The sequence below is a fragment of the Saccostrea cucullata genome, unplaced genomic scaffold (assembly GCF_032062105.1).
Source record: "Saccostrea cucullata isolate Sc308-1 unplaced genomic scaffold, CSIRO_AGI_Scuc_v1 ctg1121, whole genome shotgun sequence".
NCBI classification, from domain to species: domain Eukaryota; kingdom Metazoa; phylum Mollusca; class Bivalvia; order Ostreida; family Ostreidae; genus Saccostrea; species Saccostrea cuccullata.
In genome coordinates this window covers 1-54,153 of record NW_026934208.1, presented here as the reverse complement: position 1 = coordinate 54,153, position 54,153 = coordinate 1, and the positions used below count along the sequence as shown (strand labels likewise).

The 54,153-nt window shown below is 32.5% G+C and overlaps 2 protein-coding genes across 2 annotated transcripts; one reads left to right on the top strand and one right to left on the bottom strand.

Annotated features, from left to right (window-relative positions):
- Positions 1 to 1,023: 1,023 nt before the first annotated feature.
- On the bottom strand, positions 1,024 to 3,987 carry LOC134240137 (mucin-2-like). Its single transcript, XM_062722239.1, has one exon. The coding sequence runs from the start codon at positions 3,985 to 3,987 to the stop codon at positions 1,024 to 1,026; it is 2,964 nt and encodes a 987-aa protein (XP_062578223.1).
- A 45,697-nt stretch (positions 3,988 to 49,684) lies between these two features.
- On the top strand, positions 49,685 to 51,709 carry LOC134240138 (uncharacterized). Its single transcript, XM_062722240.1, has 3 exons — positions 49,685 to 49,786; positions 50,337 to 50,360; positions 50,857 to 51,709. Exons 1-3 carry the CDS (start codon positions 49,726 to 49,728, stop codon positions 51,591 to 51,593), a joined length of 822 nt encoding a protein of 273 aa, XP_062578224.1. The 5' UTR covers positions 49,685 to 49,725; the 3' UTR covers positions 51,594 to 51,709.
- The last annotated feature ends 2,444 nt before the right edge of the window (positions 51,710 to 54,153 follow it).

The following is a 54,153-nucleotide window of genomic DNA, read 5'->3' as shown; positions in this document are numbered from 1 at the left end:
GGAATATCAAATCGATACCTCTTACGATTTTCAAACTATAATGCCATATGGCAGAAGGATAGATGGACGTAAGGCGGAAAGACAAACAGACAGACAGACGTCGAGTACAGTGATCTCTAAGTGTCGCTCTATTCTGGAGGCGACACAAAAAAGTACACATAAATGTTTAATTGTAAAAAAAAAAAATGTTAGGACCTGTAAAAAGATTTTAAAGAATTGCAAGGCATTACAAATTTTTTTCACTTAATTTGTATTTCAATCTTATTCGACTTGTACGAGTTTTTTTTTTATCTTTGAATATAACATGTATAAAACGTAGTAAAACATAAATGTTCACTTCTAAATTTTAATGACATTCCGTTTTTTTTTTGTTCCTTATAAGAAACTTCGGTCCTAACATTTAATTTCTGATGTAATTATTCTCCTAATCATGCTATAGTGAAAACTCTCCATGCTTTCTGAAAAAAATCATGCATTTTCAAGTTGGACAATGAATGTATTATATACAAATTTAATGTAGTCACATTATTATAAATAATGAGGGGGAAAGTAGAAACGTTGGGTAAGTCATTGTATTCAGTCAAATACATTTTTCACATATTATTATTAATTAACAATTAAGGATATCCAAATTCAAGACACAACGATCTTATTAGTTATTGACTTATAATTTAAGAGTTATTACAATACATTTGAAAGTATACCAGAAAGTGAAATCGGCTGCCTAAAAAATATTTATCTGTCAGACCTGATTTTCCAGTGCAAAGCGTCCACAAATATTTAATCTTTTCGAAGGAATATCATTATTTTGCAAACCTAAAGACTCTCCTTTTCTTCTAATCGAATTTTGCATTTGTAATTGATTACCAGTGTCCCATTAAATGTTTACTATAAAAAAAGATTTATGATGTGTTTTCACTTGCATGCGCCAGACGTGGTCCGAGGCAACACCATTACTTTATATCACATCAGAAGATGCTGAGCAGTGTTTCATTATGATCAGCCATTCATTAGAATATCAAATTATAAAACAAACAAAAGGTGATTTGGTAGTAGCAAACGAACATGCCAAGTACACTCATATTGTGTCATATCTACGACACAGGTGGAGATCGAAGGCAGACAACTTTTACCTGTAGGACTGACATCACCAAGGCTAGATATTGTATCTAACTGTGTTGTACCTAAGTGTAATTTTGTAGTTGCTTTTCGTTCAGATGAGGTTGTGTATTGTGCTGTATGTGTTTGCATTGATATTGAGTTTTGATCGACGGGACTTGTGTATTGTGAAGTCTCTTCACTTATTGTTGTAGTTGGTTGTTGATCCGAAGTTACTGGGTCCTTAGTTGAGAGCATCACAAATGATGTCGCTGTTACATCAAGCACTGGGGTAGATGTGTCCTGCGAGGAATGTACGTCATTAGTTGTATGTTCTTCTGAAGTTGTTGATTTTGTTTTTGCAGATATATCCGTGTAAGTCGCCATGTCAGTCTGTTGCTGAGATGTGCTAGTTTCCGTTGATGATGACGTTTGTCCTGTCGTTGTTGTTTGTTCCTTGTACGTTGTGTTAGTATTTGTCATATCACTAATAGGGGAGATTGTTGATACCATGATACTGTTTGTGGATGAAAGACTTGCAAGATTTGCATCTGACTGACTGGAAGATGTACTTGATGGGGGGTGTGATGAGGAAGACATGTATTCATTAAATGTGGAACTAAATGTCGATGTTTTCCTTGTCGACATTGACGCATATTCAATTGTTGGTGGGTTTTCTGTTGAAGATATTGAATTCTCTGTCGACACTGTTGCATATTCCAGGGATATTGGGAGTACCGTTGTTGTTGTGAAACCCGTTTGTGTGTCTACCGTTGAGTAAATACCAGATGACGGAAATGTATGACCTGTTGTATCTGTTGCATGAATTGTTGAAGACGATGTATCGTTTATTATAGGTTCTGTTGACGATGATTCATGGTCTGGTTGTGTAGTTGTATGATAAGGGATATCTGTTGTAGAATTTATAAATGCCGAAGTGTATTTTGTGGATGTACTATGAGAAGATGTTGATTTTTCCTCCGAGGTTACGAAAGTATGTGTGTTTTCTGTTGAAGATATGTTATTTGATGTCGATTGACTGTTCATCGTTGAAGCTTCTGTAGATATTGACGTAGACAGCAAATCTGGCTGAGTATATGGTGAACCTATATGAGGTGATGTTGTGGAAGATAGTGATGGGGATTCTGTTGTCGAATGAGTAGTGATATCGGAATGTGTGTTAGCTGTAGATGAGGAATGTGTTAAGTCTGCAGTTACATCAGACTGAAGGGAAATTGTTGATGGGGATTCTGTGGTTTGCTGTGAAGTGATTATTGAGTGCATGGAAGTTGTTGATGAAGGCTCTTTTGTTAAATTTATAGTCATATCAGATGGAGTGAAAGTTGTTGATGTTGTGATTAAATGTGTTGTTGACTGTGAAGTGTCAAGTGATGAAGTGGACATTGTTATTTCGGATACTGAAGAAGTGATATCTGATGAAGAGTTGGTTGTTGATTGAGACCATTGTGTCAACTGTGTAGTTATATCTGATATAAATGAACTTGTTGATGGGAATTCTGTTGTTGACTGTGATTTGATATTTAATGTAGTAGATGTTGTGGATGGGAATTCTGTTGAAGACTGTTTTGTGATATCTGACTGATAAGAAATTGTTGATTCTGTTGTTGATTGTGATATAATAACTGAATGTGTGGATATTGTTGATGAGCGTTCTTTCGTGGAACTTGTCATGTTGAATGATGGAATAGAAGTTGTTGATGGTAATTCTGTGGTCATTTGTGAGGTGTTACCTGATAAAGTGGACGTTGTTGATGGGAATTCTGTGGTCGATTGTGCAGTGATAACAGAAGTAGACGTCGGTACATGGGAGTATGTGGTAGTCTGTGAAGTGTCAGCTGATGAAGTGGAAGTTGGTGATGGGGACTCTGTGGTCGATTGTGCAGTGATAACTGATAAAGTTGAGGCTGGTGAAGAAGATTCCGATGAAGTCTGTGAAGCGTCAACTGATAAAGTTGAGGCCGTTGATGGGGGACCTGTTGAAGTCTCTGTAGAATAAACTGACGAAGTGGATGTTGTTGTTGGGGGTTCTGTTGAAACCATTGTAATGTCAACTGTTGAAGTGGAAGTTGTTGACTGGGATTCGGTTGAAGTTTGTGTAGTGTCAACTGTTGAAGTGGAAGTTGTTGTTTTGGATTCTGAAGACGTTTGTGTAGTGTCAACCGATAAAGTTGAAGTTGTTGATGGTGATTCTGTTGATGTCATCGTTGTGTCAACTGTTAAAGTTGAAGTTGTTGTTTGGGATTCTGTTAATGCCTGTGTAGTGTCAATTGCTAAAGTGGAAGATGTTGATGGGGATTCTGTCGAGGACTGTGTAGTTTCAACTGACAAAGTTGGTGTTGAGGAATATGTTGACATCTGTGAAGTGTCAACAGTGGAAGTTGATAGTGGTAAATCTGTGGTCGACTGTGCAGTGATATCTAGTAAAGTGGAAGTTGGTGACGGAGATTCTGTTGACATCTGTGTAGTGTCAACTGATAGAATGGTAGTTGTTTGGGACTCTGTGGTCGATTCTACAGTGGAAACTGATACAGTGGAAGTTGAAGAAGAAGATTCGGATGATGTCTGTGCAGTGCTAGATACTGAAGGGGATGTTGTTGATTGGACGTCTGTAGTCATTACGGAAGCAGATGAGGTTGTTGATTGAAAATCTGTTGTTGATTCTATAGTATCTTCTGTCGTGGTTTGTGATGTTGTTAATACTACTGTTGTTGATTGTGTGCCTAGATTATCTGATGATGTGGGAGATGATGAATATGCTGTAGAAAGATCTGTATTGCTAAATGTATTAGTTAAATCTAATGTGTTAGTTGAGGTAATAATAGATGGCGTTGAGCTTTCATCTGTACAAGAAAACATAAGCAAAATCATGGTTAAAGAGACTAAAATTGGGGTTTATCAAATAATACATAACCTTTATCTACATTGTCAAACAAATAATTATAAGCATTTTATTAAAGGGAAATATTTTATAACTCAAACAAAATTCACGAATATCTCAAAGAAATGTCGGTAATTATTAATACAGATAATCATATTGACGATTCTCTAACTTCCAAAGTAATCCATTTTATAATGTTAGTGTCTTAAAATTCAGTTAAACCTAATGTGTGTATATTATATATTCATATACATGTATGTCATCGTACATATTTTTTTTAATTGAACACGTAAAGCAAGTATGCAATTACAAATGCTGAATTTATTCACGCAATGTATAAAAATTATTTTTTTTAAAATGTCAACTTGATTTACTTTTTTTAAGTATAATACACAAAATTTTAAAATGCAACTGAAGCCAATCTTGATATTAAATTCAGCCACTTAAAGCATATTATTCAAGTTCATAAATAACTGTGGATGATTCACATACCTGCTGTGGTAGTTGTTACTTCCACGTTAGCTGTTGTAGTTGGTTCAGAAGTAGACTCCACAACCTGTGAAGTTGTGGTTGACTCTGGTATAGCACCCTCTGTGGTGGTGGTGGTTTCATTGGTAGATGTGTCTGATGCTGTCGAAGACTCGGGTGAAGACGAAAATGTGGAAGAGTCAACGACTGTCGTGTATTCTTGCGTGGTATCTCCTGTAAAGAAAAAGGAACAGAATCCTAAAAACTTACATCTAACAAAGGTAACAGAATACTTTCTTTACAATAGATATTTCCATATGACGTATTTTCTCTCCGAGGTAATTCCCTTGGCCGCCAACTTGCATGGTTGTCAACCTGGTACTCTAGTAATTTTTTTTCTCTTTGACTTACCAAATTTTAGAGGGTGTAGCAGAGATATTCGGGGGGGGGGGGAGGATCTTTATAGAATAAAAAAATAAAGGAGGTCCCAACAAATGAATATTTGTCAGAAAAACAATGTTTCCTACCCCCAATTGCCAGTATAAAAAGTTAAAGTTGGTTGAATTATAAAGGAATATGAGCATGTTGAGCTCCAATATTGGAAATAACTCTCGTTAATTTGGGTCTTCTGCAAATTATCCGTGTTTTATCATTATTTAAACGCATTAATTTTTATTTTGGTATACCGCCAAATATACCAGATATACCAGAGAATGTACGTATTTCAGTTTAAAAAAATAAATGCAACAAAGCTTTAGAGCAAAAATTAATTAGAATTAGCTAGATGACACCAGAAAAAAAATACTAGTAAATGACTCTGCTGAAGAGCTTAATATCTTTCTTCCACATACACAAACAGGAGTTTAAGGAGCCGTACTGAAAATCACAGACTTCCATTTTATATATTCATTTGATGTGTCATCTAAAGATACCAGTATGGTTGAAATTTTGCAGGATCATTTTACAAATGTTTTATCTACTTTTAACTTATGACAGTTTCGAAATGATTTATATTTGAAAATAATTTTTATAGATTCAGAACATTACTGTTTAGATAAAGACTCATGATTGCTTTCTTTTTGACATTCTAGAGTTCTAGGGGGTTGCATAGTTCAAAATGACAGCAGACGCCTTGCAGTATGTACCTAAAGCAGACAAGTAAGTGTACAGTACGTGTATTTTATGATGCGTCTTTAAAAATCTGGAATGCAATTTCGATATATTTCCTTTAAAATGGCACTTTCAGCAGAGTAAAAGTGTATGTTTGTTTGAAAACGATTAATCCTATAAACACTACGTGTTAATTGAAAGAATGATTATCTTTACAGACAAAAGGCTAAAACAGGATTTTCCATTCCAGGAACAGCAATTTTATAAGACACACCTTTGACTTTGATAAAATTCACAATTTTTCTGTCACAAACTTGATGCAAATCTTGTTATCGAACAAGCGTGAAAGAGGTTCAATTATAAACTTGACACCCTTCCAAAAGCCGGTCTTGGAATGACAAGCGACACATCTCAAGTCCTACATAACAACTGAAAATGAACAGTAATATGTTACATTCAATTCTACAAATATTCTACCATTGTTAAACCTTTTGTGCCTGTTGTTGGTTATTTTTATGACTACATATGGATTTATGTGCAAAACGCTTTCATTGAAAAACCATGTATTACATGAAATACCATATAAGTAGAATTTTTAGCGAGGATTTAATTTTGGCATTATTAACGAGGGTCCTAGGATCTCTAAAATTGAATATCGCTAGAATTTAATTGCATTTTACTTGTAATAGGTTCTTGAGTAAGCATTTCAAATTCGCTAATATTACCTCTCGCTAATAATAAATTACCAATTTGGAGCAGAGCAAACACGGACCTCTAAAACATCAGAAGTGGGATCAGGTACCATGGAGGATTTAGCATCCCCTGCTGACTGGTCACACCCGTGTTACAACGCACTTTGAAAAAAATTTTCAAAGTGCGTTAAATTTGAGACCAAATCAACGCACTTTGAAAAAATAAAATTTCTTTTCAAAGTGCGTTAATATCAGACATATTAACGCACTTTGAAAAAATGTGTATGGTTTGTTCAATATTCTTGCAAATCTTGGGTATGATAAATAATTGAACCTGTTTGAACTCTTCGGTGATAAGGTCACTTCAGGGTGTGAAAGTGAGCGATTTAGATTTTTCCATACTTTGAAAATTCTTTCTCTCTTAAATGTTTTACTGTACTTAATTTTTTCCAATTTGCATGCATTTTATGTAAACTTAACTTTATTGAAAGTATTTTAACGTCATATCATTTATGCAAATACATATATTTGGGTGTAGACAGTGCCCGTGGGTGTAGGCATCAGTACCGGGGAAGGAGGGTAGTCACATAATATAGGCATTGAAAATTAGGGGGATCCCCTTTCAATTTGCTACCGACGGCTATGTACAATGTATAAGGAAAAAAAGAGCTGAAGTGAGAGACTTTCTACTCGTCTTCTCCTTGTTTTCCGTGAGGTTAAATGAGTACATGTAAATAAAAAAGGTTTTATTAAGATATAATCATTACAAGTTGATTCTCTCAATAACTGAAATCTGTAAGTCTAGAATTTTTTGTTTTATGCATATTTTTTTGCAAAGTGCGTTAAATTTCCCCAAGGTAAAAACATGTTTATGTTCACTCTTCACGCACTTTGAATTATTTTTTCAAAGTGCGTTGATTTTGTCCCAATTTTAACGCACTTAGTGCGTAATTTTTTCAAAGTGCGTTGCCACACACCCGCCTTGTGCTCCTTGTCATTTTCGAGAAATAATGGGAATTCCTGTCGACCATTCAGTACCGCTATTTAAATAATGTAGCGGGGATTTCGAATAAGTCAACTTAAAAAGTAATGTCACAAGTTCGATAAAATTGCTACTAGTTATACATGATGAAAGCTATATTTATTTCAAATCAGTCCTGAAAACTTCAAATTAAAATGATTTTTACTTCTCAATATATTGAATTAAATACAAAGTGCGATTATCGTAGTTGCCGCACCTAAATAACGTCATATGACGGATATGCGTCGTCATACACTTATACGCTTCTCTTTGTTTCATAAAAAATATTTGAGATTCACATTCACATATTTCACGTTCTTTAAGAATTATTAGCATCAATCGTGCACTCACTCTATATATGATTTAATCGTCTATCAAAATTCTTTGAACAGTACCATAAGAAAAACTTGAAGGTTTCTCATATCGCTCTAACGGTAACACGTCTCTCTTTTTTTTTTATGTCAGACACCGTTGAACGTTTCCGCCCGACCTCCTATTTTTCGGTCTCTCTGTCCTCAGCTGATCATTCAATTAAGGAATTTTTAAAGTTTTGTGTAGGTTATTGGTGTGTGAATCATACAGGCTTGTCACGTAAGCATATTTCATGTAGCGCGCTAGCGCTTCATGAAAAATATGCCTACGTGCAAGTCTGTGTGATTCACACACCAATAATTCACACTAAACTTAAAAACATTTCTAATATTTACATTTTACATTTTAAAGCACCAAAAATATACTTAATAGTTGAATTTCTCGCTGCCCTTCGTTGTATTTTTCTAACGTTACTGTAGCCTCATTGTGACGTCACATAAGCGCACGTTCCTCCATGTATATTTCTACGCGTGAGTATACTTTTAAAAGAAATAAACAACGTTATTCAGTGAACATGGCGTTATGAATAGCAATTGTTCTGCTGGCATATTCCATGATGCGCGCTAGCGCATCATGGAAAATATGCCAGCAGAGCTATTGCTATTCATAATGCCATGTTCACTGAATAATCGTTGTTTGTTACTTATATTTGCATTCTTTGATTTTTTAAAAATTATCAGAGGAAATCCTGACTTACATAAGGACGCGGCTTCTTGTCTTCAGTAATGAAAAACATACGGCTTTAAAATCAGTACAACTGATCAATAATCCTTTTCTCTGATAAATCACAAACAATTTATAAAGTAATTCCCTCTCAAACACATTTATCTGGATGCAAGCAGCGCCGTCATCACAATCTCTTAATTTTTGTTTTGATGCAGTTGTGACGTCATCGATCAACGGTATTGAAACCCTCTGTCAAAAATCAATAATTTAACACTATGATGAAAAATGAGAATGCTTTTATAACAATTATTACTCCAGAGTGCTTTTCTACGATTTTTTTTTTTAGTTTTTCTATTTATTTTTAATGGCTTATATCATTCTTGAAGTAGATATACTATAAAAGAAATTTTCTCTTTCTGAATGTTATTATCCAAATGTGAAGAGTTATCGTTCTTTGTACAAATATGCATGATACGAAAAAATAAAAATTTGGCAGTTATCTACAAATTTTAAAAAGTTTTGTAATACAATTAAATACATTGACCAAAATTGAATTTTTGAAGAATTAAATCAGCAATTTTAGATATTCTGAAAATCTTCTTTTTTTTTATTCAAAGAATATTATTTAAAGGTTATATTTATTCCTTTTAGGAAATATTTCATATATATACTTCTCAACATGTACTATAGATGTAGTAGAGTTTGTTCTACACGAGTGTGATAGAGCAATTGCATTCAAAGCAGAAACAGTTGACGTCTATAGTCCTATAAACGCAGATGGAGACTACATGTTCATAGTGCGAGAGAGTAGTGGATATGCAATTGTACGAAAATGGTATTCAAATCAATTCCACTGTTGGCTTACTAAATATTGACCCATGGCCCGCCCAAAATTGCTGAAACCATCTCTAAACAAGTTGCTTACCAGGGATATTTATAGTCTTTCCTCTGCAAGTCTAAATAATCATCGTAATTGTCTTTACTGGTGATTTACTGCTTTTGAAGGAAAAACGAAGTACAACTCGTTTCGGCATCTTATTTCGTTTCGACATTTCCTTTGTTCGATACATCAGATATAAACAGCAATGTTTATCATCAAAAATAGCAATGACGCTATCTAAAGACTAGAAATTGTCGTAAATTTTGTCTTTTAAAATATTGGACAATTAGAATACCTTTTTAGAAGCATTTTTACGTGTATATATTTTTACATTTTAAAAATATACACTTTAAAACGTGACTTTTAGTTATGGCGCGGCGTCAACCCCTTTGTTTAATGTTTTAAACGTCTATAAAATTAAAATGATGAAACATTATTAAATGAAATTTTCAATTTTGATTAGATTTTTTCTTATGCATCTTTTTTTGTACCGGTATATTATATTTGATAATATGACGCCAAATATTAAAGATATGGACACAGTGACATTACTTTTGAATCCACCCTCGTATATTTACTTTTTAGCATTACCTCAGCAAAGTGTGAGTTATTGAAATTGAAAGGGATATCGTTAAACTAGACATTTTTTGCGACTGTATCAAAAACATTTTATATTTCACATAATTTAATTATACCTTTATTCTTCGTATTTTGAGGTCTGTGCTAAGTGAGAGCGGCATTGAGTTGTCTTTTAATGAAACCTTCTCAATTTTCTCAACAGAAATAATTGACAAACCATTACTATTAACTATGGAAGCTTCCGAATGTGTGCAATATGATACTGCAGTTTACCAAGCCAGTAGTAATGACGAATTATATTAATGGAGTTTGTATAATGAGTATAATATTGTTAGTTGAACTGGGGACAGGGTTCACAAAGGACATTATTTTTACGCTGTTTCTCGTATAATCAGTTCACATCAACAGCATTTATATGAATTTTTGCAGTTGAAACAAAGAGAAATTTTACAAAATCTGTTAATTGTAATCATTCAATAAAATTTATATGTATATGCTTCGATATACTTGTCAGCAGCTGACATTAGCCGAAGAGCAATCAAGACTCGCAGAAAGTCATAGTTTCAAATATACAAAAAGCATATACCCAAATTATGAATTTAAAATATAGAGCTATTTTCTCACTATTGAACTTTGAAGTTATTTCAAGCAAAACTCTTTTGAAGAATTTTAATCGGAAAGAATAGTGCTTTTCTTAAAGGTGTCGTGCTTGGAAATTGAACCCAATAAAAATCACGAGTATCACTTCTTTTTTTAATCTAACCACTACACTTTGCAACTCTTATGAATAGTGGCATTTAAACCATATTTGTGATATGACGCTGACTAAAAAAATATTCAAGTATTTCTCGGAATGATACGAATGTTGTAAAATAAAGGAGTATTTGTCAGATATAGTGGGTTGATCTTTGCTCTTTGTTTTTGTTTACCAAAAAGCATAATTATTTTAAGCAATCTTTGAGGAAAAAATGCAAAGAAATTGAGCGAAGACCCCCGAATTTAAAAAGAGGTGCTATATAATATGAAGAAAATGATCCTTTTTGCCCTCTTTGGTTAGTTTGGGCTATTTTATAGGCATTTAATATCAATCTTTGAGATTTTTATAAATGAGTTCTAAATTATCAACCAATGAACATAACTTTTGAAAATTACATGTACAATGTAAATATGATTGTAGGAAATTTACCTTTGGTCGATGGCAAACATATTAGTAGAATACATGAAATGGCTGAATACTGTAATATCTTCATCTGAAAAGAAAATAAAGCTCATTTACATATTGCTAAATTTTAATTGATATCAATTATAAAGATATGTTCTCGTCTATCGTTATCCTTATCAAAGACATTGCAAACAAAACGGTAACAACTACAATTTTTTCTTTTCAAGGAGATGGCATATTAACAATCATTTGGAATAGTTGCTGGGGCGACTGAAAAATACCAGAATCACTTGTTTAGTTTTACTTTATTTTTCAATTATCTTCGTTTTCAAACGATTTTATTGCATGACGGTATTACTTTTTGAAAACCTTTTGAAGACATGGACAAAACTGTAAAGACCATAACATGCTGCCAAGGTATCAATTATAAAAGAAAAAATGGAAATAGTTAAAAATATCTCAACAATTCAAATTCCAAATTTGTTAATTTGAAACTTTCGATACTTTTTCCCAATATTTTTTTTTCGATTTCAATTGAAATTTTGAGAATTTGTTAGCATCCAATAAAATTTCATTAGTTTCTCGAAAAATAATGACAACTCTTAAATAAGCCCCGTTTTTAAATTCTGAAATTTTATTTCGGTTTCATTTTTAGAAAATACCTTTTTCAAAACTTTCCTTTTCTACATATATAAGCTATACTTTCCTTGAAGATTTCATTGGTTTCTATATTAATTTTAAACAATTTTCAAAATATGTCTCTGATCATTTTTTCTAAATAACATAGAGTATATAAAAAGTAATAACTCTGTACATTTCTCTTTTTGGTTTGTTTTACAAGATATTCATAACAAAGATTCATAAAAGTTTTTTGTGTCTGATTTCGCGTTATAACTGTACATACACATTTTTTTTTTTATAGTTTTTTTCTTTTAAAAATCAAAAAGGTGACATCCAATGAAACAAAAATATAAACTTTAACATAGATTTCATGAAACGATGAAGTCATTTTTCAGAAAAATACTTTAAACATTCACTTTTTTGTGAAGTCTTTTTTTTTTTTTTCTGTACCGTGCACATTCACACGAAAATATAATTGACATCGACACAGTAAGAGAGCCAAGCCCCATTACTTTTTACTGCAGTCTAACCAGAAAAAAATTGCGATCGCTCAAGTTTTCTCAACCCAATTACTTCAGAAAGGTTAAATACGTTTCCGTATTCGTATGATGACCAAATTACGTCAGTCCTTTGATAATGAAATAACTCTATCCATTGTTATACAGTATGAATTTCAAAAGAGTTAATGAAAGTTTACTGGCATCAGATAAATAATTTTTTTAAAGAAATAAAAATTGATGAACACAATTTAGATTGAGGATGTTTCCATGTTAACTCTTTACAACTTATTGAACAGTTATGCAACATACACTTAATGTTCACGTCATAGAAAAAGAAATTTACCATTTCCCCGCAAGCACCTTATAGCGTGGTACACGTTTCTCTTAAATTTAGCGTAAATAATATTATGACGTACAATTTTAATACAAATATAACTTTTCTTATCTTATGAGATTTTTGCAAGTATAAAATAGAATGAAATTGGCATTAAATTAAATATTAAAAGAACTTTTTTAAGTGCGTGAAAATGCGTGATTGCGGGGAAACGGTATATGCGTGATTTTGTGTTAGAAATAGGAAATGGTATATGCGTTAAATTGCGTGACTGCGGGGAAGGGGGTTAATTGCTCATCAACTATTCCCTTTATGACACTTTGCACGTCAAATAATGAAAAGAGAGCTGATAAAATATTTACCGAGAGACGCACTTCAAAGAAACAATATATGTGCTTCAAGGCAACTATAAATGTACTTATTTACGTATGTGCTTAAATTCCTATGATTTTCTAACTTTGTTTACCATATATGTTCCTGTCAACCTGCAGGCATGTCTACGAAACTTTCCTAAGATTGTTCATAAGAAATTTCTTAAGATATAGCTTAAGAAAATCTTAGGACCATCGTAAGATTATCTTAAAGTGTTTTTCAAAGCTATCTTATGACCGTCCTAAGATAAGACGTCTTAAATCATTATGACATAGAAATACTCTAAACTTTTAACCATTGTCAGGGATCAGAGAGTTGTAATTTTTGGCTATATATAATGCTACACGTTATGTCATCATTATGGAAATATTTAAAAAGCGTATAAATTAAAAAAAAAAGGAATTGGAGTTTCTATTTAATTTATGAATATAAATTATTTATTTTTAATTATTAATCACATAATTTCAACGATATACTGTAACATTGGTTATACATTTAAAATCAAATAGAGTGCCATTTGATGATCATTCAGAATTCTTGAACGATGAAAAGTGCGCCAATTTACATGAGTGAAACGGAATGCAGCGCAAATTCGGAAGGAAGTAGGCAAATCTGGAGGAGCCCTCTCCCCCAAAGACTAAATCATTGGTCATCCGGAAAAACCCATTTAAACTCTCTCTCTCCTCTCTCTCTCTCTCTCTCTCTCTCTAGCTCTCTCTCGATTTTCCTAAGCTAAGACGTCTTAAATCATTATGACAGAGAAAAAAACTCTCTCTCTCTCTTATAGGTTAAGATTGATTAATTGTATATTATTTAACGTCCCTCTCGAGAATCTTTCACTCATATGGAGAGGCCACCCCTTGCTGGTGGAGAGCTACAAATTTTATCGTATTCTCGACACTTAGGGCCATTGAGTAATGAGGGATCTTTTTCGTGCCACCACCAACTGCGACACGGGACCTCAATTTATACGATCTCATCCGAAGGACCGGTCTCCATGTCCCACAGGGGGATTCGAACACGAATGAGACGTAATGATCACCTCCTTACACCGCGACTCTCTCAGGTTAAGTGAGATTAAATTTTATTCTGTTTACATGTTACATCTTACTATGTAAGTTGTGCATCTGGGTGAGGCACTGAATGTCATAAGAATTCTAACCATGGGTACTCTTGGAAAGTAAATGCATACAGGCACGTAATTTAACATGGGGGAAGGGAGGTCCAAACATACTATTTACATTGTACCATTGAAAATGTTCATTGAAAGATCGCCCCTTCCCCTTTTTGTGTTGTATAGTAAAAAAAGGGTAATCTAGTAGTGTATGAGTAAAATTTGGCACTGAAAAAAGTTGGAACCTAGCCCCCTCCTCCCCAGCACAAAATAAGATTTTTGCACATGCACCTGATGTAATTTATTTTTCTTTTAATAAAAAATATACCCCTACCTAAAAATAAATTATTATTAGGTAAGGTTATATTTTTTTATTTAAAGAAAAATAAAGTAACTTCAGGTGCCTGTGGATTTTCGAGCCACAAAATTTTCGAGGACAATTTTTTTTAAAATGTAAGTTAGATTGTTTTTCTATGTTGGTTGGATTCTTTTTCTACCCCCTCCCTCTATCAAAATCTATGCTACGTCCGTGTCATGTGCAAATGCAGTACATTAATAACTGTGTAATACAATGTAATTCAACATCTGTAGAAATCACCTGATAGATACATAATACAAAAAAATCCATGATTTTTTAGATAGCGTTAATTGAGGCTTCGGGGGTGGGGGGGGGGAGCTTAAAGATATAAATACCTCTTTTAAATGAAATAGTGCGCAATATCATTAATCAGTCGAACTGTAAATATTACATTTTGTTTTGATAAACACATCAACAAAAATTAATAGTCTTATCAAACATTTTATTTAACGAAATCTATTACAGTGGTATATAATTTTTAAAGCTGTCGTTAACGGTCCCGACACACTAGTAATCAGTCTTTCGAATTCTTCCTATATCTCTCAATACTCAATCACGTCTGATACGACGATTTCGTCGAGCCAGCAACAACATGGACGCAGCTATTTCTACTTACGATAGACTTAAGATATGTCTAAATCTGTCGTAACTTTATGATAATTCTTAAGAACTTTCTTAAGTTACGATACTTTCGAAAACCCCACTTAGTCTTAAGAATTGTCGTAAGTATATCTTAAGACGTTTCTTAGTCCTAAGATAGCTTCGTAAACATGCCTGCAGAACACCAGTTCATCAACTCTCTTTACTTTTATATAAAAAAATCAAAGCTAAATTACTGTGGAATCATTTTGATTCGTGGGGGTCAATGTTCGTGGGTAAGCAAAAGTTTGTTGGTGGTTCGTGGGTACGTAATTTCGTGGGTAACTCGTATATACAGAATATTAAATAAATAATAATGTTTACAAAATAAATATTCGTGGGAATGTTAATTTGTGGTTAAAGGTGACCCACGAATTATACGAACATTTGTCCCCCACGAACATTGATGATTCCACAGTAATGCATTTTCAATGAAAATTGTGATTAAACGTTATTTCAGCATACCTTGATGAGCTAAAATTGACATAAATTGCTCTGAAACATCTATAACACTTAATCAAGTGACCCATTACAATTGGACACTTTGCCAGTAAACAATATTTTAATCTTTAGTGTATAGCAATTATATGTATTTGGATAAAAATTTGAAATTCGAATGTCCCAAAAAAACATTACATTATCTCCCTCTATAAAGTAATTTGGAAAAGGTTTAAAACATACTGTTGCATTTTTTTCTTCCCTTGCAAAATTATTTCACCAAATTGAAACAGTATATGATACTGATTAAGGGTTTCAAATTTTCACTGATTAGGTTCCATCAAATAGTTACTAGAATTCGTTAGCAAATCTGAAAAAAAAACTTACTTTCAAAAACCTGCGTCTATGTGTTCTTCGTTATACATACATTGATTATAATGAAATAAGCTTTTGTATTATCTTGCAGAAAAAGTCAATATTATGCTTCATTTGGTGTAGATGAGGCATACTTTTTTCTCATGATATTTGTAAATTTCTTATTTAAAATGAGTTCTTAAAAGGCAGCAAAACCCTGACATCAACTCTTACAAAAAAATTAGGACCCTGCATAGATAAGTAGTATAAAATTTTGCTCTATCATTGTTCAAAAAGAGAAATGTCATATTCCTTTGTTGGTTTCCTTTGATAGTTTAGTATTATTTAATTGATTCCCAGTCGGTTACCAGTTACTTTAAAATATTTATTTTGTTTAATTGCCAGGATACATGGAGCAGATTAAAAAGAAACGTGTTGTGACACATGCTAGAAATAAATTGTTGAATTTTATAACGAATGTACTCGTCTATTTAGAACACATTATTATATTTTTAAATGTTTTTGCTTCATGTATCAAAACAGTATTTAAAATAAATAGCAATTTGTTGAATATTAAAAAGAAATTATTCATAATTGTGTCTTATGTTTTCAACCTTGAAATACAAAATCGGTATGTTAAAACTTTTAAAAATAACTTGAATTTTAATTCTTTTGTTGAAGAAATGTACGAGGGTTCATCCAAAAGTAGTGTCACAACTTCGACAAAATTGCTACTAATCGACGTAAATCACCAAAACTGTACATGATCGAAGCTGCATTTATTGCAAATCAGTCCTGAAAAATTTAAATGAAAATTATATATACTTTTCAAAATTTCGAAATATATACAAAGTGCAATTATGGTAGTCGCCGCACCACGGATACGCGCCGTCATACACGTATACTCTTCTCTTCGTTCCATTAAAAAATATTTGAGATTCACGAACACATTCAAATATTTCACTTTTAAAAAAGAATTATTGGTACCCAGGGTACAATTACTCAATATATAATTTAGCAGTCTGTCAAAATACTTTGAATGGTGCCATAAGATAAAATTAAAGTCTCTCATATTGATTAAATCGTGACACGTCTCTCTTTTTTGACAACGTCAGACATCATTGAGCGTTTCCACCCGACACCCCTTTTTCAGTCTTCCTGTCCTCTGCTGATTATTCAGTTGTTACCCATGACCCGTCAAAAATCGCTGAAACAGTCTACAAACAAGTTTCTTATTTATATTATTTCCTCTGTGTCTCTGATTAAGCGTCGTAACTGTCTCTACTAGCGATTTCCCTTTTTTGACGCAAAAACGCATTACAGCACTAATCAGCGACAGCTCGTTTCAACGATTTTTTTCTAACAACAATGTTTATATTCAAAAAAAAAAACCAAAAAAAAAAACGCATTTTAATTAAGCTATAAAAATATCGTTAAATTTTGTCTATTAAAATATTGGGCGATAAAACACTTTTAGATACTTTTTTATGTGGTTGTCTTTTCTTATTCTAACAATATACACTTTAACACGTTACGTTTAGTAGAGACGCGACGACACCCCTTATGCTGAATGTTTTAACCGTCTATAAAGTTAATTCAAATAGACATTATTAAATGGAATTTTTGATTTTGATTAGATTTATTTATATGCATCTTTTGATACATTATATTTCATAATATGACGCCAAATATTAAAAATATGGACACAGTGACATTACTTTTGGATCATACCTAGCTCGTACATGTACCATCCTGCACATTAAACTAAATATTTTCAGTTCAATTTTAATCGGAAAGCTTTGTCCGAGACAGAACAAAATTTTTATAATAACAATTTATCTATCCTACAAAATGATTATTAACTAGACATATTTGATTATCATATCCGTTTTTTGATTTTTTTTTTTTTTTTTATTTTTTTTTTTGAGTTATAAAACAACATGTGTCGGTTTAATTCGTACGACTTCAAAAAAGGTTGCTTACTTCAAAAAAGTTTCTTAAAATTATGAGATTTATTTTTTGTCTCATTGTAAGATCTTTTGACACATAGGGGCATGGACAGTACGCAACAATCTGAGAAGCAATGAAATAGAAAAAAAAATTCATAACATTAAACCCTTGGTCTCAAATTCATAAAATGAGAGCTGAAAAATTCAAGATATTTATTTTTGAACATCAGACAAATTTAATCTCTAAAACCAATTTGTTAAATAAAAGTCGATGTATTTACATGTAGTATATTATACATTTTGATTTGGATCTTGTCCATTTGTGTTCTTGTGGCATGACCGTCCGTCAGTTTCAGTTTACTACCAATTCATATACTTGAATACATTAACCTTTATCAATTGTAACGCGAGACTGAACATGTAGTGGGTCTTACGAAACCTCTTGTGAAAAGTATAAGTTTATTTTTAAACTGATGTTGAAATCCAAAGAAAAGTATAGACGTATATTTTGAAGGAATGTTTATTGTTTACAGTTCATTTCTTTTAAGGATATCCGATCCTCAGCCAGGAATTATAACTCCAAAAATTAATATTTTATTTAAAAGCATCAAAATGGGGCTTGAAAATGAAAACTTTTCGTGCAATTATTTTCCTTTTATTCATCTTTATATGATTCAAGGTTTATGGAAGTCTTAGAAAAGGTCTTATAAAAAGTTGACATTTGTACCCCATGAAAGAAAAAAAAATAATTACAGTTTTAAATAAGTAAGATTTTCTTGAATCGAACCTTAGATACCAATGCTTATTAGCATAATATGAAATTAGGAGTGACTTGTAATGTCATGAAATGATAGCAAAAGTTTTTGACACTATGTATCATATTTGTATATAAATCATAAAGGAAATAGAAGATATAGAATACCAAATAAGTATAAAAATGAATACAATTTCTCTGGATGCCTGGATACCTATTATTTTGTAATCTAAAATACATTTGTTGATCAATTTGCAATTAGAAAATGCAAAGCTGATATCCCTATTCGCCTTTTCTGAATATATATTGGAGATTTTCCCTAATATGATTAACTTTTTTGCTTGAATTTAAAGAAATTCTGTGGGTAAATTTACATTACTTTGTAGATTCAGAAATATTTTTATGAGTATTTTCGATTACTAAACTGCTAATTTTAAGAACCTGAGGATTGGACTACCTTAAAACTTGTAACATGAAGTGCACTTAAAATTACAGAACAAAGGCGAAAATTTGCTTTGAAATACAACTTTTAATTTTGATTTGAGAAGACAGGAATAATTTTAAAAAGAAATTGTCTCATCATTTATTCCTTGTATTCCTCAAATTATTCATAGCAATCAACCTTAGTCATGGAAAGTAAAAGTTTGAGAGTACAATATGCCGCTGGTTTTCACGAACATTATGATTGACAAGATATGATTAAAATGTACAATGCAGTTGCCATAATTAAAAATCTTGATATTTTCCTTTCATTCAATCTACAATAGGCATTTAATAATATTCTTAGAAACTTGTGAAAAAAATCAATACATCTGGATTCTAATGGTAATTATGTTGTTCAAATGAATAGAAAAAGACATAAAACAGAAATATCATGATATTCTTCTTCAATAAGGATGACAAAAACAAAAATTTACCATTTATTCGTTATTATAAGCTCGGTTTAATTTGGTGGTTTTTAAATACATATAGTATGTACAGATCTTGCAAATAGAGAGAGACTATATCGTACACATTTTGCGGAATGGAAAAAAAGCTTTGTCTTTCTCCTGTTGTATTTCTTTTATAATACCAAACCTGTCTAAATACAATGCATTGCTGGATGATAAGATGTCCATTTGGCAAAATTTGGATGAGAAGCTGTATATACACTGTATTCTATATTTTTAATAATAGTTCCATTAAAACAAAAAAAGGGCCAAGAAATGATCATGTAATTTTCATGAAAAAAAATGTATGTTTCATGATTAAAATCCACAGCCAATTAATTAAATTGTATGTAACTCATATAATTATAAAAGGGATGTCTGCAGTTTAAGTTTCATTATATACAATTATATAAAATTATACAGTATTGTTATCAACTGTCAGGTTAAATGATTCTTGAAATATAAGGAATATTTGGGCATTTACAATATGTGCATATTTCAAACATTATTGTTATCTAAACTGTCATGAGTTAAATTTTTCATAATTTTTCATAACCCTAACCCTAACCCATAGAAGAAATAAGAACCTAAAACAAAGCCTGATGGAATACCTAAAACAAATCCTAATGGAATACACATAAAGGTAGAATCATTCTTTTGATTCTGTCATATAAAATTAATAGTTCTCAATCCATTTCAATAAGAGACCAATCTTGAATCCCATATGACTCTTATGATAGTTTAATCAATTGATTTGAATTCTGACCGGTACTTTGTTAAGATATTATTTTCTCAAATACAACTGTATTTATATTTCAAATAAAATATTGAGAAGTTGTTCTGTAATCTTAAGTTCTTATGTCTATCGAGTTCAAACTATCATAGTTTTTTATGATGCGTTAATCAATATATTGGATAAAATAACTGGTGACTGTCTACAACAAAATAGAAACGATCCATACTTATAATGAAGTACATGGAGATAAGAACATAAGCTCAAAAATACATTGAACAATACAAATTTCGGGGCAGAACAAACACGGACCTCTAAAACATCAATGTTGAGGTCAAGTACCATGGAGAAGTGAGTATCCCCGAGTGCTTCTTCTCATGATTGGGAAATCCGTCGACAGTTCAGTGTGCAAATGATGGCCTCACAATTAGAATGATAAACGTTTGTCAGTATTTGATTTAATGATAGGTATTTTGTATATGCTGACAAGGTCATTGTATCGATCATTTAACTTACGAAAAAATGTCTTTAAACAAGATTGCTGATTTACATGTTTCATCAACTTGTTTGCCAATAACTCGCCTCGTTTTAGATATAGTTCATAAGAAGAGCATGCTGGTGCGTATCAAATCAAATGGGAGATTTAAATCCCATATGCAGGTGATATTCATATTATATTTCTGCATAACTAAGCAAAGTTGACGATTGGAAAGGTAAAGTCATCAAGTTTATCAAAAAGCTTGCTTCCTAGCTATAGAATACATTTAACGCCTTTCTCAAGTAAAATACCTAAATATTAAACAGATATGTCAGACTCTGTGATATTTTTTATTTCAGGCTCAATGGGATATGTCGTATTAATATAAGAATAGAAAAAAAACCATTGTTTATTGACAACGCTTTGTCGATATATCTAAATGTCAAGTTGAAGGTCACAGCAAGTGTATCTTTTCACGTGTAAGATTCTGAACAAAGCCTGCTACATGTGAATACAAAAATAGGTCTGCTTATAGCAAGGCGTATGGTACACATAGGAATTCCAATAGATTGTTTAAAGACCTCTCAAAACCACATAGATATCGTCAAACAGAAACCCAATCATCCTTTTAATATCAAATTCAGAGTACTTATGTGAACAATCAGAATGTTTTGTTTTTAATTTTGCAAATGACTAATGACTAGTAAGTATATTCACGTGTTCCATTTTTATTGAAAAGCATATTTCAATGAAATAAAAAAGCCTGTACTTTGATTTATCACTCTGTTGGTTCATCAACTAACTTTACATTGTGCAATATATTATGAAAAGGTTTTGTTTTTCACTGGTCAGTATGTCAGAATTAAAATCACCCGTAAGAAACTCTGGTATTGATTCTTTTAGTACATCGTGTTGTGAATCAAAAAAACTTTCAAATCAAAAAATAAATATTGAATTAGAAGGTTACTGTTTAATATCTATAATATCAAGTAAAATTTTCTTATTGTCTTGCATATGTCTTTCGCAACAGAGACGCTCAGTATTGTTGATATTCAAATAAACTATAACGATAAAAGTCAAGTGTAAGAAAATATAAAAAATATCATAATATTTATTTTTGAAAATAAACTGGTGTTTTTGTTACCTTAACATTTCCTTTTCAGTGAGCATAATACAATTTTCTGCTTTTTAAGCAAATGGACCAAATCATTCTTCGAAACCCTTTATTTGTCATCATTTACAAAATAAAAACTCATGGATTCGAGAAAAAAGCAGTACTCTGAGACCTTCAAATGTATTCTGCTGCTAAATAGATAACATAAAATATTGCATTGTCATTATTCACAAAGAGATGTTAGGCTCCTTTGATGACAACGTGATGTTCGATTGATTCCTTTCTGATATAGAACTTAATTTGGTAAAATTATCTGGAGTGTAAACTAAAATGAAACATGATTCACAATTGAAGGAGAATACACTTAAATAACATCATTTACCAAAAGTATGTCGTTAAATATTAAGGTGAATGCACTCTCTCATTTAGAATATGCGTGTATCTATTTCTTGGATCTTCATGCATTGAAATCAGAATTCATCAATTATATCATTAGATGTTGAGCATATTGGCTAATCTAAATTTTAAATTCACTTCATTTTGCACTCCAGAAATATAAGATCTTTGATTTTAATAGTTCGTTGATTCTTTTGTTTTATTGGCGAACACTTATACTAGAACTAAGAAAGGAGATGTACTGTAAGCTTTGTCTCCAATTTAAAGATTGTATGCAATGAACTCAAAGTAGTCAATCTTATTAAAGCTAGAATATGGTGTTCCATACTTGACATGATTTTAACAATGTTGATGTAACATTTTATTATCATTTTGCCAGGCTTTGATAACTTCAGCATGCAACTGGGTCTCTTGTTTTATCTGACTAGACTCTATAATCGAAATTCTTATTAGTTAGGTTATGATAATGTAATCATTAGATAGTTATTCAGTTTTTCTCTAATGAACCCTGTACATGTATAATAAATGTTAATTTCATATGCCCTTTTAAAAAATCATGGAACTTGTTCTTTGGACAAAAGTAACATTGATTTTAAATTCATTTTCATGGTGTGCTTTCAAAATAATTTTCCAGTCTATTTGCCTGCTTTATGACCCGTAGTAATAAAGATAATTTTCAAATATGTGTAATGGATTTTAAATATACAAATACGACAATGTCAACCCCATCCTGAGATCTAAGCCATGAGCCAGGAGATATTTAACATTTTTGCTAGATTACTAAGTCTCTCTTTTTATCACTCAGTCATTTTTCTTCTAAATGTTATAAAAACAAAATGTTTTCAAAGTTATAATTTAATTTTTAAAAATACCCACAACTTAACCAATATTTGATAAACTATATAACAAAAATTGCAATTTTGGCAACGGATGAATTGCTTGTTACCATGGAAATGATCTGCCTCCTTAATTTGTGTCCCTGAGTAAAATTTAAATCTTAAAACATGTGGGGAAAAAAATGACCAAATAAGCCTCATCCCTACGTCTGAACAGAGGGCTCTGGTCCATTATTATTATATATAATCTAGTGAGATACATAAAAATAATATTTTCAAATATGTGACGTACATTTTATTTTCATATCAAAAAAAATGAGTCTCCCCATAAACCTGTCCGCTGGGTAATTTAAAGAGACAAAAATTTTCTAATTTTGGTGGAGATTGTTTTAATTTTGACCGATATTCCCACATCACCAAGGGAAAAAGGGCTGAGAGACCTGAAATAGATTTTTCCGTTTATTTCGTACATGAGAGATGATGTAAAGCGGTAAGTTGCCTAAAAGAATGAGTTGAAAATGTTCATAACTATGCACACGACGCACATTTGTGGACAACACACAACAAAACAAATAGTAATAGGTCGCTCAAGACACTCGGGTGACCTAAAATTAAGCTCAATTTTTTGCTGTTATGTGTAAGATATATATATAAAAAAATACTATTAGTGTTTGTTTTACATTTAATCAGGGATGCATTCACTAAAAATAGCATTTTAATAATAAAGGACTTTACTAAATGCTCAAATTCAAAGAGATGAAAAGGAAGCAGCCATTAGTAAATAAAAGGAAGATTCAGATCGGTCGGGGACCAATTTAATTAGCGTTAATGGAAGCTGCTGGGTTACACAAGAGAGACGTTCTTTATCTACCTTTGTAAAGGTAACAGAGAACCGATCGATTATGCAGAATTAGTCACTTGTTGCCAAACTGTCTTTCGCCTTCGCATTACTGCACTTTTATTGTACACATCACGCAATGTAGATTGATGTATGTTTATTCACCCGAATATTCAAAATAGAACAAGAGTTTCATGGGCCACATCGCTCACCTGAGCACTGTAGCTTGGAAAAAAGCAGAAATCAGGTTATTATTGAAAAGTTTAAACCCAAAAGTAGTCCAAACCAATCCTTAAAGGGGTGAGGGAATAATTTGAACAAACTTGAATCCACACTAACGAAGGATGCTTGCATATATCTTTGACTACCTGTGGTTTTTTTGTCCTTTACATTTGAACTTACATTGTGGACCCGGGGGTTATGACTTAAACAAACTTGAATCTACACTACCTAAGAATGCTTCCATATTAATATGACTAATCATTGCTATGCCATGATTGAAAAGAAGATTTTTAAAGACTTTTTTTTTACATATTTCTATGTAAAACTTGGATTCCATGTTGTGGCCCCGCCCTAACCCCAGGGGTCATGATTTGAACAAAATTGAATTTACATTACCTAAGGATGCTTCCATATATATGACTAATCATGGTTTTGTTATTTTTTAGAAGAAGATTTTTAAAGAATTTCCCTATATAAAATTCCCTATGTAAAATTTTGATCAGCAATTGTGGCTCCACCCTACCCCGGGGTATCATGATTTGAACTTGAATCTACACTATCTGAGTATACTTCCATATAAGTTTCATCTTTCCTGGCACAGTGGTTCTTGAGAAGAAGATTTTTAAAGAATTTCCCTATATATTTCTATGTAAAACTTTGATCGGCCATTGTAGCCCCGCCCTTACCCTAGGGGTCATGATTTGATTTGAACAAACTTGAATCTACACTAACTGAGGATGCCTCCCTATAAGTTTCAAGTTTCCTGGCACAGTGGTCTTGAGAAGAAGATTTTTAAAACATTCCACCAAATTTTCACTTTTTCTGAATTATATCCCCTTGAATAATGGCGTGGCCCTTCGTTTGGAACAAACTTGAATCACCTTCACCTAAGAATACTTTGTGGTAAGTTTGGTTGAAATTGGCCCAGATGTTCTTGAGAAGAAGATGAAAATGTGAAAAGTTTACAACGACGACAACGACAACGACGACGCTAACGACAACGTCGACAAACGACGGACAAATTTTGATCAGAAAAGCTCACTTGAGCCTTCGGCTCAGGTGAGCTAAAAAGGAAAGGGGATTTTGATACACAACAGCTAACAATCAGATTACATGTAGATATCAATAATTGCTTATACTGTACTTATACTGTATTGATTTTTTGGGAAAGAGTGGGGGTTAAACAATACATTTAAATGAACATCACTATCCATGTCTACGTGTACATCTACAATACTAAATTGATACTAGTAAATAAATCTTTCATGCATGTAGTACTAACATAAAAATAATTTCCTGATTTATCAATATGTAAGAAATAATGTTTTAGTATGAAAATATAATATGAATAATATAAATTCCTGGATCCGCGCCTGATCACGATCGCAAGTCCATTGAAATAATACAACACAGGAGCAGCGTGAACACAGACCTCTATCAACATCACAGATGGGATCGAGTGCCATGGAGGAGAAAGAACCCTCTGTCGACCGTTAACATCCACCGTGTACTCCTTGTCATGTTCGGGCAAACAGAGAATTCCTAGACACTAATATGTGTAAATATAATGATCTAACAATACACGGTAAGTATAAAAAATGTCGGTTAGCACTTTCCATAATGACAGAGACTGTTGATAAGCTTAAGTATTAAGTATTAAGGCCATTGTATTGATCACAGAACACGATAAATGATGGCTTTTAATGAGATTGATACCGTTTTCTCATTTAGGGGTTTCATTCACTAACTTGTCACTACCTTGCCTCGTTTTAGAAGTTGTACCTACGTAGAGCATGCTTATGAGTATATCTAAAAAATCAGATAATTACAAGTAATGGTATATTTCTAGCTACATAAATAGGAGATGTTGAAGATATATTTGAGATCATTATTATTATACCCCCCGCTTGAAAAGCGGGAGGGTATATAGTAATCGGTATGTTCGTCCATTCGTCCGTCCGTTTGTTACGCTTTGGGGTACCCATCTCTTATCCGCAACTCCTCTCATACCACTGAAGGAAATTTAATGAAACTTTCACAGAATCTTAATTACATATTGCCAGTGTGCATCTCCTATTTTACTATTTGATTTGACATATATTTTGGATTTTCCAGATCAAAACATGGACACTGCTATTATATTCATATGGGAGGCAGGGATATCATTTAGTGAGCTCATTGCTCACAGTACCTCTAGTTTCATCAACAAGTTTTGTTGTTAGATTATCTTCAATGTTTTTTTTCTAATAAAAATATCCAGATAGGAAAAATAGTTGTCAACTCTGTGGTATCTTATCTCCAGATCAAATACATATTTCGAATCAGTGTAGGAATTAAAATGTACAGTATTAATAGATATAACGTCGTGGAAATATAAAAATAACGAATCGAAAGCTACAGGTGAAGATTTCTTTCAAGTTTTTTTTTGAGTTCTGTTTATTTAAAAAGAAAAAAAAAATCTATCTAGAACAGGGCTTCTAAAGGTAGAAAGGTATTGTCAATCAGAAATTGAAATATCTTTTCAATATCAACTTCTGAGTTCTGGAAAGCGATTACATTTAGCCTGCTTTTAAACAAAATAATTTTGCAATTGACCAATGACAAAAAACCTTTATTTTGATAATGCCTGATTGTCGAATGGAATTAGTGTTAGTATTATTTTAAAATCAAATGCTTTGTCACTGTGGAGCACGCTAATCAAAGTAATGTCAAAAACATGATAAAATTATCATCGACAATTTTGCATATGTTTAATGAAAAATATTACAATACTAATGAAAAATTATAAATACAATTAGAAAACTATGAATTACATATAGATAATCATAAACGTGAAAAAATCTAATATTGCAACGTTTGACATGCATGCCATTCCACTTTCATTCTTATGGCCATCTATATACTTTACTGATAATTCTTCCAGTATGAAGATAATGCTTCCTTGTCTTTTTTTTGTAATGTACTTTCAACAGTTCAGCAGCTGTAAAGATTCCTTTTCATGATACATGTATTACTAAATTTACTGTTTTTTCTTAGCTTAGAAGCCTTTTATCATCAAATGTGATAGGGTTTTCTAAACTCTAATTTTTTCACATAAAGGATTAAGCTTTGAAACTTTTTTTGTTCCTTCGGCGTTTTCTGAGTATTTGAGTGCAAAAAATCATCACTGCTGCCCTGTGATATTTTTAATTACATCACAATTTTCTTTGAGAACAGATGGTACATTAACATTTTTTTTCTTTGTAGGAGACTTAATAATATGTCACATGTTTAAAAAGGTGGATAATTCTTCGAATTTTTTTCTCCCAAGAACTGCAAAATGGTATAGATTTGGAAAATATTAGTAATATTTCAGTAAAATAACAAATATGTTCAAATCACACTCAGTATAAAGGTTTACAGGTGAAAACAAATTTCAGAATAAGTTAGCTTGGTGCTAAAAGTGTAATATAAACTTTAGAAAAATATACCAAGTTAGGTGAATTTTATGAAGAAAATCAAAATGACAAAAAAAAAAAAAAATCAGAAATATCACATAGCCTGATTTTACCATTTTGCTTTTCCAACTAAAATTCACCTTACTTGGTATATTTTTGAAAGTTTATTTTACACGCTTAGCACCAAGCTAACATATACGTCTATTTTATTTTCCAGATCTTGGGAGAAAAAATTAAAAGAATTATCCAGATTTCTAAACCTGTGACATGATATTAAGTCTCCTCCAAAGAAAAATTTGTATCATCTGTCCTTAAATTCAGTCTCATTTTTTGCCATGTTTTATGTCTTTTTGGATAACAACCATCAATTTTAAAGGTTAAAGAGGGTACTCATATTGGATTTGGTACTTACATGTATATATATAATTATACACTTTCGTGTAAACAATATAAATACCAAGATCCTTCATCCCTCTTAGCTTAACTAGACCCTTGAGTTAGATTCAATTAATGAGAAGTGCTTATATGTCACAATATAAGAAGATTGCCAATATCCCCCCCACGCAAGGTGTCGGCTAACAGAAGATAAGAAAGTGCCCTTTAAAGATACCACTTCTTTATTCTACTATTCGTATAACTGTAGTTGTTATTGATTTGTTAGCCAAAACTTCACTATAATATCTGTGCATTAAAACAACTCCGCATGCGCATGTTTTATCCCCTAGTTCTTTTTAATTGCAGAGACAAGAAAATGAATCAGGCATCACTGTCACGCACGACAGAAGACATGACTAGTTTAAGACCCTACAAAGGAAAGGTTTTATAAAGCTTTTTTTTAGTCCTTGACTTATGCCTACAGACATGCAACAATTTCACTGTACATGGTTCTCTAAAAAACAATACAGGTTTCCAAAGCCAAATCCTTTGTAATGTTTTTCATTATAGTCTCATCTACAAAAATTGCACCCCCTTACTTTTCCAAAGATTACATCCCCTTTAAGTTTGTATTCCCGGAACACCTCAGGAAGATACGTACAAAAACAATGAAATAATAGTTAGCAATTTTGATAAATTACATTAACTTCCCGTTAATGTGTTGTTTCTGTTAAACGTAAATCAATGCTAGAGAATAACAAGTTCTCTGTTTATAGCAATTACAACACCAGAACCGTGAAAATGACTTCTGTGGTAAACTGTAGTATCATTTGATCTGCGGAAAACTGATCAATTTGATGACAGTTATGAAATATGTGACAGTTTCTCCAATTGGAAGTGCCTTATGAGGTTGTTTTTTTTAAGTAGGTCATATTCAGATGAAATCATAAATGGATATTTCACAATTTGGCTTTTTTATTGTGGTAGTAAAATGACTAAGAGTTGCAGGCTTGTTGTAGAAAGACTGCTCCAAAATGCAAAGACGGTCGTAATGAAAATAAATTTGTCCCAAAATTCCGTAGATAAGCGTTGTTTTGTAGGAAACACAATGTCATATATTAATGAAACTTCGTACAAAGATTAAACCAACACTATCTAATAAATTTATGGACAAATCTGGAGTATCAACACAAATTAACCCTATATAGATGATACATTTCACTGTCTGGTGTAGGAAGGCGGCGCAGTACCCAAAAGTTGCAATTAAAAATCGGTCTATTATATTCAAAATCCTATGGAAAAGTAATTCCTACTCTGTATTTTTTTTAAATAGAAATGAAAATTCTTAAAACTGTTTTATATTAACTATATTTCCTCAAATTTTGGTATTTATTCTTTAACAAATATGAATTTTATAATGATTTATATACATAGGGTTGAAATCCGACTTTTTGAAAAATGACGGCGGCGTTGGCAAAGGCGGCGCACCTAACTATGATCAAGAGTTTTGATCCTCAATTTCACTCCTACAGAAATGTACAAATCATAAATGTTCGGTAGACAAGGAAATATTTTCTGATCCCTACTATTAAGAATTACTGAAATGGTTTCTCTATGTATTTGAATAATGGTAAATTTAAAAAAAAAAGACAAGCATAAGAATTGGGCACGAGTGCCACTGTGCAACGCCATTAGAGAAGATAGACGAAAAACCCGTTGAAATACAGGGTTTTCAAATTATTATTTCATACCTGTATATGAATATACTTTGTTTACATATTTTAATGTCTAATCATATCATAGTAATTAAGATATTTTACATTCATAACAGAAACTTCACAGAAATTGGTTCTGGTAATTGGAATATTTTCTCCAAAAATTTGAACCGTTGACATTTGTCCTTTTTTTTTTTTTTGACGTTGCAGATTGCTCCGGGTATTAGAGAACGATATCACTTCAAATCTTATTCCTCGAATTGATACATTGATTTCTTTAAAACATATGAGCCCGTTCTACGAAATTTTGGGACAACCCTCGTATATGTTTACTTGTTTGTTTTTGAACATCATTGCAAGAGTGTCTTTAAGTCTATACGAGCCAATTAAGTAAATGAGAATAATCAAGGGATTCACTATTTTGATTAAAACTGACATTATGTTTATGTAATATCCTATTGATTAAAGCCTCTTCTCTTCTTTTATCCTATATTTCTAGACATATCTAGCTAGAACCGTTTACATAAGCATGAATAATTGATACCAAAGAAAGATGGTATTTCCGCTTAGATGGTGATGCATCCGCCTTCTGACAATTTAATCCAAACAAATTAGTTCATAAAAAATAAAGTTCATCAACAAAAATGATATTAATTAGTTTTGATAAAATTATTAATATGCATATTTCAGTTTGTATTATATACTACGTGTATGTCAAAAACCATTTATATGTGCATAATTTATAACATACATGCATGTAACTATCATCTCGTCAGAATTTGGAGGGTCCTGTCATATTTTTGGAATTTTCAAACTCAAATGTAACAAGTATATTTGAACCGTTTCCTATTAAAATAAACCAAATATTTTACGAAATGAATAGTGCCCACCCTATCCGAATTTTTCAAAGGATACTGGGTACATCCAATCTACTTATTTTTTGATAGGTCTGCAGGGGCTAAAATAAGATTCTCTTATTTTTGGTCCTCAGAATAAACGCTTTCATCTCCAGCATTTGCTGGGTTTTCTCGGCATTCTGTTTACTATATTCATTGGACAAGCAAATCAACACCACCTTATTTTTTCTTGTAATTAATCTCTTCAAGAGATGGGGGAAAATGTGTAATGACTACAATAATTAACATACGGGTCTATGGCCGAGACCTGTTGCGCAGAATATTACAGCTATGGTATCGATCTCGAAGACTGTAGACCTAATCATTGCTGAATGTCGTCTCTTTCAATCAATTTGTCCTCGGTTGCATTAATTACACTGGGGAATTCAATTACAAATTATATACAATTTGGATTTTACGGCCAAATGATTTGATGGGTTTTTTTTAATGTTTCCTGGCATTTTTTAAAACCGCTTTTTAAATTTTTTAACAGAATATTTTGATCTTGAAATTTAATTCAATATGATTGCTTTTGTCATTATATTGATTATAGATGGGTGATAACACGGGGCTTTTATAATGACTCTGCAAAAACATTGAAATCATATTATATGATGTTCAATGTTTATTTTTTTTCTTGTATAAATCTATTTCTTGATACCTTGTTATGACTTGTCAAGAATTTGAAACATTGTTACATTCCACGAATCAAGTTACCCATCCTTGGTTACTAAATAATTGCCTTTTGTTCTCACTGGAATATAAAATTTTTAATTAGATGAACTACATTTAAAGTATAGTACACACATAAGTAAACATGAAAGTTATAGCAATGTCAAGGAAATGAATTTCGAAGACATCATCTAAGGGCGTGCTATTCGAACATTTTTGAGGAAGAATTCTTTTTAAAATTTTTTTTAAAAAATGGTCTCAGGACCATGAAATGAAAATGCGTTACCTCTTTTGAAGGTTCTTTAATTTTTTAGAAGAAGCAATGCAACATTTAGTTTCAAATTCAAATCAAAATTCAGAAATATATGTCAAATTTTATTTTAAGATTTTCTCCGCAAATTTTGCATCGAAGATAAAGGGTTTCAACCACTGTAGCATTTTTTACCCAACCTCTTTTGCAATCTGACAGATACTTTTCTACATATAGCTCTCTATTCAAATCTTTGACTGTATTTTATTCATCCCTGATAGATTAACATTTCATACATGCACAATGAATTTATTTGCCTTGGGATGCATTAGCGATATCGCCAACTAAAATACACAACTATAATTCTAAAGATTGCAAAACAATAAGGATGTAACATGAGAGGAAGGAAATAACAGATTTGTGATTGCATAATGAATTCATACAATATGGTTTCTAATGGAAGGTAAAAACCGTTCTGGAAATGAAAATTCATGTAACAAAGCAATACGTAAAGAACTGTAACAGAAGTACTTTCTATAATGGAAAACATCATTATTATAATTTTTACCTTACACGCAAGATGTACATCCTAAGACTAAGAAATGATAAATCATTACATTCTATAATCTTAAATTCAAAGAGTTCGTGTTTGCAGATCTCTACTTTTCAAATTTTACACATTCAGAAGAAAATGCGCAGTTGGAGAAGAGGAAAGAAATATACTGAGGAAAAAACTTACCCTTTTTAAAATGCAAACGAAATAGATATCAAAAAATATCATAAAAATCCACACACAATGTAGGAAAAGAAATATCACAGTCTTGTAGCTCCGAGTACAAAAATATAGGGAAAGTCCACAAAAAGCCCAACGGGGGATTACATAATTCTGGTTTCGGGTCTAGAAGACTAAAATGGTTTTGTGTAACACCTTTCTCTGTATTGATTAGCAACGGGATGGAAATATACTAATTCAGTTAGATCTAGGTAGTTTCAGAGAAACATCATCGGTATAACGGATACCTGTTGTGACGTCACAGATTTTTCACCAAGGTAATGTTGGCATCCGTTACCAAGCAACGGAATCTGCTTCTCTGGGTTTTCCATTCGACAGAGAACTTCCTATAGGGAGAACTCAACTAGAAATCCTGCGACGGGATATTTCGAATTCTTGTGTAATGTTCGGAACCGACGAGTTTGTATCAATGTTTGATAACTTTTAACACAGTCAAATAAAACAAAAATCATCTATTGTCAAAAAACTGACATCATTGTTTTGTTCAAGAATAAAGTCAGTTAAAATGCATTTATGGTATTTGATGATTTATTGAGCCGAAATTGTTTCTTTGATAATATAGTTTTAAGTATGGAACCCCGCCATTGCAGCTGGAACCGGGGGTTATATGGATATTGGTGTGACAAGAAAAAAAATAAAAACCAAGTACATGTACTGGGCTTGCAAGAAATAAGAGTAACAACGAAATTTTGCCGCTACACACTGTCAATTTTTAAGAAAACCTTTGAAAAAGAAGAAATAACCATCGCCTTCCTCACCTGAATATACAACTTTTCAAACAAATAGTATATCAGAAATTTGAAACATTTTTTCTAAGAAAAATAAGATACCTCAGGGATATATATTTAGAGAAAAATTAATTAATGAAAAATTCTAAAGACTTAGTATTGATTTGTATTTTAGTACCGTTTTTCTACCATTCAATTACTAGTATACCTTTTATTATGGTACTTTGAGTGTTCCCTCGCCACATATATTCGTCAGGAGTGTGAAAATGAACTGAATATTCGACTTATCCCTCGTCCCTAGATGTTCTGTATTTTTGAACTCTCTTTTACAAAATTCATTTAGTGACGTATTGGGTTTGAATATTAATGAATATCTGGAACCCCTCTAATTTAGGGTTTAGATAAAAAAAACTAAATGTATGCTTTGGGTACAGTAAGTGATCCTGAAGTCTAAAGGAGGAGAGGTGTACTACGTAAAGGACTTAGTTAGTTTTTTTTTTTCATTTCATTTTATTCCGGTAAATAAGACTACTGATAAAAAACAGACATTATCTCGATCAGCATTATGCTAATTGATAAAGATCTATTTGAGTATATATAATTATTTTGTGAATATCATTATTTTATTTACAATATGTTAAAGGGATTGGACACAAGTTCAAATACCTAGATAGTCCTCTCCCATATATGAAATCTGAATAACCATACAATATTTAAGAAGTTGTATAATAATAATAATATACATGTATATACATGTACATAGAAGAACAAAACAATAATTGCTTTTCATGAATAAAGAAGTAAATTATTATTTTTAAAGTTACATGACATACAAATACTAGTAGATGATTACCCAAGAAAGTTCCCCCCCCCCCCCCAAAAAAAAAAGCTTTTAGGCTTATTTCCAAAGTGGATTATAATGCTTTTTAATAGAAAAATAAAATTTGACAAGTCAACATATAGTATCTCTTGCATTTATAGCTTTAAAAACTTTCTTAAATCTTTGTTAATTATTGATCCCTTTACATGTTATATGTACAAAAAATATTTATGTTTATGAGATATTTCCCATGTTTGCAGATTCATATTAATGTCAAATACGTATCTTACTATCTTTTTGTCAATATTATAGCAGTAAATATTGATATTTTTCATTAAGTTAATCTGTTTTACTCCATTATTAGTATTTTTAAAGTAAACTGATTTTCACACAAATTAAATGTTTTCTATCGATCTATGCAAAACATAGCAGCAATGACAAGACAGCCTTTAGGTTAGAATTCGATCTATTCCTCATTAAATATTTTTCCATAGCATAAAATAAAATTTGTAACTTTTCAATAATGAGAATTGTTAATTTTATGGATTACAGTAAATGCAAAATTCCCAATGGAACCAAGACTACCACCCGGTAAATGAAATAAAATAAGTACGATGAGACTGATGTTCTTTGAATTCAAGGAATTATCACAAGCTAAAGGCTCAATATAAATATATTTCCTATGTAGATTCACCGTCATTATTTCACAATAGAAAATGATGAATTGGCAAAAAATAATTCTAGATTATTTCTACTGCATTTCTTTTCTCTAAATTGAAATCTTTACCTCAAATTATGTGTTAGAAAGATTTGATTTAACAACGAAGTCTGTTAACATCATTTCTCATAAGCAACAGCATTTGAATGAAAAAAAAGGAATAAATGTGAAACTCTTAAAATCATGAGCACATTTAGAAACCATAGTAATAGTAGTTTGTTAGCGACTAGAGAAACGCTCTCTCTCTCTCTCTCTCTCTCTCTCTCTCTGACACACTAGAACTGTAGACACCTATATCAACAGCCCAAAGTAATCAGACAGGCATCGTTCTATATTCAATGAATCTTTAATCAAAGACTGCCCAGATAAAAAGCGAGTATTCGATGCCTGCAAACAGAAACTCTCGCTAATTACCATAGAAACCGACAAAATATTATTGGGGTGAAAACAGCTTTTAGTACAGGTAGCTGAAGAAAGCTGATCGATTTCTTCCCCCGGGTATGACAAATGGGTGGAAATAAAGGATGCAGCATGAACCCCGAGCAAACACGGAACTATCTGACAATCGGAAGTACTCTGCCATGTTTAATTGGGCTTTCAATGCCATTGAGAGCAATTAGACAATAAGAATTATTCGTTATATAATTTGGTCTTCGAATTCAACTCCATGAAATATGGATTAACGATTACACTTGGAAGAAACAGATCTGTAAGAATTATCAATGAGGATGGTTTGTTACATAATTAATAAAAACTTCATTTGAATATTTTACAAGACGTCTTAGGAACAGTGGTATAGATAGAATAGGCGATATACTGCATTATTGATTTAGTTGAAGATATTTTCATACATAATTTCCTCCTTTGACCGATTTTTACATTTTTTTACTTCTCAGCGAAGGACGTAATTTATATAAAATTAACCAAACAACAAAGGGGGGGGTTATTTTACGGCGTATATATATAATATGCTTTTGTCGGGATAGCTAGAGAGCTTTATGAGTACATTTATAGTTTTTTGTTGCATTTTGTTTGGAAACAAAATAAATTGAGGAAAAATGTTACGATCTTATCTATCATTTTAACTGCAGAGGGTCTCGTTAGCATGGAACACGGAAATCAAGAACAAGCGAGCTCAGAAGCATATTAATTTTGAGAAAAGAAACATGAACCTCTGAAATCATCTGAAATCATGCTGGTCCTATAATAGGGAGGTATAATTAAGTATTCATTCGTTACTAACAACATATTTATTAGAAATAACACCTTCAAATTCATTGATAATTTATTTAAGCATTGAATTCATAATTTTGGATGTCTTTGGTCCTATAACACACCTGGCCGTGCCGATAAATTGAATACCGCGTTAGGGAGTCTTAACCGCATCTGAGGATTAAGTATAAGACATCCTACTAGGTTCAGGGACATAATAAAGGAGAAATAACTTCTCTCAAAACGGATTTAGGATAAATGTGTTCCTATTTGTTCATAACAGCCTTCAACAAATCCAGTAGTTATAACTATAGCCTAACTGATCACCTTGTCCGGTTTCTAGGAGCAGAGAAATCTTTTTAAGATAAGCCAGAAAACCTAATAGTATATGCTTTGTTATGGTGATTTGAATGTTCCCTTGACACAAATATCTGTCACGAGTGTGAAAATGAACTGCATATTTTATTTATCCTTCGTCTCTACATGTATATATGTTCAACGTTTTTTAACTTCATTAAGTGACGTCAGTCCATTTATTGGGTTTGAAAATTAACGAATGTCTAGAGTGTTTTTCTTAATTAGTTTAACAGAAAATAAGTAACACGTAATTGTATGCTGTGGCTTTAGTCAGTGATCTTTCTAAACATGCTTAAGTCTAAAGAAGGAGAACATATGATATTTAAAAAAAAGTTAATTAGTAAAAGGTTACAATTTTCCATTCTATTTTATTCAGGTAAATAAGCCTACAGATAGAAATAAACTGGTCTTCAACTCACTTGAATATGGATTAACGATTACACTTAGAAAAACAGATATGTATGAATTATCAATGAGGATGGTTTGTTCAATAATTAATAAAAACTTTATTTGACGTCTTAGCAAGTGGCATCGATAGAATAGGCGATATGCTGCATTACTGATTTAGTTAAAGAGATTTTCATACATAATTTTCTCCTTCATCCGATTTTGATTTTTTTTTACTCAGGAACGAAATTCATATAAAATTATTTTATTTTACAGCGTAAATAGGTAAAAATTTTGTGTTAGAAGAGAAATTTTTATGATTAAATATATAATTTTTTGTGGTATTTAGTTTGGAAACACAACAATTTTTATTTGTGAGCGAAAATGTTACGATCTATAATTTATCCCTCAGATTGCACAGGGTGTCGTTAGCATGGAATACGGAGATCACGAACAAACAAGCTCAGAAGCCCATTAATTTAAAGCAGAGAAAACATGGACTTCTGAAATCATCAGAGATGCACGTGGAATGCAGGTGCTATAACATGTAGTTGAAAGCATTCATTTATTATTAAATTATCTATTAGAAATAAAAGCTTTAAATAATAATTTATTAACCTGTAAATATACATGTGGGGGAAAAAACTACAAAAATATTGACTTTTCGCCAAAAAAAATCATACATTAATTGTTTTTACAGCGTACCAAATATTCAGTGCCTCCTAAATTTCGTCAATATGTAAAAATCTGATAACTGAGAACACTTTCCTATGATACAAACTAAAATCTACACAAAAAAAAGAACCCGATTAAATTTAGGTTCATTAACAACACCTGATGATTAAGTATTAAACATCCTACTAGGTTCAGGAATATAATAAATGAGAAATAACTCTAAACGGACTCGGAGTGAAAGTTTTCCTTTATGTTCATAAGTGCCTGAAACAAATCCAATAGTTATAACTATAGTTACAGAAAAATGTGGTTTTCATACAGAAAATGCATATCATTTTTTCTTTGAATGCCCATGCTATGTTGAGCCAAGAAATACTCTTTTAAATTGTATATCCAGTATAGACCTGCAGCATCCTGTATCCCTAAATCTTTTATTATTTGGTGATAGTAATATTTCTCATGCAAAAAATATGAATTTGTTTGATTGTGTTCATACATATATATCACAAACCAAAAGGTTTCATAAATGAAGTGAAACTATGAAAAATTTATTCCAGTTCTTGCCTAAATCAAATACACATTCATTGTATGTTTATAAATTGCTGTAATTCTCATTTTTCGATTTTTTCCTCTCATTTCCACATAAACCGGTATTCATTTTTTTTCTTTTTCTCTTACGTACTTTTTTTTTTATACTTTCTCCTAAATTCTATTCAATTCTGTGTTAGTTATATATAACTTATTGGTGATATATGAACCTGTTACTATATGTGTATTAATTAACCTTGTACATGTACCTGTGGAGAGGGCTTATATAGGCTATGCCTGCTGCCCAATCCGTTTATGTAAGTGCTACATAATAAAATATGTTCAAATCAAATCAACTATAGTTACTAGCATCTATCTGATAACTTTGACAGAAGCCCGTTCAACAAAGCAAACATTCACAAGCGCTCGCCAAACTTCCTTATACCTCCAATAGAAATGTTTGCAAACGCTCGCTCTGTTGAACATAGCAGTCAGGTTTCAATGAGCAGGGGAAAAGTTTAAAGATAAAACCAGAAAACCTAATAGCATATGCTTTGTTATGGTGATTTGAATGCTCCCTTGCTACAAATATCTGTCACGAGTGTGAAAATGAACTGAATATTTTACATTTGTACTCTTCCTTCGTCAATATATGCTCTATATTTTTGAACTCTCTGTTACAAAATTCATCAAGTGACGTCAGTCCACTTATTGGATTTGAATATCAAAGAATGTCTAGATGATTGTTTCTTTTTAAATTAGCTTTTTTTTTAAAAAAAAATAAGTAACATGTTTGCTTTGGCTACAGTCTGTGATCTTTCTAAAGTCTAAAGGAGGAGGGAATATGATTTAGTAAAAGGTTACAATTTTACATTTTAATTTATTCGGGTAAATTATCCTATTGAAAGAAAAAACATTAACAGACATTAATGCTTAATGGTAAAGATCTATTTGAGCATATACGAGTATTATTAATTTAATTTATTATATAAGATACATGAAATACAGTCAAGCATATGAAACGAATTACCGTAGTATAGCCCAAAAAAGCTTATTAAAGTCTTTTTTTTTCAATTGGATCCTTAAATTGCATAAAAATATATATATTGGAATTTAGGCGGGGTACTTTAGAGAGAAGATTTGTATAGCAAAATGCTTTTTAAAATGATATATTTCTTAAATAAATAAATTACTCATTCATACCTTCAAAATTATTACAATAATGCTTTAAAAAAATAATAATAAAATTTGACGAGCCATCATACAGTATCTCATATTATTTATCAGAAATAATAGCTTCTATTTTAATAATGATTTATAAACTAGCAAATATACAATATACTAGTACATGTAAAAAAAAAACATAAAAAATAAACTTTTCGGCAAAAATCATACATGAATTGTTTTTACAGCGCACCAAAAATTTTTTGCGTCCGACATTTTCGTCAATATATAAAAATCAGAAAATTTAGACCATTTTTTTGCATAACAAACTGAAAAAATTACACCAAAAAAATTTAACCCAATTTTTAGACCTTAACAAAACCTGAGGATGAAGTATAAATCACCCTATAAAGTGTCTGAACACGAAGAGGAGAAACAACTTCTCTCAAAAAGGACTCGGAGTAAACGTTTTCGTATATGTTCATAAGAGCCTGCAACAAATCCAAGAGACCGCTTTTGTTTATTGTACAGTTATGCATCTCATCACCGTGCCAGGTTTCCAGGAGCAGAGAAAAATATATATTTAAAAAAAACCAAATGCATTTTCACTATAAGATCAAAGGGGCCCTATATCCTTTACACCTTGAGCCCAGTCCTAAGGCCCATGAATTTCGGACGCACCTTTGATTATCATAATCATATAATTTTTCTTCTGAGAGGTAAAACTTAGGAGCAGAGAAGATGTATTTGTAAAGAATTAATGCATTTTCGCTATATATAATATTCATGGACTAAGTTTGTCTTTTCAGAATTAGAGCGTGGTGACAAGATTTTTTTTTACAAAGAATGTGCATTTTCTCTCAAGATTAGATCCCCCACCCTAACTCACTTATAATCTTCGTTCCGTGAAATTCATAATTTTAACAGAGACACCCTTGCTCTTTACAGCCATGCACTTACTTCATCTTCAAAATACCCAGACAGAGAAGAATTTTCTTTAAGTTTTAATGCATTTTAGTCCAGTCCAAGCACCATAAACACTAGTTAACCAAGTGGTCATGACTTTTAATAGATTTTACTGTCCAGAAGATGCAATCATGCTTAAAGTTTGATTTCTTGAAGTTTAGGAGAACCTGTAAACTTAAAGTATTTAAATAGACCATCAACTTTGAGATTTTGGTTCCCGAAAGAGAAGTTCAAATCTACAAATTATAACGTATGTATTGTTGCACAAGACGACAGGCAAAACAGATCGCAAAAGGTCACTACATAGAATGCATCAAGTCAACATCGTAAAATGTGAACATTGGTATACTTATATTTACATCCCCAATGTCTTTGTCCGAGATAAAACTACAAAATATTAATGCACTTTATTTCTACGTAAATGTAATGGTTCATCGATAGGCTCGGTTAAAAAAATCACTTGCGGGGCGGGACAAATACAGACAGAAGAGGGGCTTGTAGTGCGTGGATTGGCGGAACCAAGAGCTTGTAAATAAAAGGGATAACTGTCATATTTTTTTGGTTTTATGACGATGGTGAATCGATTGGCTTGCGTGGTTATTTGCATGAACGCCGAAGCGTGATAATTTTATGCACGCAAGTCACTCGATTGATCACATCATGAAACTAAAAAATTAGACAGTTCTGCTTTATTATCAGAGCGGCTACTTTTGTTTTGAATTATTGTGTATGAACTATATCATTGTCGTGTTTGAGACAAAATTTACCCTGTAGATTTTTGGTTTCAACAATGTACTGTTGACAGTTTTTACACTAGTGTTATAGTGCACTTTGAAAATGAATCTGTCTCATTTCTAAAGTATAAGCACTTTGGAAAAAATTAAAGTGCGTATTTTTTTTTCAAAGTGCGTTGCCACAAATAACATAACTTTTCATGTGCGGATTAACACAGATTTGATAGGTTATTAGGTCACCAAGGAAAGACTAATTCTAAATGTCAGATTGCCATCATTAATATTTAAGGACCCCTCTACGCTGTATCCTAATCTCACCTGGGGTACTTTTGCGTAGTTATAGTCTGACCCAACTTTGAATAAATTATAATCTGCATGTTTGACATAAATAAATCCTAATATTCCAAACAGTGCAATAGACGAAAAAAGAATGGATGAAAACATCTTTTTTTACGATTTTTTTTTTCACATGAGTAAACAAATCAAGAGATATTTTTCTTTTATTTTATACAGTTCATTGTCTTTGAAATTTGAAAAAAAAAGTTATTTTTATTATTAATGTTTAGGTCCTTTATGTTCATGTATTTTTTTCATTATCATTTTTAAAAACTTGTGGTCTTCAACTCGACAATCAGATTTAGTTATTTTGAGCAGGATGCTTACTGACTAAAGATGAAAAAGGCCAACTAACAACTTATTAATATCGCAAACTAGATGATTAAGCTCTTTCATCTTCAACTTACCTTATTGACGTCTGTAGAAATTTCGTTAAGGAAAAACTCTTATTTTTCGATTTCATGATGTAATCAATCGATTGGGTTGCGTGATAATTTGCATAAACGCCGAAGGCATGAAATTGAAAAATCTGAGTTATTCCTTATATTTACATACTTTGATTCCGCCAATCCACGTGCTCAAAGCCCTGCTTCTGTCTAGCTGTTTGTCCCGCTCTGCACGTGGTTTTTCTTGGAACCGCGCCAATATATTGATGGAGAAATAAAGCACATTTACAATTTGTAATTTTATCTCGGACAAAGACATTAGAAATGTACATATTTTTGAATATACGGCTTTTACTTACATATGAGGTTAACATCTCCCACCTTCTTGGAATCTCAGTAGCAAGTACTGAGTACAATCTAGTTTTAAATCGAGGCAGACTACTACAAATAAGTTTATTTTACTTTAATTTCAACATTTTATCAAATCAGAATTTCTTAAAAATCTATGATCATAAAAATGACCTGGCATGGTAACAAATATAACCTATCCTTCAGACTTTGGTTCTTATCTTTGGTGAAGCGTATTTCATACTATTATTTAACTAAGCCTTTGTTTTGTACTAAATTGACAACAGAATGTCTTTCTTATTAGTACAAAGGCTCATGGTGGATGCAACCAGTTCACACAAGATGCTTTCTCTTCCTAAGCATCTGGTCCCAGCTCTGGAATTTCTGGAAGTTCATATTTTATGACAATCTTGTTCAGAGATTTGCTTTGTCTGATTTCTTTTAGATCCGTCTCTCTTCCTGTTATCTTAACACATGTACAAAGGCTCACATCGGGTAAGAGCGGTTCACAGGGGATGCTTACGCCTTCTTCGGTGGACAATTCCCAGTATTGACCATAGGTACAAATTTATTTGATGTATATTCACATATTTAAACATAACTCAACAAGACAACTCACAATTAAAGCAGTTATATGAATAGCTCACAAATAAATAATATGTATATAAATATCTTCCTCACTGCATTACATACCATGCAGGGTAAAAGTTCATCAAATGTTAAATGCATGATAAAATGCTTTTGATACAAGATATTTTTTCTGCATTTCCCCGCTCCCTTCTCTTATATAAACAGTGAACATGATCTTGTATTTGGACAAAAATGTAGGGTTGAACAAAAGCGACCATGGATCATTTTACTTGAAATGCATAAAATTACAAGACAGTCATCATAATGATGTTATCGAGAACAAAAAGTAACATTTAAAGAATTTGATATCTGGCCGTTTCATATGTTTATATAGTATTATTTTTAAAATTTCCAATTCACTGCGACTTGAAAATATGCCAGCAGAGCTATTGCTATTCATAATGCTATGTTCACTGAATAATCGTTGTTTATTACTTATATTTGCATTCTTTGATTTTTTTTCAAGAATATCAGAGGAAATCCTGACTTACATAAGGACGCGGCTTCTTGTCTTCGGTAAAGAAAAACATACGGCTTTAAATTCAGTACACCTGATCAATGCTCCTTTTATCTAATAAATCACAAATAATTTATAAAGTATTTCCCTCTCAAACACAGTTATCTGGATACAAGCAGCGCCGTCATCACATCTCTTAATTTTTGTTTTGATGCAGCTGTGACGTCATCGATCAACGTTATTGAAACCCTCTGACAAAAATCAATAATTTAACACTATGATGAAAAATGAGAATGCTTTTATAATGATTATTACTCCAGAATGCTTTTCTATGATTTTTTTTTTTTTTTTTAGTTTTTCTATTTATTTTTAATAGCTGAAATAGATAATTTATACTAGTAATTTTTTTCTTTCTGAATGTTAGTACCCAAGTGTGAAGAGTTATCGTTCTTTGTACAAATATGCATGAAACGAAAAAATAAAAATATGCAGTTTTTTACAACTTTTTAAAAGTTTTATTATACAATTAAATACATTGACCAAAATTGAAATTTTAAGGATATAAATCAGCAATTTTAAATATTCTGAATTTCTTTTTTTTTTCCAACGAATATTATTACAAACTTATTTTTATTCCTCTTTCGAAACATTTCATATATATACTTCTCAACACGTTATATAAGTGTAGTAGAGCTTGTTCTACACGTGTGTGATAGAGCAATTGCACTCATAGCAGAAGCAGTTGCGTCTAGCACGAATTAGAATACCATTTTATAGCTGCTTCTGTGTTCCTTGTTAGTTAAAAATTAATTGATAAATACATAGATAATTAAAAAATGATAACTTTGCTAAGTAGATATCAATTATGGTATACAGCGATTGAAAAACAGGAGGGTATATAGTAATCGATCTGTCCGTCCGTCCGTCCGTCCGTCTGTCTGTTACGCTTTGGGGTACCCATCTCTTATCCGCAGCTCCTCTCATACCACTGAATGAAATTTGATGAAACTTTCACAAAATCTTTATTACATATTGCCATTGCACCTCCTATTTCACTTTTTGATCAGACACATATTTTGGGTTTCCCACAGCAAAACATGGACACTGCATTATATTCATATGGGAGGCGGGGGTATCATTTAGTGAGCTCATTGCTCACAGTATACCTCTAGTTTTTTTTTAGCTCACCTGAGCCGAAGGCTCAAGTGAGCTTTTCTGATCACATTTTGTCCGGCGTCCGTCTGTCTGTCTGTCCGTAAACTTTTCACATTTTCGACTTCTTCTCAAAAACCGGTGGGCCAATTTCAACCAAACTTGCCACAAAGCATCCTTGGGTGAAGGGGATTCAAGTTTGTTCAAATGAAGGGCCACACCCTTTTCCAAGGGGAGATAATTATGAATTAGTGAAAATTATTGGCATTTTTAAAAAATCTTCTTCTCAAGAACCACTGGGCCAGGAAAGATGAAACTCATGTGGAATCATCCTCAGATAGTGTAGATTCAAGTTTGTTCAAATCATGACCACCTGGGGTAGGGTGGGGCCAAAATGGCCGATCAAAGTTTTAAATAGGAATATATAGGAAAAATCTTTAAAAATCTTCTTCTCAAGAACCACTGGGCTAGGAAAGATGAAACTCATGTGGAATTATCCTCAGGTAGTGTAGATTCAAGTTTGTTCAAATCTTGACCCCCGGGGGTAAGGCTGGGGCCACAATGGCCGACCAAAGTTTTACATAGAATTGATAGAAATATATAAGAAAATTCTTTAAAAATCTTCTTCTCAAGAATAACAAAGCCATGATTGGTCATATTTATATGGAAGCATCCTCAGATAGTGTAGATTCAAGTTTGTTCAAATCTTGACCCCCGGGGGTAAGGCTGGGGCCACAATGGCCGACCAAAGTTTTACATAGAAATATATAGGAAAATTCTTAAAAAATCTTCTTCTCAAGAATAACAAAGCCATGATTGGTCATATTTATATGGAAGCATCCTCAGATAGTGTAGAAAGTTTGTTCAAATTGACTTACAATGGCCAACCAAAGTTTTACATAGAAATATATAGGAAAAATCTTTAAAAATCTTCTTCTCAAGAACCACTGGGCTAGGAAAGATGAAACTCATGTGGAATTATCCTCAGGTAGTGTAGATTCAAGTTTGTTCAAATCTTGATTTAATGACCCCCGGGGGTAAGGCTGGGGCCACAATGGCCGACCAAAGTTTTACATAGAATTGATAGAAATATATAAGAAAATTCTTTAAAAATCTTCTTCTCAAGAATAACAAAGCCATGATTGGTCATATTTATATGGAAGCATCCTCAGATAGTGTAGATTCATGTTTGTTCAAATCATGACCCCCGGGGGTAGGGCGGGGCCACAATGGCCAACCAAAGTTTTACATAGAAATATATAGGAAAATTCTTTAAAAATCTTCTTCTCTAGAATAGCAAAGCCATGTTTGGTCATATTTATATGGAAACATCCCTAGGTAGTGTAGATTCAAGTTTGTTCAAATCATGACCCCTGGGGGTAGGGCGGGGCCAAAATGGCTGATCAAAGTTTTAAATAGGAATATATAGGAAAAATCTTTAAAAATCTTCTTCTCAATAACCACTGGGCTAGGAAAGATGAAACTCATGTGGAATTATCCTCAGGTAGTGTAGATTCAAGTTTGTTCAAATCTTGACCCCCGGGGGTAAGGCTGGGGCCACAATGGCCGACCAAAGTTTTACATAGAAATATATAGGAAAATTCTTAAAAAATCTTCTTCTCAAGAATAACAAAGCCATGATTGGTCATATTTATATGGAAGCATCCTCAGATAGTGTAGATTCAAGTTTGTTCAAATCATGACCCCCGGGGGTAGGGCGGGGCTACAATGGCCAACCAAAGTTTTACATAGAAATATATAGGAAAATTCTTTAAAAATCTTCTTCTCTAGAATAACAAAGCCATGTTTGGTCATATTTATATGGAAACATCCCTAGGTAGTGTAGATTCAAGTTTGTTCAAATCATGACCCCTGGGGGTAGGGCGGGGCCAAAATGGCCGACCAAAGTTTTACATAGAAATATATGGGAAAATTCTTTAAAAATCTTCTTCTCAAGAATAGCAAAGCCATAATTCATCATATTTATATGGAAGCATCCCCAGGTAGTGTAGATTCAAGTTTGTTCAAATCATGACCCCCGAGGGTAGGGCGGGGGCCACAATGGCCGACCAAAGTTTTACATAGAAATATATAGCAAAATTCTTGAATAATCTTCTTCTAAAGAAATACAAAGCCATGATTGGTCATATTTATATGGAAGCATCCTCAGGTAGTGTAGATTCAAGTTTATTCAAATCATGACCCCCGGGGGTAGGGCGGGGCCACAATGGCCGACCAAAGTTTTACATAGAAATATATAGAAAAATTCTTTAAAAATCATCTTCTCAAGAATAGTAAAGCCATGATTGCATGGTCATGGGACTTCTTTTGGATTAAAACTTTTCAATAATAAACCAATTTTCTACCTTTTCCAAGCCACAGTACTCAGGTGAGCGATGTGGCCCATGGGCCTCTTGTTTAAATGTCAGATTATTTTGACAAAAGAATTGAATTTCCTTAACGCATTTTTAGTGCTGATCATCTAATTTTACAGGTGTACATAAACGACCACGGACCGACGTTTTATTAAAAGTTATCTACTAGTATCTTATACTTGATATATAAGGTCGTTCCTTTAAATACATTTCAATAATTTTAAATATCTTCATTAGAATTATACCCCTTGCTTGAAAAGAGGAAGGGTATATAGTGATCGGAATGTCCGCCCGTCTGTTACACTTTGGGGTACATGTACCTATCTCTTATCCGCAACTCTGAATGAAATTTTATGAGACTTTCACGGAATATATGTTACATTGTGCACCTCTTATTTTTCTTTTTTTTTTGAGCGGACACATATTTTGGGATTCCCAGAGCAAAAACATGGACACGGCTATTTTTTATAATATTGAAAGGAATCCATCTTTTAGCCATAACCCCTCCTATACCTCTGAATAAAAGTTTATGATACTTTCACAGATTCTTACATTATGCCATTGTGAGCCTCCTAGTTATGTTCCCCAAACGAAGTTGGGGAACATATGTTTTTACTCTGTTTCTTATTATTATTATTATTATTATTATTATTATTATTTTTCTTCCTGGGAAAATCTTTTTGATCTTGTAAACTACACATCCGACTTAGGTGAAACCTTTTTAGGGTAGGTAGGCATGTTATGTAGATTTGCGGAATCAAGGTCATTTTGCGCGCACGTGCTTGCACAAAAACTTAAAATGACCAATATATAATGGATATAACCGCAACTTTTCTATTTTGTGACGAAATATTTTGAAACTTATAATGTAAGGATATATTAGTAGTATGCACAAGATGACATGGTCAAAATAGCAAGATCGCATGCGCATGCACGTGCGCTTCGCTTTGATTGGCTGAAACTAAAGGTTTTTTGATAAAATCATTTGAAATTTCGAACATAGTCATACATTAGTGTCTACAGCCTGTAATATAAGATTTATCATGAAAGCATGTGCATGCACATGTGCTTGCAAGAGCTCGCACGTGCAACACGATAAATGTCCAATATAATTGATACAGACATAACTATTTAAATTATTGATGAAATGCTTTGAAATTCATATTATAAGTATATATTAGAAGGAAAGACAAAATGACATGGTCAAAAAAGTAAGATCTCACGTGCATGCACGTGCGCTTCGCTCTGATTGGCTGAAACTAAAATCTCAATATCTTTCTTGTTTCTTGTCATAATCCTTTGAAATTTTTAACATAGACCTACATTATGAAGATCTATAGCGTGATATATAAGAATTCTCATGAAAGCATGCGCATGCCCGCGTGCTGCAATCTGATTGGCTGAAACTTTAAATGGCTATATCTCCTTTGTTTTTTGACGAAATGCTTTGAAATTTAAAACATTGTCATGCATTAGGATATACTACAATATGATGTAGAAAAAAAAACCATGAAATCACGCGCATGCACGTGTGCTGCAATCTGATTGGCCTAAACTTGAAATGGCTATAACTCCCTTGTTTGTCAACAAAACACGATGGGATTTAGAAAATAGATAGATATAAGGGACTCCTACAAGAAGGTATGGTCATCATGCACGTGTACGCACGTACGTGCATATGGAACGAGTGAAATGAAAAATACGTTTGAAAGAGTGATTTTTCATACTTTTGGACTGAATGCTTTAATATATTGTATATTAAGATATGTAGATAGCGTAGACAAGATGATATGATCATAACGCACATGCATTCACAAAATGCTAAAATTTGAATATAATCGGTATTCTTCTGAGAAAACGTTGTTAAAGTAAAAAATGCACAGAGTTTGTCTTATTTAATGAAGCTTACAGGGAATATGGCACCAAAGAGGAGTTGGGGAGCGTCTTAGCACTAGTTCACTTTTTGATCTGACACGTATTTTGGGTCTCCCAGTGCACAACATGGACTTATTATAATATTATAACCATATGGTAGGCAGGGGTGGGAGTGTCATTTAGTAAGCTCAGTGCTCAGAGTACCTCTACTTTTCAATTTCTTTAAATTTAGTCAAATACGCAAAGGGGTCACCAATAATATCTTCAGCTTAGAATCTCTAGGGCTGAGGCAGAAGACATTTTATTTTATTTGGTGACCCCGTTTGCTTATTTTGCTTGTCTAACAACTATTGGAGATCAACGTTTAATGTGTGAACAGGGAAAACTCTTTAAAAATTGTTTTTCTGGGGTAACAAAAATCGAATTTCTTCAAATATATGACCATGTGGTGGTGAGGGTAGAGCCACAATTATAGAGATCAAAGATTTATATAGGAATAATGACACAATTAAGAGAATACTAGTATTCAGAAGTTTGTTTTCAAGAAACTAAGCAAAGTCATGACTATAGTCATTGACCCGAATAAATTTTTTAAAAATTCTCGATCAAAAATGTTTTCTCATACACAATAGTGTTTTTTAAGGCAATGTAAGTCTTTTGTTTTCAAAAATTGAAACTACTTATTGTTTTTGCCTATTTAAGGAATAATTATTTTAAAAAATGAAGCGAATACCCATTTATTTGGAAAAATAATGATATAATCGGAAATGATCATTTTTGATATGTTTTGTGAATTTTCTTGTCGTACTTTTTTTTGTTTGTTTGTTGTTGTTTGTTTGATTTTTTGTTGTGTACTAGTATTTTTGTTATGTTTTGTTTTACTTGTTTGCTCTTTGTTCTTTCTATTTGTACTTGTTTTTGCTTTTTTTTCAAACATAATTTTGTCTCGCTTCTTTATCTTTTTTCCGATACTACAGTGTCTTGATGTAAGCGATATAGTGATTCTATATTTTTTTTTCTCAATGATCCGTTTCGTCTTCATAATTACACCGAGCTATGTCTTTGAATCTCAGTATTTAGCGAAAAAACTCGTTAACCCAACATATAAAATTGCTCGATCAATCTGAATGAAATTCAAAAACCTTGATATGAATTTATTATACCTTGAAAAAAGTGAAACTCTTTTTTTAAAAAACTGTTCAAACTTCACAGATCTACATATTATTATGGCAAACAGATTTCAAGCAAAGTCAGAATCCCCAACCCCACCCGTTGGCGTTTATAACAATACCATTATTGTCAACCGTTTGAACCTTTATCTGGTAATTAAAGTAAATCTTTGTGTTACAATTATGTAAGGTTGTTGTGGAAAGCTGTTTGTGACTTCTTGATTTCTGTAAACATTAACAACTAAAAGGTAAACAGGCGCCCAGGGAGACGCTGGCTCGCAGAGCGATCCTATCACCCAGCATTGCCCATTTGACAAATACAGATATCCGATGGGATTAGGGCAAACAGAACCACCGTTAGTTTCATGATAACCGCCCAAAGTACTGAATTTCATATTTCAAGAGGCACTAAAAGTGTGAAGATTCTGCCAACTCAACTTTTTATTCAAGTCATCGCAATTAATTTTCAAAAGATTCGAAAAATAATCCAAAGATGGTTTTGGTGTCAAAATTTTGATGGCTGAATTTTTTGTTCGATGCTAATTTTTGACTGTTCATTCCCCCCTCTGTACCCCCTCTTTTCTGCTATATATGTCTTATGTTCTTTTGGAATAATTCGCATTTCGGGTTGTAGAGCAAGCAAGATGTTTCCCTCCTTAACTATTGTTGCTGTTTGTCTCGGGCTTGCGTCGGCTGGTTCTCTAGGTGAGTACTGTAGCCTGAAATAGAAATTCTAGGAAAAACGAAATCTTTGCGTTTTAACTTTTAAATCGAATACTACATTTAGTAATGCAAAGAAAATTGAAGGGGGCGTACTGTAGGCGATGCTTCCCAACCAATGGAAAGTACTTTTGTATAGGAAAAAAAATGACTGTTAGTTCTATATTTATATGAAATCAAATTTTTACCTCGAACTCCTTTGTGTTTCAAGATACGTATCTATATTCTTAAAGTTGGGAGTGTGCAATACCCCAGTGAAATATGTATTAATTGTGGTTTTGACAAGTTCATATTTTCTTTCTCTCTTTTTTTGGGGTGTTGGTGGTGTTTGTTTGAAATTCTGTTTTGTTATTAGGATATTTATGAGATGAATTTTTGTATACAATTCAGGATTACATCATCCTTTTAAACATTTATAGGATTCAAGATACGCTTCGAAAATATATTCCCTATTTCAAACTATATGAATGTTTAATTCTAATTGACAGGAAAATTATTGCACCCAGGAGACTAATTGGTTTTTTTTTCTTTTCAGTGAAAAGACAAGCTGGATGCCCCGGTGAGCATACATTTAATTTCATTATTTACAAACGACCTTGAAGGTACAATAAAATCCTTTTAGTAATTTATTCAAATTCAAAATTCACAAGATATTTTCAAATATTATAATAAGAATTATACAGTTTACATATTATCTTTAAAATAAAACAATTTGAAAACATTTGGTTTTTGGAATTATTATGGTACTTTTTCCAGTATCTTTTATGCCGATTGCATAAATAAACCCAGCTTTAATATATGTATGCATCTATTGAATTTTATATTGTATTAAACTGAAAACAAGAAATTGAAAGCAGACTTTTGCATGTACACCCTGAATTTTTCAAATTAGCAGATAAGGTTGGACATTGAAGTCATGGTACGCGTAGATGCTTGATTGTTTTCATTCTGGTTTAATGTAACTTTACGGTTGTCCATTGCTCTACTGTTTGAACTGTCTTAATTGTATAACAAATCTAAAAAATTACGTTAACATTTATGTTTCCATTTTCCAGATCCATTCACCAACGTGCCAAACCCCTGTGTTAACAATGTTCAGGGCAGAATCTATTATCCCCACCCAAGTGACGCCACCAAATTCATCCAGTGCGACCTCCTGGGCCGTATGTACATCATTCAGTGTCCACAAGGTTTAACCTACAAGGCTAGCACCTCATCCTGTACATCCGTTAGCGGGGGGACTCTTCCTACCGTGATGCCTGCCCCTACCACAACTAAAGCCCCTGTCCCAGTAGTCACCGACAAACCCTCCCAAAACCCTTGCACCGTAAGAAACATTAACTCCGGTAACATCTACTTTGCCTACGCCTTCGACAAGTACCGATTCATCGAATGTGATCTCTTAGGAAATGCCAATATTCTAAACTGTCCTTCCGGCCTTGTTTGGGAACAGAGCCGTCTCTCTTGTGTTTACGACATCGGAACCGATAATGTCGTCCCAAACCCAGCCGGAACCGGAAGTGGGACTGGAACCGGAACCGGAACTGGTACCGGAACTGGTGGTACCGTTGATCTCACCACTATTTGTGCTCCGAAAGGATCCACTATTACCACTACCGACGATCTGTTTCACCCATATCCGGGAGACAAGAGTAAATTCATCCAGTGTGATCTATGGGGTCAAGCTAATGTTGTGGACTGTCCAACAAATTTGATCTGGAACGAAATCAGCAAAACTTGCGCTGCTCCTTATATTGTAAATGGTGTTCCAGCTCAGTCCCTCACAGGCTAAACGCTGTAAATGACTGTAGAGTTTAGCTAGGTTCTAAAATTTCTGCATTTTCAATATTTCATGATAGACATCCGTGTACATGTGCATAAACGTTCTCATCTCTTTTTTTCTGCAACTCAGGAAATGTCTTGTTTGCTTATAGATTTGTCTTGCAATAAAATAAATATCTTTATCTTGTATTGTTAGTTTGTGTTTAATTTTTAACTCAAAGAAAAGAAAAATAACTTATTGATCTTTATTTAATAGCGGCTCCTTCTGCCCATTATTATCTTGTATCTCACTCATGCATCCATACATGCATATATATTTACACCATAATTTAGTTAACAACACATTTTGGCTTGAGGAATCCATTTGAAACTTTATATCATAAATGAAAAAGTAAATCACATTCATTAAAGAGAAAAATATCTAACAATAGTGATATTTACTGTTGACATGCAAAATTATTTATTTCGGCTTCTATTAATTGTTATTAAATCTGTATCGTCTTTCTCGATAACATCCCATTTTCATGAATGTGCCTGATGATTAATTTCGAATTCCAGGTGGTTAACCTGTTTATTTATTAACTAGTTTAGGACAGTGACTATAAGCAAATACTAGTATATTAGGGGAAAATTGTACATATTCAATACATACCCCTTAACTTTACAGACTGAGACTTTAGAAGTAATGCTTGGGCAGCAATTCAGAAGAAATTTAATTAGCTATCTCTTAGCGAGTTCATTTTCTCATAATCGTACGATGCATATCCGTATAAAATATAGAATTCTTGGCCAGATTATACTACATGGGAAAATGGGAAAACCTTAAAAATTCTATGCATATATGTACAGTACTGTATTGATTGGGATGAGTTATGAATATACATGTATGCACAATACGTAGCCGAAGTCATATAAGTGCCAAAAGAAGCAATGTATATATGGTCGGAATAATATATATATTTGTTATACCTTTAAAAAATTATTCCTATACAAATCTACACGAAAAAAAGTCTAACATTTCCTATGTTTTGCAGAGCGGGCATAAAAAAAATCAATGTTTGACCGCTGAGTGAGATGTTGAACCGCGTACGTACGTCACAGAATGGGCGGAGCTTAATCTCATTTTCATTTGTTGGTGTTCAACAGTGACGGAAGACAGGATAAAATACATGTCATATGTCAAAAAATTAAAATGAAAGGTATAACAAAACATTTATTGACTATGTTCTCGGGCAAAATGCGTTTTCTGGACCCTCGAACCAAACTGTCTGCCTGAGGCCGTTAGGCCTCAGGCAGACAGTTTAGTTCTTGGGTCCGACAAAACGCATGTTGCCCTCAAACTCAGTCAATAAATGTATAACATGTATATCCTGTATTATATCAATCTGTACATGTATCAGCCCGAGACACCAATATCAGCCAGTGGACCGAAGGCAATGCGTCTGATAAAGGTCTCGTGATGATACATGCAGGATGTGATGTGACTGAAATGGGGTATTTTTTATTTATTACATACAATGTACTTATAGTAATAAAAAAATACTGCACACACAATTTACTTAAACAGGCACGTAGAAGCCGGGGGCCTGGGGGAGGGGGGCTGCCCCCTTTCTTGCCAACATTACTTTTACTATTGGAAATGTTCAGTGAAAGGCTGGTTCCCCCCCCCCTCCCCCACTTTACACAACAGGAAATTGATATAAGGGAAATGTAGTATTGAATACGAAAAAAATTGGTACTGAAAGAAGTTGGCATTGAAAAAAGTTGGCCTCTACCCCTGTAGTTTTCTTGCATGTTTTTGAATAAATATTTTAATAAATTTTGCATAAATAAATAACATGCATAATTTATCGTGCATGTAGGGGACAGAGATATACCACCATGGCTTTCATATTTCACTGTTGCATTTAGTAGTATTTATTACATGTTGAATATGGCACAACAGTATCAAACTATGGTGGCATATATCTATGATGTTATTCATGATGCATATCTATGATTTTATTCATGATGCAAGATAAGTTATCTCCTTATGTCAAGATAGCTATCGCAACAAATGTGATAGCTTATCTTGACTGGACAAGATATAAAGTTGATGTTTGTCGACAAACACAAAGCAGTCGAAGGTGACCGCGGAATGTGTCCGATTCCCCTCCCGTAAACATCTCCCACATCTAGTTCTAAGTTAGAACGTTTTAATTTACAACAACAGGAATCTGCAAATGGTGAGAATTTCCTTGCTTCATTCTGAATTTTCCCCAAAATTTACTAATTTTGAAAAGTGTTTCTTCTCATGTCAATGTGTTCAAAAGTCTTATTCTGTTGTCTAAACCAGGAATCATCATCAAGTAGAGTACTTACATGTAGCTATGCAAGCTTCAAAGAAAAAAAGAACAAATAAAGATTACGGGGTATTTCATTTCAATTTATTTATCAAAGTTAGTCTAGTTAGACAAACATTTCAACTCTTGCACAAAATCGAATATGTATGCGTGGAATTTTTTTTATCAAGAAATGGCAATCTTATCAGAGACATACATAGCAAAAAATAAAGAAGAAGAAGAAGCCCG

Bases quoted from the DNA above. Each gene is read 5' to 3' on its own strand.
- LOC134240137 (XM_062722239.1), bottom strand. From the start codon at position 3,987: ATGATTTTGCTTATGTTTTCTTGTACAGATGAAAGCTCAACGCCATCT.
- LOC134240138 (XM_062722240.1), top strand. From the start codon at position 49,726: ATGTTTCCCTCCTTAACTATTGTTGCTGTTTGTCTCGGGCTTGCGTCG. The intron at 49,787-50,336 runs GTGAGTACTGTA...TTTTCTTTTCAG, and splicing joins TGCGTCGGCTGGTTCTCTAG to TGAAAAGACAAGCTGGATGC. The intron at 50,361-50,856 runs GTGAGCATACAT...TCCATTTTCCAG, and splicing joins AAGACAAGCTGGATGCCCCG to ATCCATTCACCAACGTGCCA.